At 45.0% G+C, this 72,089-nt stretch overlaps 1 protein-coding gene across 1 annotated transcript; it reads right to left on the bottom strand.

Annotated features, from left to right (window-relative positions):
- Positions 1 to 27,477: 27,477 nt before the first annotated feature.
- pfn1 (profilin 1) lies at positions 27,478 to 36,235 on the bottom strand. Its single transcript, XM_064940890.1, has 4 exons — positions 36,128 to 36,235; positions 35,432 to 35,607; positions 28,555 to 28,750; positions 27,478 to 27,802 (listed from the first exon to the last, which is right to left on the bottom strand). Exons 2-4 carry the CDS (start codon positions 35,567 to 35,569, stop codon positions 27,705 to 27,707), a joined length of 432 nt encoding a protein of 143 aa, XP_064796962.1. The 5' UTR covers positions 35,570 to 35,607; positions 36,128 to 36,235; the 3' UTR covers positions 27,478 to 27,704.
- Between the last annotated feature and the right edge of the window lie 35,854 nt (positions 36,236 to 72,089).

Raw genomic sequence — 72,089 nt, forward strand, 5'->3', positions numbered from 1 at the left:
ACATGGATTCAGCTCTACTTTAGGACAGGATACAGCTCTACTACAGGACTGAGACATGGATACAGCTCTACTTTAGGACTGAGACATGGATACAGCTCTACTTTAGGACTAAGACATGGATACAGCTCTACTTTAGGTCTGAGACATGGATACAGCTCTACTTTAGGACTGATACAGCTCTACTACAGGACTGAGACATGGATACAGCTCTACTTTAGGTCTGATACAGCTCTACTACAGGACTGAGACATGGATACAGCTCTACTTTAGGACTGATACAGCTCTACTACAGGACTGAGACATGGATACAGCTCTACTTTAGGACTGAGACATGGATACAGCTCTACTACAGGACTGATACGTGGATACAGCTCTACTTTAGGACTGAGACATGGATTCAGCTCTACTTTTGGACCAGTTCTTGTTCTGCTGATACTGCACGTTTTTGACATTTTTAAGATTACGAGCGTTTAAGTGCAAAATATATAACAATTGTTTTGGTGATCAGCAATGTTCCTCTGAAGGTTCTAACAGTGAATGTAGACTTCAGATGCTTCTGGAAAACCAGTTTTTATAATTCATCCAATCACTGATATTGATCAATGAGTTGAGTTGGGGAGGTGATGTGGTGCTTAGTTGGAACTAAACCCTGCACAAGGCCTTACTGCAGCTCTTCAGGAGCAGGGAGACTTACTATTAGGGTACAGGAGCCCACACTAGTCAGGTAGAGGTAGTGATATTGTAGTGCAGTGCTTCCTAAGCTGTGGGTCGAGGCACAGGTCCAAGTGAGCCGTAGGATAAAAAATGTTGTGTATTGAAAAAAAATTAGGGGATACATAAAAGGGATGGAAAAACACTTTGTTTAAACTTAAATGATTAAACCCAAATAGAAGTATGTAGAAAGCTAATGGACTGATATATTTTTTAGTAATAGCCTATAATCTTGGAGAATTTACAATAACATAATTAAAGCTAGACAATCAGGCCCCTATTGATGTTTTTAGAATATTACAGCATTAGAAAGCTGCATTAGAACACTGCATTAGAACACGGCATTGTAGCCTAGTGGTTAGAGCATTGGACTAGTAACCGAAAGGTTGCAAGTTCAAATCCCTGAGCTGACAAGGTACAAAATCTGTTGTTCTGCCCCTGAACAGGCAGTTAACCCACTGTTCCTAGGCCGTCATTGAAAATAAGAATTTGTTCTTAACTGACTTGCCTAGTAAAAAACGGCATTAGGCCACTGCATTAGAACACGGCATTAGAACACGGCACTATAACACGGCATTGGAACACTGTATTAGAACATGGTGTTAGAACATGGCATTAAAACGCTGAATTAGAACACGGCATTAGAACACGGCATTAGAACACTGTATTAGAACCCTGCATTAGAACACTGCATGAGAACATGGCATTAGAAAACTGCATTAGAACACGGCACTAGAACACTGCATTACAACACGCCATTAGAACACTGCACTAGAACACGGCAGTACAACATGCCATTAGAACACTGCATTACATCACGACATTAGAACACTGCATTACATCACAACATTAGAACACTGCATTACAACAAGCCAATAGAACACTGCATTACAACAAGCCATTAGAACACTGCATTACATCACGACATTAGAACACTGCATTACATCACAACATTAGAACACTGCATTACAACAAGCCAATAGAACACTGCATTACAACAAGCCATTAGAACACTGCATTACAACACCTCATTACAACACGCCATTAGAACACTGCATTACAACACCTCATTACAACACGCCATTAGAACACTGCATTACAACACGACATTAGAACACTGCATTACATCACGACATTAGAACACTGCATTACATCACAACATTAGAACACTGCATTACAACAAGCCAATAGAACACTGCATTACAACAAGCCATTAGAACACTGCATTACACCACTGCATTACACCACTGCATTATAACACGCCATTACAACACTGCATTACAACAAGCCATTAGAACACTGCATTACAACACTGCATTATAACACGCCATTAGAACACTGCATTACAACAAGCCATTACACCACTGCATTATAACACGCCATTAGAACACTGCATTACAACAAGCCATTAGAACACTGCATTACACCACTGCATTACAACACTGCATTATAACACACCATTAGAACACGCCTTTAGAACATGGCATCTAGTTCCACAATGAAATAGGGTGCAGGCCAGGCAGCAGGCTGTTAGCCAGCCTGCCAGCATAGTGGAGTCTGCCACTAGCACAGTCAGTGTAGTCAGCTCAGCTATCACCATTGAGACCGTGTCTGTGCCTCGACCTAGGTTGGGCAAAACTAAACATGGCGGTGTTCGCCTTAGCAATCTCACTAGGATAAAGACCACCTCCATTCCTGTCATATTGAAAGAGATCATGATACCTCACATCTCAAAATAGGGCTACTTAATGTTAGATCCCTTACTTCAAAGGCAATTATAGTCAATGAACTAATCACTAGTCATAATCTTGATGTGATTGGCCTGACTGAAACATGGCTTAAGCCTGATGAATTTACTGTGTTAAATGAGGCCTCACCTCCTGGCTACACTAGTGACCATATCCCCCGTGCATCCCGCAAAGGCGGAGGTGTTGCTAACATTTACGATAGCAAATGTCAATTTACAAAAAAAAATGACGTTTTCGTCTTTTGAGCTTCTAGTCATGAAATCTATGCAGCCTACTCAATCACTTTTTATAGCTACTGTTTACAGGCCTCCTGGGCCATATACAGCGTTCCTCATTGAGTTCCCTGAATTCCTATCGGACCTTGTAGTCATAGCAGATAATATTCTAATCTTTGGTGACTTTAATAGTCACGTGAAAAAGTCCACAGACCCACTCCAAAAGGCTTTCGGAGCCATCATCGACTCAGTGTATTTCAATTTAACTCAATTTATTTATTTTTATTATTATCATTATTATTATATTTTTCTTTTTCTTGGGCCTCTATAACTATATCTATTGTTTTTTTTAAATTGTTGTTGTGTGATTTGGATTAATCCCCTCTACCACACGGAACTCCACTAATCTACTGACGGAACGCAAGAGGTGGCTAATAACAGACGTCCATCCTATGCTAGCTTGCTATCGATGGCCTGGCTAGCTGTCTGGATCGCCGTGACCCCCAACCAACCTCCCCACTCTCTGGACCCTTTTGGTCACTTGACTAAGCATGCCTCTCCTTAATGTCAATATGCCTTGTCCATTGCTGTTCTGGTTAGTGTTTATTGGCTTATTTCACTGTAGAGCCTCTAGTCCTGCTCACCATACCTTATCCATCCTATTAGTTCCACCACCCACACATGCAATGACATCTCCTGGTTTCAATGATGTTTCCAGAGACAATATCTCTCTCTTCATCACATACCTAGGTTTACCTCCACTGTATTCACATCCTACCATACCTTTTTCTGTACATTATACCTTGATGCTATTTTATCGCCTCCAGAAACCTCCTTTTACTCTCTGTTCCAGACGTTCCAGACGACCAATTCTTATTGCTTTTAGCCGTACCCTTATTCTACTCCTCCTCTGTTCCTCTGGCGATGTAGAGGTGAATCCAGGCCCTAGAGTGCCTAGCTCCACTCCTATTCCCCAGGCGCTCTCTTTTGACCACTTCTGTAACCGTAATAGCCTTGGTTTCATGCATGTTAACATTAGAAGCCTCCTCCCTAAGTTTGTTCTATTCACTGCTTTAGCACACTCTGCCAACCCGGATGTTCTAGCTGTGTCTGAATCCTGGCTTATGAAGACCACAAAAATTCAGAAATTTTAATCCCAAACTACAACATTTTCAGACAAGATAGAACTGCCAAAGGGGGTGGTGTTGCAATCTACTGCAAATATAGCCTGCAGAGTTCTGTCCTACTATCCAGGTCTGTACCCAAACAATTTGAACTTCTACTTTTAAAAATCCACCTCTCTAAAAACAAGTCTCTCACCGTTGCCGCCTGCTATAGACCACCCTCTGCCCCCAGCTGTGCTCTGGACACCATATGTGAACTGATTGCCCCCCATCTATCTTCAGAGCTCGTGCTGCTAGGCGACCTAAACTGGAACATGCTTAACACCCCAGCCATCATACAATCTAAACTTGATGCCCTCAATCTTACACAAATTATCAATGAACCTACCAGGTACCTCCCCAAAGCCTTAAACACGGGCACCCTCATAGATATGATCCAAACCAACTTGCCCTCTAAATACACCTCTGCTGTCTTCAACCAAGATCTCAGCGATCATTGCCTCATTGCCTGCATTCGTAATGGGTCAGCGGTCAAAACGACCTCCACTCATCACTGTCAAACGCTCCCTGAAACACTTCAGCGAGCAGGCCTTTCTAATCGACCTGGCCGGGGTATCCTGGAAGGATATTGATCTCATCCCGTCAGTTGAGGATGCCTGGAATTTTTTTTAAATGCCTTCCTAACCATCTTAAATAAACATGCCCATTCAAGAAATTTAGAACCAGGAACAGATATAGCCCTTGGTTCTCCCCAGAACTGACTGCCCTTAACCAACACAAAAACATCCTACGGCGTTCTGCATTAGCATCGAACAGCCCCCGTGATATGCAGCTTTTCAGGGAAGCTAGAAACCATTATACACAGGAAGTTAGAAAAGCCAAGGCTAGCTTTTTCAAGCAGAAATTTGCTTCCTGCAACACTAACTCAAAAAAGTTCTGGGACAATGTAAAGTCCATGGAGAATAAGAACACCTCCTCCCAGCTGCCCACTGCACTGAAGATAGGAAACACTGTCACCACTGATAAATCCACCATAATTGAGAATTTCAATAAGCATTTTTCTACGGCTGGCCATGCTTTCCATCTGGCTACTCCTACCCCGGTCAACAGCACTGCACCCCCCACAGCAACTCGCCCAAGCCTTCCCCATTTCTCCTTCTCCCAAATCCGTTCAGCTGATGTTATGAAATAGCTGCAAAATCTGGACCCCTACAAATCAGCCGGGCTAGACAATCTGGACCCTTTCTTTCTAAAATTATCTGCCGAAATTGTTGCCACCCCTATTACTAGCCTGTTCAACCTCTCTTTCGTGTCGTCTAAGATTCCCAAAGATTGGAAACCAGCTGCGGTCATACCCCTCTGCTACAGACCTATATCTATCCTACCATGCCTTTCTAAGGTCTTCGAAAGCCAAGTCAACAAACAGATTACCGACCATTTCGAATCTCACTATACCTTCTCTGCTATGGGTGCACCTCAGCCATGCTCAAGGTCCTAAACGATATCTTAACCGCCATCGATAAGAAACATTACTGTGCAGCCATATTCATTGATCTGGCCAAGGCTTTCGACTCTGTCAATCACCACATCCTCATCGGCAGACTCGACAGCCTTGGTTTCTCAAATGATTGCCTCGCCTGGTTCACCAACTACTTCTCTGATAGAGTTCAGTGTGTCAAATCGGAGGGTCTGCTGTCCGGACCTCTGGCAGTCTCTATGGGGGTGCCACAGGGTTCAATTCTTGGACCAACTCTCTTCTCTGTATACATCAATGAGGTCGCTCTTGCTGCTGGTGAGTCTCTGATCCACCTCTACGCAGATGACACCATTCTGTATACCTCTGGCCCTTCTTTGGACACTGTGTTAACAACCCTCCAGGCAAACTTCAATGCCATACAACTCTCCTTCCATGGCCTCCAATTGCTCTTAAATACAAGTAAAACTAAATGCATGCTCTTCAACCGATCGCTACCTGCACCCGCCCGCCTGTCCAACATCACTACTCTGGACGGCTCTGACTTAGAATACGTGGACAACTACAAATACTTAGGTGTCTGGTTAGACTCTAAACTCTCCTTCCAGACCCATATCAAACATCTCCAATCCAAAGTTAAATCTAGAATTGGCTTCCTATTTCACAACAAAGCATCCTTCACTCATGCTGCCAAACATACCCTTGTAAAACTGACCATCCTACCGATCCTCGACTTTGGCGATGTCATTTACAAAATAGCCTCCAATACCCTACTCAACAAATTGGATGCAGTCTATCACAGTGCAATCTGTTTTGTCACCAAAGCCCCATATACTACCCACCATTGCGACCTGTACGCTCTCGTTGGCTGGCCCTCGCTTCATACTTGTCGCCAAACCCACTGGCTCCATGTCATCTACAAGACCCTGCTAGGTAAAGTCCCCCCTTATCTCAGCTCGCTGGTCACCATAGCATCTCCCACCTGTAGCACACGCTCCAGCAGGTATATCTCTCTAGTCACCCCCAAAACCAATTCTTTCTTTGGCCGCCTCTCCTTCCAGTTCTCTGCTGCCAATGACTGGAACGAACTACAAAAATCTCTGAAACTAGAAACACTTATCTCCCTCACTAGATTTAAGCACCAACTGTCAGAGCAGCTCACAGATTACTGCACCTGTACATAGCCCACCTATAATTTAGCCCAAACAACTACCTCTTTCTCTACTGTATTTAATTTATTTATTTATTTTGCTCCTTTGCACCCCATTATTTTTATTTCTACTTTGCACATTCTTCCATTGCAAATCTACCATTCCAGTGTTTTACTTGCTATATTGTATTTACTTTGCCACCATGGCCTTTTTTTACCTTTACCTCCCTTATCTCACCTCATTTGCTCACATTGTATATGGACTTGTTTATACTGTATTATTGACTGTATGTTTGTTTTACTGCATGTGTAACTCTGTGTTGTTGTATGTGTCGAACTGCTTTGCTTTATCTTGGCCAGGTCGCAATTGTAAATGAGAACTTGTTCTCAACTTGCCTACCTGGTTAAATAAAGGTGAAATAAAAAAATAAAAATTTAAAGTGGGTTTTGTCCAACATGTCTCTGGACCCACTCACTGTCACAGTCATACTCTGGACCTAGTTTTGTCCCATGGAATAAATGTTGTGGATCTTAATGTTTTTCCTCATAATCCTGGACTATCGGACCACCATTTTATTACGTTTGCAATTGCAACAAATAAACTGCTCAGACCCCAACAAAGGAACATCAAAAGTCGTGCTATAAATTCACAGACAACACAAAGATTCCTTGATGTCCTTCCAGATTCCCTCTGTCTACCCAAGGACGCCAGAGGACAAAAATCAGTTAACCACCTAACACCTATCTGTTCACCTGATTTAGAATTCCTCACAATCAAATGTCGACCGTATTATCTACCAAGAGAATTCTCTTCGATTATAATCACAGCCGTATATATTCCCCCCCAAGCAGACACATCGATGGCTCTGAACGAACTTTATTTGACTCTTTGCAAACTGGAATCCATACATCCTGAGGCTGCATTCATTGTAGCTGGGGATTTTAACAAGGCTAATCTGAAAACAACACTCCCTAAATTGTATCAGCATATCGATTGCGCAACCAGGGCTGGCAAAACCTTGGATCATTGTTATTCTAACTTCCGCGATGCATATAAGGCCCTGCCCCGCCCCCCTTTCGGAAAAGCTGACCACGGCTCCATTTTGCTGATCCCTGCCTACAGACAGAAACAAAAACAAGAAGCTCCCACGCTGAGGTCTGTCCAACGCTGGTCCGACCAAGCCGATTCCACACTCCAAGACTGCTTCCATCACGTGGACTGGGATATGTTTCGTATTGCGTCAGACAACAACATTGACGAATACGCTGATTTGGTGTGCGAGTTCATTAGAATGTGCGTTAAACATGTCGTTCCCATAGCAATGATTAAAACATTCCCAAACCAGAAACCGTGGATTGATGGCAGCATTCGCGTGAAACTGAAAGCGCGAACCACTGCTTTTAATCAGGGCAAGGTGACTGGTAACATGACTGAATACAAACAGTGCAGCTATTCCCTCCGCAAGGCTATCAAACAAGCTAAGCGTCAGTACAGAGACAAAGTAGAATCTCAATTCAACGGCTCAGACACAAGAGGCATGTGGCAGGGTCTACAGTCAATCACGGACTACAAAATGAAAACCAGCCAAGTCACGGACCAGGATGTCTTGCTCCCAGGCAGACTAAATAACTTTTTTGCCCGCTTTGAGGACAATACAGTGCCACTGACACGGCCTGCAACGAAAACATGCGGACTCTCCTTCACTGCAGCCGAGGTGAGTAAAACATTTAAACGTGTTAACCCTCGCAAGGCTGCAGGCCCAGACGGCATCCCCAGCCACGCCCTCAGAGCATGCGCAGACCAGCTGGCTGGTGTGTTTACGGACATATTCATTCAATCCCTATACCAGTCTGCTGTTCCCACATGCTTCAAGAGGGCCACCATTGTTCCTGTTCCCAAGAAAGCTAAGGTAACTGAGCTAAACGACTACCGCCCCGTAGCACTCACTTCCGTCATCATGAAGTGCTTTGAGAGACTAGTCAAGGACCATATCACCTCCACCCAACCTGACACCCTAGACCCACTCCAATTTGCTTACCGCCCAAATAGGTCCACAGACGATGCAATCTCAACCACACTGCACACTGCCCTAACCCATCTGGACAAGAGGAATACCTATGTGAGAATGCTGTTCATCGACTACAGCTCGGCATTTAACACCATAGTACCCTCCAAGCTCGTCATCAAGCTCGAGACCCTGGGTCTCGACCCCGCCCTGTGCAACTGGGTACTGGACTACCTGACGGGCCGCCCCCAGGTGGTGAGGGTAGGCAACAACATCTCCACCCCGCTGATCCTCAACACTGGGGCACCACAAGGGTGCGTTCTGAGCCCTCTCCTGTACTCCCTGTTCACCCACGACTGCGTGGCCACGCACGCCTCCAACTCAATCATCAAGTTTGCGGACGACACAACAGTGGTAGGCTTGATTACCAACAACGACGAGACGGCCTACAGGGAGGAGGTGAGGGCCCTCGGAGTGTGGTGTCAGGAAAATAAACTCACACTCAACGTCAACAAAACTAAGGAGATGATTGTGGACTTCAGGGAACAGCAGAGGGAACACCACCCTAACCAGATCGATGGAACAGTAGTGGAGAGGGTAGTAAGTTTTAAGTTCCTCAACATACACATCACAGACAAACTGAATTGGTCCACTCACACAGACAGCATCGTGAAGAAGGCGCAGCAGCGCCTCTTCAACCTCAGGAGGCTGAAGAAATTCGGCTTGTCACCAAAAGCACTCACAAACTTCTACAGATGCACAATCGAGAGCATCCTGGCGGGCTGTATCACCGCCTGGTACGGCAATTCCTCCGCCCACAACCGTAAGGCTCTCCAGAGGGTAGTGAGGTCTGCACAACGCATCACCGGGGGCAAACTACCTGCCCTCCAGGACACCTACACCACCCGATGTTACAGGAAGGCCATAAAGATCATGAAGGACAACAACCACCCGAGCCACTGCCTGTTCACCCCGCTATCATCCAGAAGGCGAGGTCAGTACAGGTGCATCAAAGCTGGGACCGAGAGACTGAAAAACAGCTTCTATCTCAAGGCCATCAGACTGTTAAACAGCAACCACTAACATTGAGTGGCTGCTGCCAACACATTGACTCAACTCCAGCCACTTTAATAATGGGAATTGATCGGAAATTATGTAAAATATATCACTAGCCACTTTAAACAATGCTACCTAATATAATGTTTACATACCCTAAATTATTCCTCTCATATGTATATGTATATACTGTACTCTATATCATCTACTGCATCTTTATGTAATACATGTATCACTAGCCACTTTAACTATGCCACTTTGTTTACATACTCATCTCATATGTATATACTGTACTCGATACCATCTACTGTATCTTGCCTATGCTGCTCTGTACCATCACTCATTCATATATCTTTATGTACATATTCTTATCCCCTTACACTTGTGTATAAGACAGTAGTTTTGGAATTGTTAGTTCGATTACTTGTTGGTTATTACTGCATTGTCGGAACTAGAAGCACAAGCATTTCGCTACACTCGCATTAACATCTGCTAACCATGTGTATGTGACAAATAAAATTTGATTTGATTTGATTTATTTGAGGAACTTAACCTTGCGCAAAAGCCTAGATGCAGTTGCACCCCTAAAAACTAAAAACATTTCTCATAAGAAACTAACTCCCTGGTACACAGAAAAGACCCGAGCTCTGAAGCAAGCTTCCAGAAAATTGGAACGGAAATGAGGCCACACCAAACTGGAAGTCTTCCGATTAGCTTGGAAAGACAGTACCGTGCAGTACCGAAGAGCCCTTACTGCTGCTCGATCATCCTATTTTTCTAACTTAATTGAGGAAAATAAGAACAATCCGAAATTCCTTTTTGATACTGTCGCAAAGCTAACTAAAAAGCAGCATTCCCCAAGAGAGGATGGCTTTCACTTTAGCAGTGATAAATTCATGAACTTCTTTGAGGAAAAGATCATGATTATTAGAAAGAAAATTACGGACTCCTCTTTAAATCTGCGTGTTCCTTCAAAGCTCAGGAGTCTGCACAACTCTGCCAGGACCTAGGATCAAGAGAGACGCTCAAGTGTTTTAGTACTATATCTCTTGACACAATGATGAAAATAATCATGGCCTCTAAACCTTCAAGCTGCATACTGGACCCTATTCCAACTAACCTACTGAAAGAGCTGCTTCCTGTGCTTGGCCCTCCTATGTTGAACATAATAAACGGCTCTCTATCCACCGGATGTGTACCAAACTCACTAAAAGTGGCAGTAATAAAGCCTCTCTTGAAAAAGCCAAACCTTGACCCAGAAAATATAAAAAACTATCGGCCTATATCGAATCTTCCATTCCTCTCAACATTTTTAGAAAAGGCTGTTGCGCAGCAACTCACTGCCTTCCTGAAGACAAACAATGTATACGAAATGCTTCAGTCTGGTTTTAGACCCCATCATAGCACTGAGACTGCACTTGTGAAGGTGGTAAATTACCTTTTAATGGCATCAGACTGAGGCTCTGCATCTGTCCTCGTGCTCCTAGACCTTAGTGCTGCTTTTGATACCATCGATCACCAGATTCTTTTGGAGAGATTGGAAACCCAAATTGGTCTACACGGAAAAGGTCTGGCCTGGTTTAGATCTTATCTGTCGGAATGATATCAGTTTGTGAATGGTGTGTCCTCTGACAAATCAACTGTAAATTTTGCTGTTCCTCAAGGTTCCATTTTAGGACCACTATTGTTTTCACTATATATTTTACCTCTTGGGGATGTCATTCGAAAACATAATGTTAACTTTCACTGCTATGCGGATGACACACAGCTGTACATTTCAATGAAACATGGTGAAGCCCCAAAATTGCCCTCGCTGGAAGCATGTGTTTCAGACATAAGGAAGTGGATGGCTGCAAACTTTCTACTTTTAAACTCGGACAAAACAGAGATGCTTGTTCTAGGTCCCAAGAAACAAAGAGATCTTCTGTTGAATCTGACAACTAATCTTAATGGTTGTACAGTCGTCTCAAATAAAACTGTGAAGGACCTCGGCATTACTCTGGACCCTGATCTCTCTTTTGAAGAACATATCAAGACCATTTCAAGGACCGCTTTTTTCCATCTACGTAACATTGCAAAAATGATGCAGAAAAATTAATCCATGCTTTTGTCACTTCTAGGTTAGACTACTGCAATGCTCTACTTTCCGGCTACCCGGATAAAGCACTAAATAAACTTCAGCTAGTGCTAAATACGGCTGCTAGAATCCTGACTAGAACCAAAAAAATTGATCATATTACTCCAGTGCTAGCCTCCCTACACTGGCTTCCTGTCAAAGCAAGGGCTGATTTCAAGGTTTTACTGCTAACCTACAAAGCATTACATGGGCTTGCTCCTACCTATCTCTTGGATTTGGTCCTGCCGTACATACATACACGTACGCTACGGTCACAAGACGCAGGCCTCCTAATTGTCCCTAGAATTTCTAAGCCAACAGCTGGAGGCAGGGCTTTCTCCTATAGAGCTCCATTTTTATGGAACGGTCTGCCTAGCCATGTCAGAGATGCAAACTTGGTCTCAACCTTTAAGTCCTTACTGAAGACTCATCTCTTCAGTGGGTCATAAGATTGAGTGTAGTCTGGCCCAGGAGTGGGAAGGTGAACGGAAAGGCTCTGGAGCAACGAACCGCCCTTGCTGTCTCTGCCTGGCCGGTTCCCCTCTTTCCACTGGGATTCTCTGCCTCTAACCCTATTACGCCATTAGGACACTGCATTACAACGCGCCAATAGAACACTGCATTACAACACGCTATTACAACACTGCATTACAACACTGCATTACAACACACCATTACAACACCTCATTACAACATGCCATTAGAACACTGCATAACAACACGCCATTAGAACACTGTATTACAACATGCCATTAGAACACTGCATTACAACACGCCATTAGAACACTGTATTACAACACACCATTACGACCCTGCATTACAACACCTCATTACAACACGCCATTAGAACACTGTATTACAACACGCCATTAGAACACTGTATTACAACACACCATTACGACCCTGCATTACAACACCTCATTACAACACGCCATTAGAACACTGTATTACAACACGCCATTAGAACACTGTATTACAACACGCCATTAGAACACTGCATTACAACATGCCATTAGAACACTGCATTACAACACGCCATTAGAACACCTCATTACAACACACCATTACGACACTGCATTACAACACCTCATTACAACACGCCATTAGAACACTGTATTACAACACCTCATTACAACACGCCATTAGAACACTGCATCACAACACGCCATTGGAACACTGCATTACAACAAGCCAATAGAACACTGTATTAAAACACGCCATTAGAACACTGCAGTACAACACCTCATTACAACAAGCCAATAGAACACTGCATTACAACACCTCATTACAACATGCCATTAGAACACTGCATTAGAACACTGCATTACAACACCACATTACAACATGCCATTAAAACACTGCATTACAACACGCCATTAGAACACTGCATTACAACACCTCATTACAACATGCCATTAGAACACTGCATTACAACACGCCATTAGAACACTGCATTACAACACGCCATTAGAACACTGCATTACAGCACCTCATTACAACACGCCATTAGAACATTGCATTACAACACGCCATTAGAACACTGCATTACAACGCGCCATTAGAACACTGCATTACAACACCTCATTACAACATGCCATTAGAACACTGCATTACAACACGCCATTAGAACACTGCATTACAACACGCCATTAGAACTCTGCATTACAGCACCTCATTACAACACGCCATTAGAACATTGCATTACAACACGCCATTAGAACACTGCATTACAACGCGCCAATAGAACACTGTATTACAACACACCATTACGACACTGCATTACAACACCTCATTACAATACGCCATTAGAACACTGCATCACAACACGCCAATAGAACACTGCATTACAACACGCCATTGGAACACTGCATTACAACAAGCCAATAGAACACTGTATTAAAACACGCCATTAGAACACTGCAGTACAACACCTCATTACAACAAGCCAATAGAACACTGCATTACAACACCTCATTACAACATGCCATTAGAACACTGCATTAGAACACTGCATTACAACACCACATTACAACATGCCATTAAAACACTGCATTACAACACGCCATTAGAACACTGCATTACAACACCTCATTACAACACGCCATTAGAACACTGCATTACAACACCTCATTACAACATGCCATTAGAACACTGCATTACAACACGCCATTAGAACACTGCATTACAACATGCCATTAGAACACTGCATTACAACACCTCATTACAACACGCCATTAGAACATTCCATTACAACACGCCATTAGAACACTGCATTACAACACACCATTACAACACCTCATTACAACATGCCATTAGAACACTGCATAACAACACGCCATTAGAACACTGTATTACAACATGCCATTAGAACACTGCATTACAACACGCCATTAGAACACTGTATTACAACACACCATTACGACACTGCATTACAACACCTCATTACAACACGCCATTAGAACACTGTATTACAACACGCCATTAGAACACTGCATTACAACACCTCATTACAACACGCCATTAGAACACTGCATCACAACACGCCAATAGAACACTGCATTACAACACGCCATTAGAACACTGCAGTACAACACCTCATTACAACAAGCCAATAGAACACTGCATTACAACACCTCATTACAACAAGCCAATAGAACACTGCATTACAACAAGCCAATAGAACACTGCATTACAACAAGCCAATAGAACACTGCTTTACAACACGCCATTAGAACACTGCCTTAGCCATGGCAATGTGTAGAATTAAACAAGATTAGCTTTAAAACTGCAACATTCTCTGTCTGCGGCCAATATGATATCCTTTTGTGTGTTTTTTCACCTCTCAACCCTTATGGTGGGTCACAACTCAAAAGACACCTCAATTGGTGGTTCACGAAGCAAAAATGTCTGCCTCTCAGGCCGCCTTTAAGAGGCACATGGTCAACAGTACAGCAGGCCCACACTTTGAATCCATCCCTTAAAGCAATGTCGTTATAGACTAAATCACTTTTCCAATAACTATTCGTTCATTCATTCTCTCCTCATGTCAGACGCTCCCTAGCTTTCCAGCTGAGGTGTAAAGGTCAAGGTTCAGCTAAAGGTGAAATGTGAGCTGCTCTGGGTTCACAGTAAAAGGCCAGCTACCCGACAAACACACAATCATGTACCCGTTTCACTGTACTGTACTTGGTGCGAGAAAGGCCAACACACACACACACACACACACACACACACACACACACACACACACACACACACACACACACACACACACACACACACACACACACACACACACACACACACACACACACACACACACACACACACACACACTTACCCTTTGCCGGTCCCCTCAGCAGCACCCCTACCCTTTACTACTGGGTACAAAAATATATTTAACCCTCCTGTGACCAGATAGTTAGATACTTCACAGAGAGATAGGTAGTTAGTTACAGACAGAGAGGGTGTTAATGGGTACATAGAGATAGGTAGTTAGTTACAGACAGAGAGGGTGTTAATGGGTACATAGAGATAGGTAGTTAGTTACAGACAGAGAGGGTGTTAATGGGTACTTAGAGATAGGTAGTTAGTTACAGACAGAGAGAGTGTTAATGGGTACATAGAGATATGTAGTTAGACAGAGAGAGTGTTAATGGGTACATAGAGATAGGTAGTTAGACAGAGAGAGTGTTAATGGTTACATAGAGATACGTAGTTAGACAGAGAGGGTGTTAATGGGTACATAGAGATAGGTAGTTAGACAGAGAGGGTGTTAATGGGTACATAGAGATATGTAGTTAGACAGAGAGGGTGTTAATGGGTACATAGAGATAGGTAGTTAGTTACAGACAGAGTTCATGTGTACATAGAGATACGTAGTTAGTTACAGACAGAGAGAGTGTTAATGGGTACATAGAGATAGGTAGTTAGTTACAGACAGAGTTAATGGGTACATAGAGATAGGTAGTTAGTTACAGACAGAGAGAGTGGTAATGGGTACATAGAGATAGGTAGTTAGACAGAGAGAGAGTTAATGGGTACATAGAGATAGGTAGTTAGACAGAGAGGGTGTTAATGGGTACATAGAGATAGGTAGTTAGTTACAGACAGAGAGGGTGTTAATGGGTACATAGAGATAGGTAGTTAGACAGAGAGAGTGTTAATGGGTACATAGAGATAGGTAGTTAGTTACAGACAGAGAGGGAGTTAATGGGTACATAGAGATACGTAGTTAGACAGAGAGGGTGTTAATGGGTACATAGAGATAGGTAGTTAGTTACAGACAGAGAGAGTGTTAATGGGTACATAGAGATAGGTAGTTAGTTACAGACAGAGAGGGTGTTAATGGGTACATAGAGATGGGTAGTTAGACAGAGAGGGTGATAATGGGTACATAGAGATAGGTAGTTAGTTACAGACAGAGAGGGTGTTAATGGGTACATAGAGATAGGTAGTTAGACAGAGAGGGTGTTAATGGGTACATAGAGATAGGTAGTTAGACAGAGAGAGTGTTAATGGGTACATAGAGATAGGTAGTTAGTTACAGACAGAGAGGGAGTTAATGGGTACATAGAGATAGGTAGTTAGACACAGAGGGTGTTAATGGGTACTTAGAGATAGGTAGTTAGTTACAGACAGAGAGGGTGTTAATGGGTACATAGAGATAGGTAGTTAGACAGAGAGGGTGTTAATGGGTACATAGAGATAGGTAGTTAGACAGAGAGAGTGTTAATGGGTACATAGAGATAGGTAGTTAGTTACAGACAGAGAGGGAGTTAATGGGTACATAGAGATAGGTAGTTAGACACAGAGGGTGTTAATGGGTACTTAGAGATAGGTAGTTAGTTACAGACAGAGAGGGTGTTAATGGGTACATAGAGATAGGTAGTTAGACAGAGAGGGTGTTAATGGGTACATAGAGATAGGTAGTTAGTTACAGACAGAGAGGGTGTTAATGGGTACATAGAGATAGGAAGTTAGACAGAGAGAGTGTTAATGGGTACATAGAGATAGGTAGTTAGACAGAGAGAGTGTTAATGGGTACATAGAGATAGGTAGTTAGTTACAGACAGAGTTCATGTGTACATAGAGATACGTAGTTAGTTACAGACAGAGAGAGTGTTAATGGGTACATAGAGATACGTAGTTAGACAGAGAGGGTGTTAATGGGTACATAGAGATAGGTAGTTAGACAGAGAGGGTGTTAATGGGTACATAGAGATAGGTAGTTAGTTACAGACAGAGTTCATGTGTACATAGAGATACGTAGTTAGTTACAGACAGAGAGAGTGTTAATGGGTACATAGAGATAGGTAGTTAGACAGAGAGAGAGTTAATGGGTACATAGAGATAGGTAGTTAGACAGAGAGGGTGTTAATGGGTACATAGAGATACGTAGTTAGACAGAGAGGGTGCTAATGGGTACATAGAGATAGGTAGTTAGACAGAGAGGGTGTTAATGGGTACATAGAGATAGGTAGTTAGACAGAGAGAGTGTTAATGAGTACATAGAGATAGGTAGTTAGTTAGACAGAGAGGGTGTTAATGGGTACATAGAGATGGGTAGTTGGTTACAGACAGAGTTCATGGGTACATAGAGATACGTATTTAGTTACAGACAGAGAGAGTGTTAATGGGTACATAGAGATAGGAAGTTAGGCAGAGAGAGTGTTAATGGGTACATAGAGATAGGTAGTTAGACAGAGAGAGTGTTAATGGGTACATAGAGATAGGTAGTTAGTTACAGACAGAGTTCATGTGTACATAGAGATACGTAGTTAGTTACAGACAGAGAGAGTGTTAATGGGTACATAGAGATACGTAGTTAGACAGAGAGGGTGTTAATGGGTACATAGAGATAGGTAGTTAGACAGAGAGGGTGTTAATGGGTACATAGAGATAGGTAGTTAGTTACAGACAGAGTTCATGTGTACATAGAGATACGTAGTTAGTTACAGACAGAGAGAGTGTTAATGGGTACATAGAGATAGGTAGTTAGACAGAGAGAGAGTTAATGGGTACATAGAGATAGGTAGTTAGACAGAGAGGGTGTTAATGGGTACATAGAGATACGTAGTTAGACAGAGAGGGTGCTAATGGGTACATAGAGATAGGTAGTTAGACAGAGAGGGTGTTAATGGGTACATAGAGATAGGTAGTTAGACAGAGAGAGTGTTAATGAGTACATAGAGATAGGTAGTTAGTTAGACAGAGAGGGTGTTAATGGGTACATAGAGATGGGTAGTTGGTTACAGACAGAGAGGGTGTTAATGGGTACATAGAGATAGGTAGTTAGTTACAGACAGAGTTCATGGGTACATAGAGATACGTATTTAGTTACAGACAGAGAGAGTGTTAATGGGTACATAGAGATAGGTAGTTAGTTACAGACAGAGAGGGAGTTAATGGGTACATAGAGATAGGTAGTTAGTTACAGACAGAGAGGGTGTTAATGGGTACATAGAGATAGGTAGTTAGACAGAGAGGGTGTTAATGGGTACATAGAGATAGGTAGTTAGACAGAGAGGGTGTTAATGGGTACATAGAGATAGGTAGTTAGACAGAGAGGGTGTTAATGGGTACATAGAGATAGGTAGTTAGTTACAGACAGAGAGGGAGTTAATGGGTACATAGAGATAGGTAGTTAGTTACAGACAGAGAGAGTGGTAATGGGTACATAGAGATAGGTAGTTAGACAGAGACAGAGTTAATGGGTACATAGAGATAGGTAGTTAGACAGAGAGAGTGTTAATGGGTACATAGAGATAGGTAGTTAGTTACAGACAGAGAGGGAGTTAATGGGTACATAGAGATAGGTAGTTAGACAGAGAGTGTGTTAATGGATACTTAGAGATAGGTAGTTAGTTACAGACAGAGAGGGTGTTAATGGGTACATAGAGATACGTAGTTAGACAGAGAGGGTGTTAATGGGTACATAGAGATAGGTAGTTAGACAGAGAGAGTGTTAATGGGTACATAGAGATAGGTAGTTAGACAGAGAGGGTGTTAATGGGTACATAGAGATAGGTAGTTAGACAGAGAGGGTGATAATGGGTACATAGAGATAGGTAGTTAGTTACAGACAGATAGGGTGTTAATGGGTACATAGAGATAGGTAGTTAGACAGAGAGGGTGTTAATGGGTACATAGAGATAGGTAGTTAGACAGAGAGGGTGTTAATGGGTACATAGAGATAGGTAGTTAGTTACAGACAGAGTTCATGTGTACATAGAGATACGTAGTTAGTTACAGACAGAGAGAGTGTTAATGGGTACATAGAGATAGGTAGTTAGACACAGAGGGTGTTAATGGGTACTTAGAGATAGGTAGTTAGTTACAGACAGAGAGGGTGTTAATGGGTACATAGAGATAGGTAGTTAGTTACAGACAGAGAGGGTGTTAATGGGTACATAGAGATAGGTAGTTAGACAGAGAGAGTGTTAATGGGTACATAGAGATAGGTAGTTAGTTACAGACAGAGAGGGTGTTAATGGGTACATAGAGATAGGTAGTTTGACAGAGAGAGTGTTAATGGGTACATAGAGATATGTAGTTAGACAGAGAGAGTGTTAATGGGTACATAGAGGTAGGTAGTTAGTTACAGACAGTGTTCATGTGTACATAGAGATACGTAGTTAGTTACAGACAGAGAGAGTGTTAATGGGTAATGGGTACATAGAGTTAATCTTAGCAATTTCTTCTTAGCTAGCTACATAGCCGTCTTTGTATCAAAGATAATTGCGTAATTATCGTATTTCGTCGTCCTAACGTAGTCTACACTGCTATCTGCCCAGCAGCTAGCTATCGTCCACCGTCTACTAGCACTGTAGAAACTATTACACTCAACTGAACGACTCGATTAGTGTAGTGTTAGCTAGCTACATAGTTGTCTTTGCTGTCTTCGTATCCAAGATTATTGTGTAGTTTAGAGTGTGTAGACTTAGAGTGATTATCTTAATTTACCGAGGTTAGCTAGCCAGCTATTTGTCGTCCTTAACGTAGGAGATACTGCTAGCTAGCTAGCCAACAGCTAGCCAACGTCTACCGAATTGAACTTCAACTACCCGGTCAACATTCCGCTTCGCTCCACAGGTAGTATCACATTTTCATTTCACTTCATTACAGTACAACGGTTTGATTTGTTTGATCGTAGCTAGCTAGCTACATAGCCGTCTTTGTATCTAAGACAATTGTGTAGTCTAGAGCGATTTTCTAGGTTAGCTAGCCAGCTATTGTCGTTCTTTTAACGTAACGTAACGTAATCAACACTGCTAGCTAGCCAGCTAGCCCCCGAATAGCAGCACTGTAGAAACTATTACACTCGACGGAACGACTTGATTAATGTAGTGTCAACAACGCAGCCACTGCCAGCTAGCCTACAAAGTCAACAACGCAGCCACTGCCAGCTAGCCTACTCCAGCAGTACTGTATCATTTCAATCTTTTTAGTCAATAAGATTCTTGATAAGTAAGCTTAACTTTCTGAACATTCGAGACGTGTAGTCCACTTGTCATTCCAATCTCCTTTGCATTAGCGTAGCCTCTTCTGTAGCCTGTCAACTATGTGTCTATCTATCCCTGTTCTCTCCTCTCTGCACAGACCATACAAACGCTCCACACCGCGTGGCCGCGGCCACCCTAATCTGGTGGTCCCAGCACGCACGACCCACATGGAGTTCCAGGTCTCCGGTAGCCTCTGGAACTGCCGATCTGCGGCCAACAAGGCAGAGTTCACCTCAGCCTATGCCTCCCTCCAGTCCCTCGACTTCTTGGCACTGACGGAAACATGGATCACCACAAATAACACTGCTACTCCTACTGCTCTCTCTTCGTCCGCCCACGTGTTCTCGCACACCCCGAGAGCTTCTGGTCAGCGGGGTGGTGGCACCGGGATCCTCATCTCTCCCAAGTGGTCATTTTCTCTTTCTCCCCTTACCCATCTGTCTATCGCCTCCTTTGAATTCCATGCTGTCACAGTTACCAGCCTTTTCAAGCTTAACATCCTTATCATTTATCGCCCTCCAGGTTCCCTCGGAGAGTTCATCAATGAGCTTGATACCTTGATAAGCTCCTTTCCTGAGGACGGCTCACCTCTCACAGTCCTGGGCGACTTTAACCTCCCCACGTCTACCTTTGACTCATTCCTCTATGCCTCCTTCTTTCCACTCCTCTCCTCTTTTGACCTCACCCTCTCACCTTCCCCCCCTACTCACAAGGCAGGCAATACGCTCGACCTCATCTTTACTAGATGCTGTTCTTCCACTAACCTCATTGCAACTCCCCTCCAAGTCTCCGACCACTACCTTGTATCCTTTTCCCTCTCGCTCTCATCCAACACTTCCCACACTGCCCCTACTCGGATGGTATCGCGCCGTCCCAACCTTCGCTCTCTCTCCCCCGCTACTCTCTCCTCTTCCATCCTATCATCTCTTCCCTCTGCTCATACCTTCTCCAACCTATCTCCTGATTCTGCCTCCTCAACCCTCCTCTCTTCCCTTTCTGCATCCTTTGACTCTCTATGTCCCCTATCCTCCAGGCCGGCTCGGTCCTCCCCTCCCGCTCCGTGGCTCGACGACTCATTGCGAGCTCACAGAACAGTGCTCCGGGCAGCCGAGCGGAAATGGAGGAAAACTCGCCTCCCTGCGGACCTCGCATCCTTTCACTCCCTCCTCTCTACATTTTCCTCCTCTGTCTCTGCTGCTAAAGCCACTTTCTTCCACTCTAAATTCCAAGCATCTGCCTCTAACCCTAGGAAGCTCTTTGCCACCTTCTCCTCCCTCCTGAATCCTCCTCCCCCTCCCCTCCCCTCCTCCCTCTCTGCAGATGACTTCGTCAACCATTTTGAAAAGTAGGTCGACGACATCCGATCCTCGTTTGCTAAGTCAAACGACACCGCTGGTTCTGCTCACACTGCCCTACCCTGTGCTCTGACCTCTTTCTCCCCTCTCTCTCCAGATGAAATCTCGCTTCTTGTGACAGCCGGCCGCCCAACAACCTGCCCGCTTGACCCTATCCCCTCCTCTCTTCTCCAGACCATTTCCGGAGACCTTCTCCCTTACCTCACCTCCCTCATCAACTCATCCCTGACCGCTGGCTACGTCCCTTCCGTCTTCAAGAGAGCGAGAGTTGCACCCCTTCTGAAAAAACCTACACTCGATCCCTCCGATGTCAACAACTACAGACCAGTATCCCTTCTTTCTTTTCTCTCCAAAACTCTTGAACGTGCCGTCCTTGGCCAGCTCTCCCGCTATCTCTCTCAGAATGACCTTCTTGATCCAAATCAGTCAGGTTTCAAGACTAGTCATTCAACTGAGACTGCTCTTCTCTGTATCACGGAGGCGCTCCGCACTGCTAAAGCTAACTCTCTCTCCTCTGCTCTCATCCTTCTAGACCTATCGGCTGCCTTCGATACTGTGAACCATCAGATCCTCCTCTCCACCCTCTCCGAGTTGGGCATCCCCGGCGCGGCCCATTCTTGGATTGCGTCCTACCTGACAGGTCGCTCCTACCAGGTGGCGTGGCGAGAATCTGTCTCCTCGCCACACGCTCTCACCACTGGTGTCCCCCAGGGCTCTGTTCTAGGCCCTCTCCTATTCTCGCTATACACCAAGTCACTTGGCTCTGTCATAACCTCACATGGTCTCTCCTATCATTGCTATGCAGACGACACACAATTAATCTTCTCCTTTCCCCCTTCTGATGACCAGGTGGCGAATCGCATCTCTGCATGTCTGGCAGACATATCAGTGTGGATGACGGATCACCACCTAAAGCTGAACCTCGGCAAGATGGAGCTGCTCTTCCTCCCGGGGAAGGACTGCCCGTTCCATGATCTCGCCATCACGGTTGACAACTCCATTGTGTCCTCCTCCCAGAGCGCTAAGAACCTTGGCGTGATCCTGGACAACACCCTGTCGTTCTCAACTAACATCAAGGCGGTGGCCCGTTCCTGTAGGTTCATGCTCTACAACATCCGCAGAGTACGACCCTGCCTCACACAGGAAGCGGCGCAGGTCCTAATCCAGGCACTTGCCATCTCCCATCTGGATTACTGCAACTCGCTGTTGGCTGGGCTCCCTGCCTGTGCCATTAAACCCCTACAACTCATCCAGAACGCCGCAGCCCGTCTGGTGTTCAACCTTCCCAAGTTCTCTCACGTCACCCCGCTCCTCCGCTCTCTCCACTGGCTTCCAGTTGAAGCTCGCATCCGCTACAAGACCATGGTGCTTGCCTACGGAGCTGTGAGGGGAACGGCACCGCAGTACCTCCAGGCTCTGATCAGGCCCTACACCCAAACAAGGGCACTGCGTTCATCCACCTCTGGCCTGCTCGCCTCCCTACCACTGAGGAAGTACAGTTCCCGCTCAGCCCAGTCAAAACTGTTCGCTGCTCTGGCCCCCCAATGGTGGAACAAACTCCCTCACGACGCCAGGACAGCGGAGTCAATCACCACCTTCCGGAGACACCTGAAACCCCACCTCTTCAAGGAATACCTAGGATAGGATAAAGTAATCCTTCTCACCCCTCCTTAAATGATTTAGATGCACTATTGTAAAGTGGCTGTTCCACTGGATGTCAGAAGGTGAATTCACCAATTTGTAAGTCGCTCTGGATGAGAGCGTCTGCTAAATGACTTAAATGTAAATGTAATGTAATGTAGAGATACGTAGTTAGACAGAGAGGGTGTTAATGGGTACATAGAGATAGGTAGTTAGACAGAGAGGGTGTTAATGGGTACATAGAGATAGGTAGTTAGACAGAGAGAGTGTTAATGGGTACATAGAGATAGGTAGTTAGTTACAGACAGAGAGGGTGTTAATGGGTACATAGAGATAGGTAGTTAGTTACAGACAGAGTTCATGGGTACATAGAGATACGTATTTAGTTACAGACAGAGAGAGTGTTAATGGGTACATAGAGATAGGTAGTTAGTTACAGACAGAGAGGGAGTTAATGGGTACATAGAGATAGGTAGTTAGTTACAGACAGAGAGCGAGTTAATGGGTACATAGAGATAGGTAGTTAGACAGAGAGGGTGTTAATGGGTACATAGAGATAGGTAGTTAGTTACAGACAGAGAGGGAGTTAATGGGTACATAGAGATAGGTAGTTAGTTACAGACAGAGAGAGAGAGTTAATGGGTACATAGAGATAGGTAGTTAGACAGAGAGGGTGTTAATGGGTACATAGAGATAGGTAGTTAGTTACAGACAGAGAGGGTGTTAATGGGTACATAGAGATAGGTGGTTAGACAGAGAGTAGAGAGCGTGTTAATGGGTACATAGAGATAGGTAGTTAGACAGAGAGCGTGTTAATGGGTAGATAAACTCAGCAAAAAAAGAAACGTCCCTTTTTCAGGACCCTGTCTTTCAAAGATAATTCGTAAAAATCCAAATAACTTCACAGATCTTCACTGTAAAGGGTTTAAACACTGTTTCCCATGTTTGTTCAATGAACCATAAACAATTAATGAACACGCACCTGTGGAACGGTTGTTAAGACACTAACAACTTACAGACGGTAGGCAATTAAGGTCACAGTTATGAAAACTTAGGACACTAAAGAGGCCTTTCTACTGACTCTGAAAAACACCAAAAGAAAGATGCCCAGGGTCCCTTCTCATCTGCGTGAACGTGCCTTAGGCATGCTGCAAGGAGGCATGAGGACTTGCAGATGTGGCAGGTCAATAAAATGCAATGTCTGCAATGTGAGACGCCTAAGACAGCGCGACAGGGAGACGGGAACGGACAGCTGATCGTCCTCGCAGTGGCAGACCACGTGTAACAACACCTGCACAGGATCGGTCGATCCGAACATCACACCTGCGGGAGGAGGTAGATGGTCCGTCATGGTCTGGGGCGGTGTGTCACAGCATCATCGGACTGAGCTTGTTGTCATTGTAGGCAATCTCAACGCTGTGCGTTACAGGGAAGACATCCTCCTCCCTCATGTGGTACCCTTCCTGCAGGCTCATCCTGACATGACCCTCCAGCATGACAATGTCACCAGCCATATTGCTTGTTCAGTGCATGATTTCCTGCAAGACAGGAATGTCAGTGTTCTGCCATGGCCAGCAAAGAACCCAGATCTCAATCCCATTGAGCACGTCTGGGACCTGTTGGATCAGAGTGTGAGGACTAGGGCCATTCCCCCAGAAATGTCAGGGAACTTGCAGGTGCTTTGGTGGAAGAGTGGGGTAACATCTCACAGCAAGAACTGACAAATCTGGTGCAGTCCATGATGAGGAGATGCACTGCAGTACTTAATGCAGCTGGTGGCCATACCAGATACTGATGGCTACTTTTGATTTTGACCCCCCCCCCTTTTGTACAGGGACATATTATTCAATTTCTGTTAGTCACATGTCTGTGGAGCTTGTTCAATTTATGTCTCAGTTGTTGAATCTTATGTTCATACAAATATTTACACAATTTAAGTTTCCTGAAAATAAACGCAGTTGACAGTCACGACTTCTTCCGAAGTCGTTGCCTCTCCTTGTTCGGGCGGTGCTCGGCGTTCGACGTCACCGGTCTTCTAGCCATCATTGATCCTTTTTTCATTTTCCATTGGTTTTGTCTTGTCTTCCCACACACCTGTTTTCAATCCCATTCATTACTTGTTGTGTATTTAACCCTCTGTTTCGCCTCATGTCTTTGTCAGAGATTGTTTTATTGTCAGTGTAGTGTGATGTTGTATAGGTGCGCGTCGGGTCCTCATACCCATGTTTGTTTGTTTATGTACATTTAGTGTTATGGAGCATACTCCGTGGACTTTATTAAAAGACTCCATTTTACACTCCATTTGACTCTCCTGCGCCTGACTTCCCTGCCACCTATTACACCTATGCTTGACATTGACAGTGAAGACGTTTGTTTTTGTTGCTGAGTTGAGATATACGTAGTTCGTTACAGACAGAGTGTAAATGGATACACAGATACGTCATAGAGATACAGTGCCTTCGGAAAGCATTCAGACCCCTTGACTTTTTCCACATTTTGTTACGTTACAGCCTTATTCTAACATGGATTAAATTAACATTTTTCCTCAATCTACAAACAATAATACATCATAATGACAAAGCAAACACAGGTTTTTAGAAATGTTTGCAAATGTATTAAAACTAAAAAAACACAAGTCCTTTATTTACGTCAGTATTCAGACCCGTTGCTATGAGACTGTAAACGGAGCTCAGGGGCATCCTGTTTACATTGATCATCGTTGAGATGTTTCTACAACTTGATTGGAGTCCACCTGTATATAAGGTCCCACAGTTGACAGTGCATGTCAGAGCAAAAACCAAGCCATGAGGTCGAAGGAATTGTCTGTAGAACTCCGAGACAGGATTCTGTCGAGGCACAGATCTGGGGAAGTGGACCAAAACATTTCTGCAGCATTGAAGGTCCCCGAGAACACAGTGGCCTCCATCATTCTTAAATGGAAGAAGTTTGGAACAAGACTCTTCCTAGAGCTGGCTGCCCGGCCAAACTGAGCAATCAGGGGAGAAGGGACTTGGTCAGGGAGGTGACCAAGAACCCGATGGTCACTCTGACAGAGCTACAGAGTTCCTCTGTGGAGATGGGAGAACCTTCTAGAAGGACAACCATCTCCGCAGCACTCCACCAATCAGGCCATAATGGTAGAGTGACCTGACAGAAGCCACTCCTCAGTGAAAGGCACGTGACAGCCCGTTTGGTGTTTGCCAAAAGGCACCTAAAAGACTCTCAGATGATGAGAAACAAGATTCTCTGGTCTGATGAAACCAAGATGGAACTCTTTGGCCTGAATGCCAAGCATCACGTCTGGAGGAAACAAGGCACCATCCCTATGGTGAAGCATGGTGTGGGAATGTTTTTCAGTCGCAGAGACTGGGAGACTAGTCAGGATCAAGGGAAAGATGAATGGAGCAAAGTACAGAGATCCTTGATGAAAACCTGCTCCAGAGCGCTCAGGACCTCAGACTGGTGTGAAGGTTCACCTTCCAACAGGACAACGACCCTAAGCACAAGAGCCCAGACTTGAACCCGATCGAACATCTCTGGAGAGACCTGAAAATAGCTGTGCAGCGACGCTCCTCATCCAACCTGACAGAGCTTGAGAGGATCTGCAGAAAAGAATGGGAGAAACTCCCCAAATACAGGTGTGCCAAGCTTGTAGCGTCATACCCAAGAAGACTCAAGGCTGTAATCGCTGCCAAAGATGCTTCAATAAAGTACTGGGGCGGCAGGGTAGCCTAGTGGTTAGAGCGTTGGACTAGTAACCGGAAGGTTGTGAGTTCAAACCCCGGAGCCGACAAGGTACAAATCTGTCGTTCTGCCCCTGAACAGGCAGTTAACCCACTGTTCCCAGGCCGTCATTGAAAATAAGAATGTGTTCTTAACTGACTTGCCTGGTTAAATAAAGGTAAAAATTAACTTGTAAGTCGCTCTGGATAAGAGCATCTGCTAAATGACTCAAATGTAATGTCAAATGTACTGAGTAAATGGCTTGAATACTTATGTAAATGTAATATTTCCATTTTTACATTTAATACATTCGTGTAGACTGAGTGTAGTATTGAGTGTAGACAGATGAGGGGGAAAAACAATTGAATGAATTTTAAAATAAGTCTGAAATGTAACAAAATCTGGAAAATTCAAGAGGTCTGAATGCTTTCCAAACTGTACGTAGTTAGCTGTACATATGTAACTGTTGAGTTGGTTAACAGTCCCCAGGTTGAACACTGCAGCGTGACCTGGTTATACATATGGATATAGAGAAAGACACAGATAGAGAGCACACACCGACACACACTTACCATTAACATTTTAGTCATTTAACTACACATCACAGTAAGTACATTCTCCTCAATAAATAATTAAATCAGCAGTCAAAATAAATATTTTCTTAGAATAAATCTGTTTATTTGCCACTATGATAATTTCACATGTTTGATCATTTGCATATCATCATCATCAAAAACAACAAGGCACTGAGGCTGCTGGGATGACATTTCCACTAGGCACAGATGAGCTTCCCCCAATCCTAACCTTAACCATTAGTGGGGGAATGCTAAACTGAACCAAGACCAGCATCTAAGGGGAGTGTCGGGGTCAGGGGTCAAGCGTTAGTAGCCATTCTTCCTCAGGTATTGTTTCATGTCGGAGGCCTTTATGTTGATCTTTCCTCCAGGAATGTCCTTCATCCCTTTAACAATGATCAGAGCTGAGAGAGGGAGGAGAGAAAGAGAGAAAGAGGATGAGGGATAGAAAGAGAGAGAGGGATAGAAAGAACGAGACACTCCTTTAGAACATATTACCTTTTTCAATATGAACAAATATTATGGTGTCCCTAATACACTGTCCAGGGTGGTGTCCCTAATACACTGTCCGGGGTGGTGTCCCTAATACACTGTCCGGGGTGGTGTCCCTAATACACTGTCCAGGGTGGTGTCCCTAATAAACTGTCTTGGGTGGTGTCCCTAATACACTGTCCCGGGTGGTGTCCCTAATACACTGTCCAGGGTGGTGTCCCTAATACACTGTCCGGGGTGGTGTCCCTAATACACTGTCCCGGGTGGTGTCCCTAATACACTGTCCGGGGTGGTGTCCCTAATACACTGTCCGGGGTGGTGTCCCTAATACACTGTCCGGGGTGGTGTCCCTAATACACTGTCCGGGGTGGTGTCCCTAATACACTGTCCAGGGTGGTGTCCCTAATACACTGTCCAGGGTGGTGTCCCTAATACACTGTCCAGGGTGGTGTCCCTAAAACTGTCCAGGGTGGTGTCCCTAAAACTGTCCAGGGTGGTGTCCCTAAAACTGTCCGGGGTGGTGTCCCTAAAACTGTCCAGGGTGGTGTCCCTAAAACTGTCCAGGGTGGTGTCCCTAATAAACGGTATAATCCAATACAGGACAACATCGGATGATGTACAGAAGATGTGTGTGTGTGTGTGTGTGTGTTTGTGTGGTTCGTACTCTGGACAGTCTTTGCGATGGTGATGCTGTAGGAGAGGGGATCAGTAGCAGTGGGCCTCATCTTAACATCTAAAGTGTTGTCCTCATCAGTGTGGAGATTATCTCTCAGGACAGTACACTTGTTCCCACCGAGATGAAGACCACTGGCGAAGAGAGGAGAACGATCCGTTGACATCATCGCCTTGATCTCTGCAACCTGGGGGAGGGAATCAATACTTTGTCATAAAACACACAGACCCATCAGATTTCTCATCAAATAATGTAGGAGCTGCTGCACAACCTGGAGGACTGGCTGCAATCTACAGACATTCAGTATACACATTACACATGGTAGAAAAGTTAGAGAGAGGGTGACAGAGGGACCGTTTTGTTTGTGCCTTCGCACTACACTACACAGCTGAGTTCACTAATCAACTCATCATCAAGCTATGCAGAAGCTCACTCATTACACTAACAGTCACATTCAATGCACATTGCCACTGCTACTCCTATGTCTCTGTTGCCGTCAACATCCTGCAGTGCCACCTAGTGGTAGTAGAGTTATTCTACTGCTGGAGATCCACCCTACCCTGTTCCTGGAGATCTACCCCACCCTGTTCCTGGAGATCTACCCCACCCTGTTCCTGGAGATCTACCCTGTTCCTGGAGATCTACCCCACCCTGTTCCTGGAGATCTACCCCACCCTGTTCCTGGAGATCTACCCTGTTCTTGGAGATCTACCCCACCCTGTTCCTGGAGATCTACCCCACCCTGTTCCTGGAGATCTACCCCACCCTGTTCCTGGAGATCTACCCCACCCTGTTCTTGGAGATCTACCCTGTTCCTGGAGATCTACCCCACCCTGTTCCTGGAGATCTACCCCACCCTGTTCCTGGAGATCTACCCCACCCTGTTCCTGGAGATCTACCCCACCCTGTTCCTGGAGATCTACCCTACCCTGTTCCTGGAGATCTACCCCACCCTGTTCCTGGAGATCTACCCCACCCTGTTCCTGGAGATCCACCCCACCCTGTTCCTGGAGATCTACCCCACCCTGTTCCTGGAGATCTACCCTGTTCCTGGAGATCTACCCCACCCTGTTCCTGGAGATCTACCCCACCCTGTTCCTGGAGATCCACCCCACCCTGTTCCTGGAGATCTACCCTACCCTGTTCCTGGAGATCTACCCCACCCTGTTCCTGGAGATCTACCCTACCCTGTTCCTGGAGATCTACCCCACCCTGTTCCTGGAGATCCACCCCACCCTGTTCCTGGAGATCTACCCTACCCTGTTCCTGGAGATCTACCCTACCCTGTTCCTGGAGATCTACCCCACCCTGTTCCTGGAGATCTACCCCACCCTGTTCCTGGAGATCTACCCTACCCTGTTCCTGGAGATCTACCCCACCCTGTTCCTGGAGATCTACCCCACCCTGTTCCTGGAGATCTACCCCACCCTGTTCCTGGAGATCTCCCCTGTTCCTGGAGATCTACCCTCCTGTACTGTAGGGTTAGTCCAACCATAACCTAACGAATCTGATTCATTTAGACAAGGGTTGTTTCCCTGCTTAGATGTTGCTGACAGATTCGAGATCTTACGCCTGGATAGGTATTTTACCTTTCAGCTAAACACATAATGTTACAGCAATCTGGTGTCTGACTACACTGTCGATGAGATGGCACAACCATAGGTTGATGAATGCAAAGTCCGAGTAGGGGAACACAACCAAGGTCAGGGTCAGCGAATAAAGGTCAGCTAATAAAGGTCAGCTAATAAAGGTCAGCTAATAAAGGTCAGGGTCAGCTAAAAAAGGTCTGGGTCAGCTAAAAAAGGTCTGGGTCCGCTAAAAAAGGTCAGCTAATAAAGGTCTGTGTCAGCTAATAAAGGTCAGCTAATAAAGGTCTGTGTCAGCTAATAAAGGCCAGCTAATAAAGGTCAAGGTCAGCTAATAAAGGTCAGCTAATAAAGGTCAGGGTCAGCTAATAAAGGTCAGCGTCAGTTAATAAAGGTCAGCGTCAGCTAATAAAGGTCAGCTAATAAAGGTCAGGGTCAGCTAATAAAGGTCTGGGTCAGCTAATAAAGGTCTGGGTCAGCTAATAAAGGTCAGCTAATAAAGGTCAGCGTCAGCTAATAAAGGTCAGCTAATAAAGGTCAGGGTCAGCTAATAAAGGTCTGGGTCAGCTAATAAAGGTCAGCTAATAAAGGCCAGGGTCAGCTAATAAAGGTCAGCTAATAAAGGCCAGGGTCAGCTAATAAAGGTCAGCTAATAAAGGCCAGGGTCAGCTAATAAAGGTCAGCTAATAAAGGCCAGGGTCAGCTAATAAAGGTCAGCTAATAAAGGCCAGTGTCAGCTAATAAAGGTCAGCTAATAAAGGCCAGGGTCAGCTAATAAAGGTCAGCTAATAAAGGCCAGGGTCAGCTAATAAAGGTCAGCTAATAAAGGCCAGGGTCAGCTAATAAAGGTCAGCTAATAAAGGCCAGGGTCAGCTAATAAAGGTCAGCTAATAAAGGCCAGGGTCAGCTAATAAAGGTCAGCTAATAAAGGCCAGGGTCAGCTAATAAAGGTCAGCTAATAAAGGCCAGGGTCAGCTAATAAAGGTCAGCTAATAAAGGCCAGGGTCAGCTAATAAAGGTCAGCTAATAAAGGCCAGGGTCAGCTAATAATTATTATTATTTATTATTTCACCTTTATTTAACCAGGTAGGCTAGTTGAGAACAAGTTCTCATTTGTAACTGCGACCTGGCCAAGATTAAGCATAGCAGTGTGAACAGACAACACAGAGTTACACATGGAGTAAACAATTAACAATTAAGTCAATAACACAGTAGAAAAAAAAGGGAGTCTATATACATTGTGTGCAAAAGGCATGAGGAGGTAGGCGAATAATTACAATTTTACAGATTAACACTGGAGTGATAAATGATCAGATGGTCATGTACAGGTAGAGATATTGGTGTGCAAAAGAGCAGAAAAGTAACGAGAAAAATATCTCGTGGATGACTGCAGTATTTCTTATGATACAGTATATATATGAATATTTTTACATTTTACACACCCTCAGAGAGGGGAGACAGGAAAATATAAAGTACATGCTCAAACAAGTTCCTGCTATTTTTTTTAAAGAACGATTCAAACTTTTCACTCCCATCAATCTCTTCTTCTTCTCCCTCTACCCCCTCCCCCACCTTTCTCTCTAACTCTCTCTCTCCCCCCCCCACCTTTCTCTCTAACTCTCCCTCTCCCCCCCCACCTTTCTCTCTAACTCTCCCTCTCCCCCCCCACCTTTCTCTCTAACTCTCTCTCTCACCCCCACCTTTCTCTCTAACTCTCCCTCTCCCCCCCACCTTTCTCTCTAACTCTCCCTCCCCCCCCCACCTTTCTCTCTAACTCTCCCTCTCCCCCCACCTTTCTCTCTAACTCTCCCTCTCCCCCCCCCCACCTTTCTCTCTAACTCTCCCTCTCCCCCCCACCTTTCTCTCTAACTCTCCCTCTCCCCCCCACCTTTCTCTCTAACTCTCCCTCTCCCCCCCCACCTTTCTCTCTAACTCTCCCTCTCCCCCCACCTTTCTCTCTAACTCTCCCTCTCCCCCCCACCTTTCTCTCTAACTCTCCCTCTCCCCCCCCACCTTTCTCTCTAACTCTCCCTCTCCCTCTCCCCCCACCTTTCTCTCTAACTCTCCCTCTCCCCCCCCCACCTTTCTCTCTAACTCTCCCTCTCTCCCCCCACCTTTCTCTCTAACTCTCCCTCTCTCCCCTCCCCACCTTTCTCTCTAACTCTCCCTCTCTCCCCTCCCCCCACCTTTCTCTCTAACTCTCCCCTCTCTCCCCCCACCTTTCTCTCTAACTCTCCCTCTCTCCCCCCCCCCACCTTTCTCTCTAACTCTCCCTCTCTCCCCCCCCCACCTTTCTCTCTAACTCTCCCTCTCTCTCCCCCCACCTTTCTCTCTAACTCTCCCTCTCTCTCCCCCCACCTTTCTCTCTAACTCTCCCCTCTCTCCCCCCACCTTTCTCTCTAACTCTCCCTCTCCCCCCACCTTTCTCTCTAACTCTCCCTCTCCCCCCACCTTTCTCTCTAACTCTCCCTCTCCCCCCACCTTTCTCTCTAACTCTCCCTCTCCCCCTCTCCCCCCACCTTTCTCTCTAACTCTCCCTCTCTCTCCCCCCACCTTTCTCTCTAACTCTCCTTCTCTCCCCCCACCTTTCTCTCTAACTCTCCCTCTCTCCCCCCCACCTTTCTCTCTAACTCTCCCTCTCTCTCCCCCCCCACCTTTCTCTCTAACTCTCCCCTCTCCCCCCACCTTTCTCTCTAACTCTCCCCTCTCCCCCCACCTTTCTCTCTAACTCTCCCTCTCTCTCCCCCCACCTTTCTCTCTAACTCTCCCTCTCTCTCCCCCCACCTTTCTCTCTAACTCTCCCTCTCTCCCCCCACCTTTCTCTCTAACTCTCCCCTCCCCCCCCCACCTTTCTCTCTAACTCTCCCTCTCTCCCCCCACCTTTCTCTCTAACTCTCCCTCTCTCCCCTCCCCCCAAAATGTCCCAGATTTCCAACTCAGGAATTCCAACACTTCCAGTCCAGTCATGCCCCATCCTGAACCTCCAGCTTAGACCCGATACACAAACACACACCAACTAAATATGTGTCAAGGTTTTGCTATAGCTAAGTAAGCCTTGTCCCTGCCAGAACTGCCCATAAGCCTTGTCCCTGCCAGAACTGCCCCATAAGCCTTGTCCCAACCAGAACTGCCCATAAGCCTTGTCCCTGCCAGAACTGCCCATAAGGCAGCAGTCTCCTGTTTCTGTAGAGAGACAGCTTGATGTACAGGACACCCCCTGGACAGGACACTAAGGAAGTGCCTCACTAATCGATGTCCCTAACAGAGCTGGGACACTAGTCTAAGGAAGTGCCTCACTAATCGATGTCCCTAACAGAGCTGGGACACTAGTCTAAGGAAGTGCCTCACTAATCGATGTCCCTAACAGAGCTGGGACACTAGTCTAAGGAAGTGCCTCACTAATCGATGTCCCTAACAGAGCTGGGACACTAGTCTAAGGAAGTGCCTCACTAATCGATGTCCCTAACAGAGCTGGGACACTAGTCTAAGGAAGTGCCTCACTAATCGATGTCCCTAACAGAGCTGGGACACTAGTCTAAGGAAGTGCCTCACTAATCGATGTCCCTAACAGAGCTGGGACACTAGTCTAAGGAAGTGCCTCACTAATCGATGTCCCTAACAGAGCTGGGACACTAGTTCATATCAGGATACATTTTCTGAATTGATGCGATAAGGAAGGAGAAGTTTAAAACCTTCATGTGAAGCAGTTTGTTATTCTCCTTTAAACTAGTACTACTAGTTGGACGGTTGTAGCCATCAATTGTCCCATTAACAGCCATAAAGGGCTAACTTTTTCATTTCAAACTTCACATTTCTCTACTACAAGCTACTTATCATAATGAACGATATCAGCAAAATGCCTGCGAAACGGGTTTGGTATTGTCAGTGTGGATAATTTAACAGGGGATGAAACACCCAACCTACCATTCTTTAACCACAATGCCCCTGAGTTAGCTATAGTCCATCTATCTCCAGTGGTACTGCACTTCAGCACTGAGAGACAGTATTTCACCACTACGTTACTACCAACAGCCGAGAGATCACTTCAGCACTGAGAGGAAGTGGTCACAAACACACACGCGTGCACGCATGTACACTCACAGACACGTGCACACGCAACAGAGAGATTGAGAGAAGAGGTGGAAAGAGAGCGAGAGAGAAAGAAAAACAAAATGGAGAGAGAGAAAGAATATGCAATTCCTGACAGGGGAAAGAGAGGAGGACTCTGCACAAGTACTGACTTGTCCTCAAAACACACGATGTTGTCTTCAGAGTTCAACTGACTTCCTGAAAATGTAACCACGAGAGAGAGCGAGAGAGAGGGGGAAGAGATAAGAGAGGAGGGAGAGAGAAGAAAGAGAGAGAGAAGAGAGAAAGAGGGGGAAGGGGAGGGGGAGAGACTTGCCTGCTTCAGAGAAACTGTCAAAGAAACTCTGGACATTGACGATGATTCTCTTCTACCAAAATGTCTCCCTCTCTCCTCTTGGGTAATCTGCATGCCTACTGTTTGCTCAATCATTTGTGTTTGTGTGTGTGTGAGACAGAGTTCGAGCATTCTGGAGAAAGACTGCAGGTTTGTTTACAAACACCACACCCACCACCCTGAGCTTTCCAAACCCTGAAAATGTCTGTGACACACACACACACACATCTTCATGCTCCTCATGTGACTGGCTGTAGGTGTGTGTGGCAGACGTTCTCGATGGGGGAAGTGGCTCAGAAGAGGCTCTCTTCACTTCCTATATGTTGCGGTGTGTGTGTCTCAAGTTGCTGTGTGCAACATGACCAAATAAGGAGCTGAGAATCTAACTGAAAACACGGAACTAGCACAGACACCATTCTGCAGTATGAATAGTTAAGTAATGCCACAGTCTCATTTGAACACTTTTGCCAGAATTCAGGAGAGTCCTCACAATACAAGGTCACAGAGAGTAATAACTTAACAAAATATTCTATACTGTTTATAAAGAACCAGAACCAACTGCTTGTTGATGTGACCGTGTCAAAATTGCCCCCTCCAATTGAATTCAAGGGCTCTATTGGCATGGGAAACACATGTTAACATTGTCAAAGCAATGCAATTCTCTCTTTCCACCCCTCCCTGTCAGTTGGCTACTCCCTGGTTGGTCAACTACAGAAAAACACACCCCTGATGTCAGAGCTGCCAGGAAACATCAAACCCCCAAACTAGTAAACCATTAAGACAACTGTCACGTCAACAGCCGCCACAATTAAACACCTATGACTAGGTACACCACACACACGTTAGCTAGCCTACTTACCGTCACACCAGCCAGTTGACCTCCAGGTGTTGCTGCCCAGACCGACTCCTTCCCCGCCTCAGAACCACAGATCGCTGCCTCTTGCACAAAGGGAGGTGATCCCGCCATCAGGTTGGTTATATAGCCATCCCACGCCATGGTTCTACAGCACTGATTTGACTATAAACACCTATAGACTAGGGGGAGATGGAGAAGAGAGGTGGGGTGGAGGAGAGGGAGACGGAGAAGAGAGGTGGGGTGGGGTGGACGAGAGTGAGACGGAGAGGAGGGGTGGGGTGGGCGAGAGGGAGAGGTGGGGTGGATGAGAGGGAGATGGAGAAGAGAGGTGGGGTGGACGAGAGAGAGACGAAGAAGAGAGTTGGGGTGGACGAGAGGGAGACGGAGAAGAGAGGTGGGGTGGACGAGAGGGAGACGGAGAAGAGAGGTGGGGTGGACGAGAGGGAGACGGAGAAGAGAGGTGGGGTGGACGAGAGGGAGGCGGAGAAGAGAGTTGGGGTGGACGAGAGGGAGGCGGAGAAGAGAGTTGGGGTGGACGAGAGGGAGACGGAGAAGAGGAACCAACATTCTCAACATTCCGAGGCTACTGCATAAAATCTTCACAGTGGTATTAAAATTTAGAATGTAACACAAATCACCAAAGAGAACATATAGTCATAAAGACGTGTAGGCCAATGTGTAGAACCATAAAGTTCTTACCTGAGCGGCTTGCAGGGACCGGGTAGTGAAGCAGGAGGAAGAGCAGGCGCGCGATTATATACGGTGTCGCGCCCACCCCTCCGGACTTCCTCATTCAGGCAGAGAAAATCCGGGCTGCGTTCAGTTCACTCAACGTTTCATTCTGTTATGTAGAGTACTGAAGGCCCCTTTTCCCCCAAAAAAACTTTTCTTCAACAGTCTCATAGGCTGCAGCAAAATTTGTACAGCAGCACTCTAGACCAGTCCCCTCCGGGTCACCTTAATTACAACGATTTTCAACTGGTCGTTCAGAACAACTGGTCGTTCAGTACAGCACCATTACCCTTTTAATTAAACGTTGCACACCGTTGTGTCCTGATGAACGGGTCAGAGGGTTCTCAGAAGCACACGGGGATTTACATAGGGCGCAATTGTATCATGCTGCTGCAAACAACGTCCTGGCATTCTCTTGAGGAAGTTTTTTGCTCTCTTGGTTTTGGCGATCTAACAGCATTAGAAGTGTTAATATTTATGACAACACCAATTACAAACTAGTATACACTTTTCCAACAAATTTTCCGTTAAATTATTTGTTTTTAAATTGTAGGTAATTTATATTTTATTCCCACTAAAACGTGTCCAATATTTATTTTAGAATGGTCATGGTTAAGTTGACAATTCTCTTTCTGCATATGCACAGCATTCCACACAGTCCTTCACACACCTCTGGGATTCTCAGACCTGTCCCAGCAGAACTCTGTGTGTGTGTGTGTGTGTGTGTGTGTGTGTGTGTGTGTGTGTGTGTGTGTGTGTGTGTGCATGCTTCCGTGAGTGAGTGAGTGATGGCTCAGAACTGTCTGGTCAGACTGCAGGCCTCTTGGTCAGTCTCCTGAATCCAGGTGTTATTGTTTGAAGGTGTGTGTGTATCGCGGGTAAAGCATGCACACACACTCACAGACACACACACACACACTCACACACACTCACAGACAGACACTCACAGACAGACAGACAGACAGACAGACAGACAGACAGACAGACAGACAGACAGACAGACAGACAGACAGACACACACATGCAAGAACCACATCCTGTAACCTTATAGAAGAGAGGGGGAGAAAGGGTAGGGAGGAGTACTTGAGAACACAAGATGGAGGGGAGAAAGGGTAGGGAGGAGTACTTGAGAACACAAGATGGAGGGGAGAAAGGGTAGGGAGGAGTACTTGAGAACACAAGATGGAGGGGAGAAAGGGTAGGGAGGAGTACTTGAGAACACAAGATGGGGGGGGAAAGGGTAGGGAGGAGTACTTGAGAACACAAGATGGAGGGGAGAAAGGGTAGGGAGGAGTACTTGAGAACACAAGATGGAGGGAAGAAAGGGTAGGGAGGAGTACTTGAGAACACAAGATGGAGGGGAGAAAGGGTAGGGAGGAGTACTTGAGAACACAAGATGGAGGGGAGAAAGAAGAGATGAGATGACAGAGAGGAGGACTAGAACTGATGAGCAGAAAGAGACACGCATTAGGAGAATCACAAGAGTCAGAAAGTGGTGGCTCAGCTGGTAGAGCATGGCTCTTGCACTGCCAGGACAGTGGGTTCGATTCCCAGGAACATCCATAACAAAATGCATTCACCCACTACTGTAAGTCACATTGGCTGAAAGGCATACAGTATATAGAAGTATCCTAACCTGTCTTCCAATCAGGGGAGAGAAGGACTGATGTATCCTAACCTGTCTTCCAATCATGGGAGAGAAGGACTGATGTATCCTAACCTGTCTTCCAATCAGGGGAGAGAAGGACTGATGTATCCTAACCTGTCTTCCAATCAGGGGAGAGATGGACTGATGTATCCTAACCTGTCTTCCAATCAGGGGAGAGAAGGACTGATGTATCCTAACCTGTCTTCCAATCAGGGGAGAGAAGTACTGATGTATCCTAACCTGTCTTCCAATCAGGTGAGAGAAGTACTGATGTATCCTAACCTGTCTTCCAATCAGGGGAGAGAAGGACTGATGTATCCTATCAGGGGGTCTTTGGGCGGGGCCACAGTGTTTCCTGACCCCTCCAGTATTTATGCTGCAGTAGTTTATGTGCCGGGGTGTTCGGGTCAGTTTGTTATATCTGGAGTACTTCTCCTGTCTTATCTGGTGGCCTGTGTGAATTTAATTTAATTCTTTCTTTCTCTCTCTCGGAGGACCTGAGCCCTGGAACCATGCCTCAGGACTACCTGGCCTGATGACTCCTTGCTGTCCCCAGTCCACCTGGTCGTGCTGCTGCTCCAGTTTCAACTGTTCTGCCTGCGGCTATGGAACCCTGCCCTGTTCACCGGACGTGCTACCTGTCCCAGACCTGCTGTTTTCAACTCTCTAGAGACAGCAGGAGCGGTAGAGATACTCTTAATGATCGGCTATGAAAAGCCAACTGACATTTACTCCTGAGGTGCTGACTTGCTGCACCCTCGACAACTACTGTGATTATTATTATTTGACCATGCTGGTCATTTATGAACATCTGAACATCTTGGCCATGTTCTGTTATAATCTCCACCCGGCACAGCCAGAAGAGGACTGGCTACCCCTCATAGCCTGGTTCCTCTCTAGGTTTCTTCCTAGGTTTTGGCCTTTCTAGAGAGTTTTTCCTAGCCACCGTGCTTCTACACCTGAATTGCTTGCTGTTTGGGGTTTAAGGCTGGGTTTCTGTACAGCACTTTGTGATATCAGCTGATGTAAAAGGGCTTGATAAATACATTTGATTTGATTTGATACTAGTATCCTAACCTGTCTTCTAATCAGGGGAGAGAGAAGCATTGCACACAGTATCAGGGGCGTGTTACTGCAAGTGTAATTACACACACAGCTACAGAATCCAACCCTTCAGGCAGACATTGTACACAACATGTACAGACACACACTCTCTGGACTCTCTCCATCTCTCCCCTTCTTCTTCTCTCTCCATCTCTCCCATTCTTATTCTCTCTCCATCTCTCCCCTTCTTCTTCTGTCTCTCTCCCCTTCTTCTCTCTCCATCTCTCCCCTTCTTCTCTCTCCATCTCTCCCATTCTTATTCTCTCTCCATCTCTCCCCTTCTTCTTCTCTCTCCATCTCTCCCCTTCTTCTTCTCTCTCTCTCCCCTTCTTCTCTCTCCATCTCTCCCCTTCTTCTCTCTCCATCTCTCCCCTTCTTCTTCTCTCTCTCTCCCCTTCTTCTTCTCTCTCTCTCCCCTTCTTCTCTCTCCATCTCTCCCCTTCTTCTCTCTCCATCTCTCCCCTTCTTCTTCTCTCTCTCCCCTTCTTATTCTCTCTCTCTCCCCTTCTTCTTCTCTCTCTCTCCCCTTCTTCTTTTCTCCATCTCTCCCCTTCTTCTTCTCTCTCTCTCCCCTTCTTCTCTCTCCATCTCTCCCGTTCTCCTCTCTCTCCCCTTCTTCTTCTCTCTCCATCTCTCCCCTTCTTCTTCTCTCTCTCTCCCCTTCTTCTTCTCTCTCTCTCCCCTTCTTCTCTCTCCATCTCTCCCCTTCTTCTTCTCTCTCTCCCTTCTTCTTCTCTCTCTCTCCCCTTCTTCTTCTCTCTCTCTCCCCTTCTTCTTCTCTCTCTCTCCCCTTCTTCTTCTCTCTCTCTCCCCTTCTTCTCTCTCCATCTCTCCCGTTCTCCTCTCTCTCCCCTTCTTCTCCTCTCTCTCCATCTCTCCTCTTCTCTCTCTCCTTTTGTCCCCTTCTTGTCTCTCTCCTTTTCTAACACACACAAACATTCTGGGAGGCAGTGATGGAGCATGTAGACACACACACATACACTTCTGTGTAAGCATTCACCTGAAGATTACATATAGACTTGCCAGTGAAAGGGCTGAACTATGGGAAATGAGAAGTTGATCAGTAAACACACACAGACTTCCTGTAGCTAACGATACTCCGGCTTCCTGACTCATTTTGAGAGAATGAAGACGAGAGATGAGAGGAAGTGGTCACAAACATCACACACACACACACACACACACACACACACACACACACACACACACACACACACACACACACACACACACACACACACACACACACACACACACACACGCACACGCACACGCAACCTTTAACTAGAAGAGTTCTTAACCTCGTCGAACCATAGCTGTCAGTGTCTGATTGGTGCTAGTCTGTCTCCTTATTTGGCAAAACAGGAAGAGAGAGAGAAGGAGAGAATAAGAGAGAGAAAGAGAGCAAGCGAGATCAAGTGAGAGGAAAATGTAAAAGAAGATGGAATGTATAAAATGTATAGATTGACTAGTAGCTTCTGGACGTGGGATGTTTGGTCTGCAGGCAGACTGTGTGACATGTCTATTAGTCTCTATTAGTTTCCTGAGAAGAGAAAGAATAGCTGCCTGCCTGCATGTTGTTTGAAGTATAGCCCACTACTGTAGTAGGTCAAAGTTATGGAAAACCATGAGAGGGTGAAGTTAAGCTTCGTGGAGCTCATTAGAAAAACAGAAGCATCAAAACCAGGTAAAAATAGGTATAGTTGAGAAATCAAATCAAAGTGTACTTGTCACGTGAGCCGAATACAACAGTGAAATGCTGACTTACAGGCTCCAACCAATAGTGCAAAAAAGGTATTAGGTGAACAATAGGTAAGTAAAGAAATAAAACAACAGTAAAAAGACAGGCTATATACAGTAGAGAGGCTATATACAGTAGAGAGGCTATATACAGTAGAGGCTATATACATTATATATACAGTAGAGGCTGTATACAGTAGAGAGGCTGTATACAGTAGTGAGGCTGTATACAGTAGAGAGGCTATATACAGTAGAGAGGCTATATACAGTAGAGAGGCTATATACAGTAGAGAGGCTATATACAGTACAGAGGCTATATACAGTAGAGGGGCTATATACAGTAGAGAGGCTATATACAATAGAGAGGCTATATACAGTATATATACAGTAGAGAGGCTATATACAGTAGTGAGGCTATATACAGTATATATACAGTAGAGAGGCTATATACAGTAGAGGCTATATACATTATATATACAGTAGAGGCTGTATACAGTAGAGAGACTGTATACAGTAGAGAGGCTATATACAGTAGAGAGGCTATATACAGTAGAGAGGCTATATACAGTAGAGAGGCTATATACAGTAGAGAGGCTACATACAGTAGTGAGGCTATATACAGTAGTGAGGCTATATACAGTAGTGAGGCTATATACAGTAGAGAGGCTATATACAGTAGAGGTTTCATACAGTAGAGAGGATATATACAGTAGAGAGGCTATATACAATAGCGAGGCTATATACAGTAGAGGCTATATACAGTAGAGAGGCTATATACAGTAGAGAGGCTATATACAGTAGAGAGTCTATATACAGTAGAGAGGCTATATACAGTAGAGAGGCTATATACAGTAGAGAGGCTATATACAGTAGAGAGGCTACATACAGTAGAGAGGCTATATACAGTAGAGAGGCTATATACAGTAGAGAGGCTATATACAATAGAGAGGCTATAACAGTGGAGAGGCTATATACAGTAGAGAGGCTATATACAGTGGAGAGGCTATATACAGTAGAGAGGCTATATACAGTAGAGAGGCTATATACAGTAGAGAGGCTATATACAGTAGAGAGTCTACATACAGTAGAGAGGCTATATACAGTAGAGAGGCTATATACAGTAGAGAGGCTATATACAGTAGAGAGGCTATATACAGTAGGGAGGCTATATACAGTAGAGAGGCTATATACAGTAGAGAGGCTATATACAGTAGAGAGTCTATATACAGTAGAGAGGCTATATACAGTAGAGAGGCTATATACAGTAGTGAGGCTATATACAGTAGTGAGGCTATATACGGTAGAGAGGCTATATACAGTAGAGAGGCTATATACAGTAGAGAGGCTATAACAGTGGAGAGGCTATATACAGTAGAGAGGCTATATACAGTAGAGAGGCTATATACAGTAGAGAGTCTATATACAGTAGAGAGGCTATATACAGTAGAGAGGCTGTATACAGTAGTGAGGCTATATACAGTAGAGAGTCTATATACAGTAGAGAGGCTATATACAGTAGAGAGGCTATATACAGTAGAGAGGCTATATACAGTAGAGAGGCTATATACAGTAGAGAGTCTATATACAGTAGAGAGGCTATATACAGTAGAGAGGCTGTATACAGTAGAGAGGCTATATACAGTAGAGAGGCTATAACAGTATAGAGGCTATATACAGTAGAGAGGCTACATACAGTAGAGAGGCTATATACAGTAGAGAGGCTATATACAGTAGAGAGGCTGTATACAGTAGAGAGGCTGTATACAGTAGAGAGGCTATATACAGTAGAGAGGCTATATACAGTAGAGAGGCTATATACAGTAGAGAGGATATATACAGTAGAGAGGCTACATACAGACACCGGTTAGTCAGGCTGATTGAGGTAGTCTGTCAGGAAGTCCATGATCCAGTTGCAGAGGGAGGTGTTTAGTCCCAGGGTCCTTAACTTCATGATGAGCTTTGAGGGCACTATGGTGTTGAATGCTGAGCTGTAGTCAATGAACAGCATTCTCACATAGGTGTTCCATTTGTCCAGGTGGAAAGGGCAGTGTGGAGTGCAATGGAGATCGCATCATCTGTGGATCTGTTGGGGCGGTATGCAAATTGGAGTGGGTCTAGGGTTTCTGGGATAATGGTGTTGATGTGAGCCATTACCAGCCTTTCAAAGCACTACATAAAATAAAATAAAATACAATTTTATTTGTCACGTACACATGGTTAGCAGATGTTAATGCGAGTGTAGTGAAATGCTTGTGCTTCTAGTTCCGACAATGCAGTAATAACCAACGAGTAATCTAACTAACAATTCCAAAACTACTGTCTTATACACACAAGTGTAGGGGATAAAGAATGTGTACATAAAGATATATGAATGAGTGATGGTACAGAACGGCATAGGCAAGATGCAGTAGATGATATCGAGTACAGTATATACATATGAGATGAGTAATGTAGGGTATGAAAACAAAGTGGCATAGTTAAAGTGGCTAGTGATACATGTATTACATAAAGATGCAGTAGATGATGTAGAGTACAGTATATACATATACATATGAGATGAGTAATGTAGGGTATGTAAACATTATATTAGGTAGCATTGTTTAAAGTGGCTAGTGATATATTTTTTATATTTTATAAGCCAAATTTCTTCAGCCTCCTGAGGTTGAAGAGGCGCTGCTGCACCTTATTCACGAAGCCGTCTGTGTGGGTTGACCAATTCAGTTTGTCCGTGATATGTACGTCGAGGAACTTAACACTTACTACCCTCTCCACTACTGTTCCATCGATGTGGATAGGGGGGTGTTCCCTCTGCTGTTTCCTGAAGTCCACGATCATCTCCTTTGTTTTGTTGACGTTGAGTGTGAGGTTATTTTCCTGACACCACACTCCGAGGGCCCTCACCTCCTCCCTGTAGGCCGTCTCGTCGTTGTTGGTAATCAAGCCTACCACTGTAGTGTCGTCCGCAAACTTGATGATTGAGTTGGAGGCGTGCGTGGCCAAGCAGTCGTGGGTGAACAGGGAGTACAGGAGAGGGCTGAGAACTCACCCTTGTGGGGCCCCAGTGTTGAGGATGAGCGGAGAGGAGATGTTGTTACCTACCCTCACCACCTGGGTGCGGCCTGTCAGGAAGTCCAGTACCCAGTTGCACAGGGCGGGGTCGCCCTGTTCATGGCTACGGACGTGAGAGCTACGGGTCTGTAGTCATTTAGGCAGGTTGCCTTCTTGTTCTTGGGCACAGGGACTATGGTGGTCTGCTTGAAACATGTTGGTATTACAGACTCAATCAGGGACATGTTGAAAATGTCAGTGAATACACCTGCCAGTTGGTCAGCACATCCCCGGAGCACATGACCTGGTAATCCGTCTGGCCCCACAGCCTTGTGTATGTTGACCTGTTTAAAGGTCTTACTATCGTTGGCTACTGAGAGCGTGATCACACAGTTTTTTCCCGGAACAGCTGATGCTCTCATGCATGCCTCAGTGTTGCTTGCCTCGAAGCAAGCATAGAAGTGATTTGGCTCGTCTGCTAGACTTGTGTCACTGGGCAGCTCTCGGTTGTGCTTCCCTTTGTAGTCTGTAATAGCTTGCAAGCCCTGCCACATCCGATGAGCATCAGAGCTGGTGTGGTATGATTCAATCTTAGCCCTGTATTGACGCTTTTCCCGTTTGATGGTTCGTCGGAGGGCATAGCAGGATTTCTTATAAACTTCAGTAGAAGTTTATAAGAAAAAAAAAGCGGCAGCTCAAGCCTATAGCTCAGTGCGAATGTTGCCTGTAATTCATGGCTTCTGGTTGGGGTATGTACGTATGGTCGCTGTGGGGATGACGTAATCGATGCGCTTATTGATAAAGCCAGTGACTGATGTGGTGTACTCCTCAATGCCATCGGAAGAATCCCGGGAACATATTCCAGTCTGATAGCAAAACAGTCCTGTAGTTTAGCATCTGCTTCATCTGACTGCTTTTTTATAGACCGAGTCACTTTAATTTTTGCTTGTAAGCAGGAACCAGGAGGATAGAATTGTGGTCGGATTTACCAAATGGAGGGCGAGGGAGATCTTTGTATGAGTCTCTGTGTGTGGAGTACAGGTGATCTAGAATTTTTTTCCCTCTGATTGCAGTGATGGAAAGAGGTAGAGAGAGGTAGAGAGAGGGGAAAAGAGAGAGAGGTAGAGAGAGAGGTAGAGAGAGGTAAACGCAAGTATTTCCCATGACTGTGCCTCAAAACCAAATGTTTGCCTGGCCCACCACTCCACCCTGGACTTGACCAGCCTCTACGACCAGGTCCACCTCTACAAGGCAGCAGTGCCCACCTTTGCCCGGACTCTAAAGGACATCGCTCTCAAACGTATCCCCAACACTTCACACAGGAGCAACAGATCAATAGACACCCCACCCAGTGAGACACTCTCCAAGACCTGCGGGACCACCCCCTGGACCTACACATAGAGGACCCACGCCAAGAGTTCTTACATCCAGACCACAGCACCCCCAGACACATCCACACCCCCACCCCAACCAATCAATACCCCCCCACATCAACCATACCCACACCCCATTTAGGCCCCCTCAGATCAGGCCTATGCCCCTCCTGCCCACCCCATGCACCTCACCCCCGCAAAGAGGGCCTCAACATGGAAGTCACACATATGCCCAGGTAGTGAGCGGGCAAACAGGCCCAACCCCTACTCTTACACTAGCCCAAGCCAATGGCATGTACCAGATGCTCAGCAGGCTCTGCTCACACTTACTGGCCGGAGGCCAAACCACACAACCAACAACATTGGACACTCTATGGAACAAAAAGCCTTCACTATAACATCCTGGAATATCCAAGGCCTGAGGTCATCTGCCTTTGGCCTAAAGAGCAGGAACCCGGACTTCACCAAAGAAATAGGCAATACAGACATTGTCATCCTGCAAGAAACCTGGTATAGAGGAGACAGACCCACTGGATGCCCTCTAGGTTACAGAGAGCTGGTAGTCCCATCCACCAAACTACCAGGTGTGAAACAGGGAAGGGACTCAGGGCTATGCTAATTTGGTATAGAGCAGACCTAACTCACTCCATTAAATTAATCAAAACAGAACATCTTACATTTGGCTAGAAATTCAAAAGGAAATCATCTTAACAGGGAAAAATGTCCTCCTGTGTGCTACGTATATAGACAGAGAGAGAGAGAGAGAGAGAGAGAGAGAGAGAGAGAGAGAGAGAGAGAGAGAGTGTGTGAGAGAGAGAGAGACAGGGAGAGAGACAGTGTGCTACGTATATATCCCCCCACTAGAATCCACATACTTTAATGAAGACAGCTTCTCCATCCTGGAGGGGGAAGTCAATCATTTCCAGGCCCAGGGACATGTACTAGTCTGTGGCGACCTGAATGCCAGAACCAGACAAGAACCTGACACCCTCAGCACACAGGGGGACAAACACCTGCCTGCAGGTGACAGCATTCCCTCCCACAATTGCCCCCCTAGGCACAACTATGACAACATAACCAACAAAAACGGGTCACAACTCCTGCAGCTCTGTCGCACGCTGGGTATGTACATAGTCAATGGTAGGCTTCGAGGGGACTCCTATGGTAGGTACACCTATAGCTCATCTCTTGGCAGTAGTACTGTAGACTACTTTATCACTGACCTCAACCCAGAGTCTCTCAGAGCGTTCACAGTCAGCCCACTGACACCCCATCAGACCACAGCACAATCACAGTCTACTTGAACAGAGCTATACTCAATCATGAGGCATCAAAGCCAAAGGAACTGAGTAACATTAAGAAATGCTATCGAGGGAATGCAGTTTGGAAACCTACCAAAAAACAATTAGGCAACAACAAATTCAATCCCTTTTAGACAATTTCCTGGGTAAAACGTTCCACTGTAATAGTGAAGGTGTAAACATGGCAGTAGAAAATCTTAACAGTATATTTGACCTCTCAGCTTCCCTATCAAATCTAAAAATCTCAAATAGAAACCTGAAGAAAATTAACAACAATGACAAATGCTTTGATGAAGAATGCAAAAATCTAAGAAAGAAATTGAGAAACCTGTCCAACCAAAAACATAGAGACCCAGAAAATCTGAGTCTACACCTTCACTATGGTGAATCACTAAAACAATACACTACGGAAAAAGAAGGAACAGAACGTCAGAAATCAGCTCAATATAATTGAAGAATCTATAGACTCTAACCACTTCTGTGAAAATTGGAAAACTCTAAACAAACAACAACACGAAGAAGTATCTATCCAAAATGGAGATGTATGGTTAAACCACTTCTCCAATCTTTTTGGTTCTATAACAAAGAATAAAGAGCAAAAACATATACAGGATCAAAGAATCAATGATTAAAGAACCCACTGGATTCTCCAACTACATTGAATGAGCTACAGGACAAAATAAAAACCCTCCAACCCAAAAAGGCATGTGGTGTTGATGGTATCCTTAATGAAATGATCAAATATACAGACAACAAATTCCAAATGGCTATACTAAAACTCTTTAACATCATCCTTAGCTCTGGCATCTTCCCCAATATTTGGAACCAAGGACTGATCACCCCAATCCACAAAAGTGGAGACAAATTTGACCCCAATAACTACCGTGGAATATGCATCAACAGTAACCTTGGGAAAATCCTCTACATTATCATTAACAGCAGACTCGTACATTTCCTCAATGAAAACAATGTACTGAGCAAATGTCAAATTGGCTTTTTACCAAAGTACCGTACAACAGACCATGTATTCACCCTGCAGACCCTAAATGACAAACAATCAAACCAAAACAAAGGCAAAGTCTTCTCATGCTTTGTTGATTTCAAAAAAGCCTGACTCAATTTGGCATGAGGGTCTACAAATTGATGGAAAGTGGCGTTGGGGGTAAAACATACAACATTATAAAATCCATGTACACAAAAGTGTGAAGTTAAAATTGGCAAAAAAACAGACAAATGTCTTCCCACAGGGCCGTGGGGTGAGACAGGGATGCAGCTTAAGCCCCACCCTCTTCAACATACAGTGCCTTGCGAAAGTATTCGGCCCCCTTGAACTTTGCGACCTTTTGCCACATTTCAGACTTCAAACATAAAGATATAAAACTGTATTTTTTTGTGAAGAATCAACAACAAGTGGGACACAATCATGAAGTGGAACGACATTTATTGGATATTTCAAACTTTTTTAACAAATCAAAAACTGAAAAATTGGGCGTGCAAAATTATTCAGCCCCCTTAAGTTAATACTTTGTAGCGCCACCTTTTGCTGCGATTACAGCTGTAAGTCGCTTGGGGTATGTCTCTATCAGTTTTGCACATCGAGAGACTGACATTTTTTCCCATTCCTCCTTGCAAAACAGCTCAAGCTCAGTGAGGTTGGATGGAGAGCATTTGTGAACAGCAGTTTTCAGTTCTTTCCACAGTTTCTCGATTGGATTCAGGTCTGGACTTTGACTTGGCCATTCTAATACCTGGATATGTTTATTTTTGAAACATTCCATTGTAGATTTTGCTTTATATTTTGGATCATTGTCTTGTTGGAAGACAAATCTCCGTCCCAGTCTCAGGTCTTTTGCAGACTCCATCAGGTTTTCTTCCAGAATGGTTCTGTATTTGGCTCCATCCATCTTCCCATCAATTTTAACCATCTTCTCTGTCCCTGCTGAAGAAAAGCAGGCCCAAACCATGATGCTGCCACCACCATGTTTGACAGTGGGGATGGTGTGGTCAGGGTGATGAGCTGTGTTGCTTTTACGCCAAACATAACGTTTTGCATTGTTGCCAAAAAGTTCAATTTTGGTTTCATCTGACCAGAGCACCTTCTTCCACATGTTTGGTGTGTCTCCCAGGTGGCTTGGGGCAAACTTTAAACAACACTTTTTATGGATATCTTTAAGAAATTGCTTTCTTTTTGCCACTCTTCCACAAAGGCCAGATTTGTGCAATATACGACTGATTGTTGTCCTATGGACAGAGTCCCCCACCTCAGCTGTAGATCTCTGCAGTTCATCCAGAGTGATCATGGGCCTCTTGGCTGCATCTCTGATCAGTCTTATCCTTGTATGAGCTGAAAGTTTAGAGGGACGGCCAGGTCTTGGTAGATTTGCAGTGGTCTGATACTCCTTCCATTTCAATATTATCGCTTGCACAGTGCTCCTTGGGATGTTTAAAGCTTGGGAAATCTTTTTGTATCCAAATCCGGCTTTAAACTTCTTCACAACAGTATCTCGGACCTGCCTGGTGTGTTCCTTGTTCTTCATGATGCTCTCTGCGCTTTTAACGGACCTCTGAGACTATCACAGTGCAGGTGCATTTATACGGAGACTTGATTACACACAGATGGATTGTATTTATCATCATCAGTCATTTAGGTCAACATTGGATCATTCAGAGATCCTCACTGAACTTCTGGAGAGAGTTTGCTGCACTGAAAGTAAAGGGGCTGAATAATTTTGCACGCCCAATTTTTCAGTTTTTGATTTGTTAAAAAAGTTTGAAATATCCAATAAATGTCATTCCACTTCATGATTGTGTCCCATTTGTTGTTGATTCTTCACAAAAAATACAGTTTTATATCTTTATGTTTGAAGCCTGAAATGTGGCAAAAGGTCGCAAAGTTCAAGGGGGCCGAATACTTTCGCAAGGCACTGTATATACCAACGAATTGGCGTAGCCACTAGAAACGTCTGCAGCACCCGGCCTCACCCTACTAGAATCTGAAGTCAAATGTCTACTGTTTGCTGATGATCTGGTGCTTCTGTCACCAACCAAGGAGGGCCTACAGCACCTAGATCTTCTGCACAGATTCTGACAGAGATTCTGAGAGACAAGGCAAGAAGGGCATTCTATGCCATCAAAAGGAACATAAAATTCAACATACCAATTAGGATCTGGCTAAAAATACTTGAATCAGTCATAGAGCCCATTGCCCTTTATGGTTGTGAGGTCTGGGGTCCGCTCACCAACCAAGACTTCACAAAATGGGACAAAAACCAAATTGAGACTCTGCATGCAGAATTCTGCAAAAATATCCTCCGTGTACAACGTAGAACACCAAATAATGCATGCAGAGCAGAATTAGGCCGATACCCACTAATCCAGAAAAGAAACGTTAAATTCTAAAACCACCTGAAAGGAAGCGATTCCCAAACCTTCCATAACAAAGCCATCACCTACAGAGAGATGAACCTGGAGTCCCCTAAGCAAGCTGGTCCTGCGGCTCTGTTCACAAACACAAACACACCCCACAGAGCCCCAGGACAGCAGCACAATTAGACCCAATCAAATCATGAGAAAACAAAAATATAATTACTTGACACATTGGAAAGAATTAACAAAAAAACAGAGGAAACTAGAATGCTATTTGGCCCTAAACAGAGAGTACATAGTGGCAGAATACCTGACCACTGTGACTGACTCAAACTTAAGAAACGCTTTGACTATGTACAGACTCAGTGAACATAGCCTTGTCATTGAGAAAGGCTGCCGTAGGCAGACCTGGCTCTCAAGAGAAGACAGGCTATGTGCTCACTGCCCACAAAACGAGGTGGAAACTGGGCTGCACTTCCTAACCTCCTGTCCAATGTATGACCATATTAGAGACACATATTACCCTCAGATTACACAGATCTACAAAGAATTCGAAAACAAACCCAATTTTGATAAACTCCCATATCTACTGGGTGAAATTCCACAGTGTGCCATCACAGCAGCCAGATTTGTGACCTGTTGCCACAAGAAAAGGGCAACCAGTGAAGAACAAACACCATTATAAATACAACCAATATTTATGCTTATTTATTTACATTTACATTTAAGTCATTTGGCAGACGCTCTTATCCAGAGCGACTTACAAATTGGTGAATTCACCTTATGACATCCAGTGGAACAGCCACTTTACAATAGTGCATCTAAATCATTTAAGGGGGGGGGTGAGAAGGATTACTTTATCCTATCCTAGGTATTCCTTAAAGAGGTGGGGTTTCAGGTGTCTCCGGAAGGTGGTGATTGACTCCGCTGTCCTGGCGTCGTGAGGGAGTTTGTTCCACCATTGGGGGGCCAGAGCAGCGAACAGTTTTGACTGGGCTGAGCGGGAACTGTACTTCCTCAGTGGTAGGGAGGCGAGCAGGCCAGAGGTGGATGAACGCAGTGCCCTTGTTTGGGTGTAGGGCCTGATCAGAGCCTGGAGGTACTGGGGTGCCGTTCCCCTCACAGCTCCGTAGGCAAGCACCATGGTCTTGTAGCGGATGCGAGCTTCAACTGGAAGCCAGTGGAGAGAGCGGAGGAGCAGGGTGACGTGAGAGAACTTGGGAAGGTTGAACACCAGACGGGCTGCGGCGTTCTGGATGAGTTGTAGGGGTTTAATGGCACAGGCAGGGAGCCCAGCCAACAGCGAGTTGCAGTAATCCAGACGGGAGATGACAAGTGCCTGAATTTATTTTCCCTTGTGTACCCTTAACCATTTGTACATCGTTGCAACACTGTATATATACGTAAAATGACATTTGTAATGTCTTTATTGTTTTGAATCTTCTGTATGTGTAATATTTACTGTTCATTTTTATTGTTTATTTCACTTTTGTATATTATCTACCTCACTTGCTTTGGCAATGTTAACACATTTCCCATGCCAATAAAGCCCCTTGAATTGAATCGAATTGAGAGGGGAAAAGAGAGAGACAGAAAGAGGGGGAGAGAGAGAGATGGGGGAAGAGAGAGAGGTAGAGAGACAGGGAGAGGGGGAAAGAGAGAGACAGAGAGAGTGAGAGAGAGAGAGGGGGTAAGAGAGAAGGGTAAAGAGAGATAGAGAGAGTGAGAGGGGGTAAGAGAAAAGGGTAAAGAGAGAGGGGGAAGGGTAAAGAGAGAGGGGTAGACAAAGGGGGAAAGAGAAAGAGACAGGGAGAGAGATATATAGAGAGAGGGAGAGAGAGAGAGTTTAGAAAAATATAGATTTAGAGTTAGATAAATGTGGATTTTTCGGGCAAGGACATATACAGGATACTACCCTCTAAAACATAACCTTCACAATGTCACCAGGACATATACAGGATACTACCCTCTATAACACTATATCACCAGGACATATACAGGAAACTACCCTCTACAACACTATGTCACCAGGACATATACAGGATACTACCCTCCACAAGATAACCTTCACTATGTCACCAGGACATATACAGGATACTACCCTCTACAACACTATGTCACCAGGACATATACAGGATACCACCCTCTACAACACTATGTCACCAGGACATATACAGGATACTACCCTCTACAACACTATGTCACCAGGATATATACAGGATACTACCCTCTACAACACTATGTCACCAGGACATATACAGGATACTACCCTCTACAACACTATGTCACCATGACATATACAGGATACTACCCTCTACAACACTATGTCACCAGGACATACACAGGATACTACCCTCCACAACACTATGTCACCAGGACATATACAGGATACCACCCTCTACAACACTATGTCACCAGGACATATACAGGATACTACCCTCTACAACACTATGTCACCAGGATATATACAGGATACTACCCTCTACAACACTATGTCACCAGGACATATACAGGATACTACCCTCTACAACACTATGTCACCATGACATATACAGGATACTACCCTCTACAACACTATGTCACCAGGACATATACAGGATACTACCCTCTACAACATAACCTTCACTATGTCACCAGGACATATACGGGACACTACCCTCTACAACACTATGTCACCAGGACATATACAGGATACTACCCTCTACAACACTATGTCACCAGGACATATACAGGATACTACCCTACACAACACTATGTCACCAGGACATATACAGGATACTACCCTCCACAACATAACCTTCACTATGTCACCAGGACATATACAGGATACTACCCTACACAACACTATGTCACCAGGACATATACAGGATACTACCCTACACAACACTATGTCACCAGGACATATACAGGATACTACCCTCTACAACATAACCTTCACTATGTCACCAGGACATATACGGGATACTACCCTCTACAACACTATGTCACCAGGACATATACAGGATACTACCCTCTACAACACTATGTCACCAGGACATATACAGGATACTACCCTACACAACACTATGTCACCAGGACATATACAGGATACTACCCTCCACAACATAACCTTCACTATGTCACCAGGACATATACAGGATACTACCCTACACAACACTATGTCACCAGGACATACACAGGATACTACCCTCCACAACACTATGTCACCAGGACATATACAGGATACTACCCTCTACAACACTATGTCACCAGGACATATACAGGATACTACCCTCTACAACACTATGTCACCAGGACATATACAGGATACTACCCTCTACAACACTATGTCACCAGGACATATACAGGACACTACCCTATACAACACTATGTCACCAGGACATATACAGGATACTACCCTCTACAACACTATGTCACCAGGACATATACAGGATACTACCCTACACAACACTATGTCACCAGGACATATACAGGATACTACCCTCTACAACACTATGTCACCAGGACATATACAGGATACTACTCTCTACAACACTATGTCACCAGGACATATACAGGATACTACCCTACACAACACTATGTCACCAGGACATACACAGGATACTACCCTCTACAACACTATGTCACCAGGACATATACAGGATACTACCCTACACAACACTATGTCACCAGGACATACACAGGATACTACCCTCCACAACACTATGTCACCAGGACATACACAGGATACTACCCTCCACAACACTATGTCACCAGGACATATACAGGATACCACACTCCACAACACTATGTCACCAGGACATATACAGGATACTGCCCTACACAACACTATGTCACCAGGACATACACAGGATACTACCCTCCACAACACTATGTCACCAGGACATATACAGGATACTACCCTACACAACACTATGTCACCAGGACATATACAGGATACTACCCTACACAACACTATGTCACCAGGACATACACAGGATACTACCCTCCACAACACTATGTCACCAGGACATATACAGGATACTAACCTCTACAAAACTATGTCACCAGGACATATACAGGATACTACCCTCTACAACATAACCTTCACTATGTCACCAGGACATATACAGGATACTACCCTCTACAACACTATGTCACCAGGACATATACAGGATACTACCCTCTATAACACTATGTCACCAGGACATACTCAGGATACTAACCTCTACAACACTATGTCACCAGGACATATACAGGATACTACCCTCTACAACACTATGTCACCAGGACATATACAGGATAATACCCTCTACAACACTATGTCACCAGGACACATACAGGATACTACCCTCTATAACACTATGTCACCAGGACATATACAGGATACTAACCTCTACAACACTATGTCACCAGGACATATACAGGATACTACACTCTACAACACTATGTCACCAGGACATATACAGGATACTACCCTCTACAACACCATGTCACCAGGACATACACAGGATACTACCCTCTACAACACTATGTCACCAGGACATATACAGGATACTACCCTCTACAACACTATGTCACCAGGACATATACAGGATACTACCCTCTACAACATAACCTTCACTATGTCACCAGGACATATACAGGATACTACCCTCTACAACACTATGTCACCAGGACATATACAGGATACTACCCTCTACAACACTATGTCACCAGGACATATACAGGATAATACCCTCTACAACACTATGTCACCAGGACATATACAGGATACTACCCTCCACAAGATAACCTTCACTATGTCACCAGGACATATACAGGATACTACCCTACACAACACTATGTCACCAGGACATACACAGGATAATACCCTCCACAACACTATGTCACCAGGACATATACAGGATACTACCCTCTACAACACTATGTCACCAGGACACATACAGGATACCACCCTCCACAACACTATGTCACCAGGACATATACAGGATACTACCCTCTACAACACTATGTCACCAGGACATATACAGGATACTACCCTCTACAACACTATGTCACCAGGACATACACAGGATACTACCCTCTACGACACTATGTCACCAGGACATATACAGGATACTACCCTCCAAAACACTATGTCAACAGGACATATACAGGATACTACCATCTACAACACTATGTCACCAGGACACATACAGGACACCACCCTCCACAACACTATGTCACCAGGACATATACAGGATACTACCCTCCACAACATAACCTTCACTATGTCACCAGGACATATACAGGATACTAACCTCCACAACATAACCTTCACTATGTCACCAGGACATATACAGGATACTACCCTCCACAACATAACCTTCAATATGTCACCAGGACATATACAAGATACTACCCTACACAACACTATGTCACCAGGACATATACAGGAAACTACCTTCTACAACACTATGTCACCAGGACACATACAGGATACTACCCTACACAACATATCCTTCACTATGTCACCAGGACATATACAGGATACTACCCTCTACAACACTATGTCACCAGGACATATACAGGATACTACCCTCTACAACACTATGTCACCAGGACATATACAGGATACTACCCTCCACAACATAACCTTCACTATGTCACCAGGACATATACAGGATACTACCCTCTACAACACTATGTCACCAGGACATATACAATATACTACCCTCTACAACATAACCTTCACTATGTCATAAGGACATATACAGGATACTACCCTCTACAACACTATGTCACCAGGACATATACAGGATACTACCCTCTACAACTCTATGTCACCAGGACATATACAGGATACTACCCTCTACAACACTATGTCACCAGGACATACACAGGATACTACACTCTACAACACTATGTCACCAGGACATATACAGGATACTACCCTCCACAACACTATTTCACCAGGACATATACATGATACCACCCTACACAACACTATGTCACCAGGACATACACAGGATACTACCCTCCACAACACTATTTCACCAGGACATATACAGGATACCACCCTACACAACACTATGTCACCAGGACATACACAGGATACCACCCTACACAACACTATGTCACCAGGACATACACAGGATACTACCCTCTACAACACTATGTCACCAGGACATACACAGGATACTACCCTCTACAACACTATGTCACCAGGACATATACAGGATACTACCCTCTACAACACTATGTCACCAGGACATATACAGGATACTACCCTCCACAACATAACCTTCACTATGTCACCAGGACATATACAGGATACTACCCTCCACAACACTATGTCACCAGGACATATACAGGATACTACCCTCTACAACACTATGTCACCAGGACACATACATGATACTACCCTCTACAACACTATGTCACCAGGACATATACAGGATACTACCCTCCACAACACTATGTCACCAGGACATATACAGGATACTACCCTCTACAACACTATGTCACCAGGACATATACAGGATACTACCCTCTACAACACTATGTCACCAGGACATATACAGGATACTACCCTACACAACACTATGTCACCAGGACATACTCAGGATACTAACCTCCACAACACTATGTCAACAGGACATATACAGGATACTACCCTCTACAACACTATGTCACCAGGACACATACAGGATACCACCCTACACAACACTATGTCACCAGGACATATACAGGATACTACCGTACACAAAACTTTGTCACCAGGACATACACAGGATACTACCCTCCACAACACTATGTCACCAGGACATATACAGGATACTACCCTCCACAACACTATGTCACCAGGACATATACAGGATACTACCCTCCACAACACTATGTCACCAGGACACATACATGATACTACCCTCTACAACATAACCTTCACTATGTCACCAGGACACATACAGGATACTACCCTCTACAAGACTATGTCACCAGGATATATACAGGATACTAACCTTTACAACACTATGTCACCAGGACATATACAGGACACTACCCTCTACAACATAACCTTCACTATGTCACCAGGACACATACAGGATACTACCCTCTACAAGACTATGTCACCAGGATATATACAGGATACTAACCTTTACAACACTATGTCACCAGGACATATACAGGATACTACCCTACACAACACTATGTCACCAGGACACATACAGGATACTACCCTCTACAACACTATGTTACCAGGACATATACAGGATACTACCCTCTACAACACTATGTCACCAGGACATATACAGGATACTACTCTCTACAACACTATGTCACCAGGACATATACAGGATACTACCCTACACAACACTATGTCACCAGGACATACACAGGATACTACCCTCTACAACACTATGTCACCAGGACATATACAGGATACTACTCTCTACAACACTATGTCACCAGGACATATACAGGATACTACCCTACACAACACTATGTCACCAGGACATACTCAGGATACTAACCTCCACAACACTATGTCAACAGGACATATACAGGATACTACCCTCTACATCACTATGTCACCAGGACACATACAGGATACCACCCTACACAACACTATGTCACCAGGACATATACAGGATACTACCGTACACAAAACTTTGTCACCAGGACATACACAGGATACTACCCTCCACAACACTATGTCACCAGGACATATACAGGATACTACCCTCCACAACACTATGTCACCAGGACATATACAGGATACTACCCTCCACAACACTATGTCACCAGGACACATACATGATACTACCCTCTACAACATAACCTTCACTATGTCACCAGGACACATACAGGATACTACCCTCTACAAGACTATGTCACCAGGATATATACAGGATACTAACCTTTACAACACTATGTCACCAGGACATATACAGGATACTACCCTCTACAACATAACCTTCACTATGTCACCAGGACACATACAGGATACTACCCTCTACAAGACTATGTCACCAGGATATATACAGGATACTAACCTTTACAACACTATGTCACCAGGACATATACAGGATACTACCCTACACAACACTATGTCACCAGGACACATACAGGATACTACCCTCTACAACACTATGTTACCAGGACATATACAGGATACTACCCTCTACAACACTATGTCACCAGGACATATACAGGATACTACTCTCTACAACACTATGTCACCAGGACATATACAGGATACTACCCTACACAACACTATGTCACCAGGACATACACAGGATACTACCCTCTACAACACTATGTCACCAGGACATATACAGGATACTACTCTCTACAACACTATGTCACCAGGACATATACAGGATACTACCCTACACAACACTATGTCACCAGGACATACACAGGATACTACCCTCTACAACACTATGTCACCAGGACATATACAGGATACTACCCTACACAACACTATGTCACCAGGACATACACAGGATACTACCCTCCGCAACACTATGTCACCAGGACATATACAGGATACTACCCTCTACAACACTATGTCACCAGGACATATACAGGATAATACCCTCTACAACACTATGTCACCAGGACATATACAGGATACCACCCTCTACAACACTATGTCACCAGGATATATACAGGATACTACCCTCTACAACACTATGTCACCAGGACATATACAGGATACTACCCTCTACAACATAACCTTCACTATGTCACCAGGACATATACAGGATACTACCCTCTACAACATAACCTTCACTATGTCACCAGGACATATACAGGATAATACTCTCTACAATACTATGTCACCAGGAAATATACAGGATACTACCCTCTACAACACTATGTCACCAGGACATATACAGGATACCACCCTCTACAACACTATGTCACCAGGAAATATACAGGATACTACCCTCCACAACATAACCTTCACTATGTCACCAGGACATATACAGGATACTACCCTACACAACACTATGTCACCAGGACATACACAGGATACTACCCTCCACAACACTATGTCACCAGGACATATACAGGATACTACCCTCTACAACACTATGTCACCAGGACACATGCAGGATATCACCCTCCACAACACTATGTCACCAGGACATATACAGGATACTACCCTCTACAACACTATGTCACCAGGACATATACAGGATACTACCCTCTACAACACTATGTCACCAGGACATACACAGGATACTACCCTCTACGACACTATGTCACCAGGACATATACAGGATACTACCCTCTACAACACTATGTCACCAGGACATACACAGGATAGTACCCTCTACAACACTATGTCACCAGGACACATACAGGACACCACCCTCCACAACACTATGTCACCAGGACATATACAGGATACTACCCTCCACAACATAACCTTCACTATGTCACCAGGACATATACAAGATACTACCCTACACAACACTATGTCACCAGGACATATACAGGATACTACCCTCCACAACACTATGTCACCAGGACACAGAGAGGATACTACCTTCTACAACACTATGTCACCAGGACACATACAGGATACTACCCTACACAACATATCCTTCACTATGTCACCAGGACATATACAGGATACTACCCTCTACAACACTATGTCACCAGGACATATACAGGATACTACCCTCTACAACACTATGTCACCAGGACATATTCAGGATACTACCCTCTACAACATAACCTTCACTATGTCACCAGGACATATACAGGATACTACCCTCTACAACATAACCTTCACTATGTCACCAGGACATATACAGGACACTACCCTCTACAACACTATGTCACCAGGTTAAATACAGGATACTACCCTCTACAACACTATGTCACCAGGACATACACAGGATACTACCCTCTACAACACTATGTCACCAGGACATACACAGGATACTACCCTCTACAACACTATGTCACCAGGACATATACAGGATACTACCCTCTACAACACTATGTCACCAGGACATATACAGGATACTACCCTACACAACACTATGTCACCAGGACATACACAGGATACTACCCTCCACAACACTATGTCACCAGGATAAATACAGGACACTACCCTCTACAACACTATGTCACCAGGATAAATACAGGATACTACCCTCTACAACACTATGTCACCAGGACATATACAGGATACTACCCTACACAACACTATGTCACCAAGACATACACAGGATACTACCCTCCACAACACTATGTCACCAGGACATATACAGGATACTACCCTCTACAACACTATGTCACCAGGACACATACAGGATACCACCCTCCACAACACTATTTCACCAGGACATATACAGGATACTACCCTCTACAACACTATGTCACCAGGACATATACAGGATACTACCCTCCACAACATAACCTTCACTATGTCACCAGGACATATACAGGATACTACCCTCCACAACATAACCTTCACTATGTCACCAGGACATATACAGGATACTACCCTCCACAACACTATGTCACCAGGACACACACAGGATACTACCCTCTACAACATAACCTTCACTATGTCACCAGGACATATAGAGGATACTAACCTCCACAACACTATGTCACCAGGACACATACAGGATACTACCCTCTACAACACTATGTCACCAGGACATATACAGGATACTACCCTACACAATACTATGTCACCAGGACATACATATGATACTACCCTCTACAACACTATGTCACCAGGACATATACAGGATACTACCCTCCACAACATAACCTTCACTATGTCACCAGGACATATACAGGATACTACCCTCTACAACACTATGTCACCAGGACACATACAGGATACCACCCTCTACAACACTATGTCACCAGGACATATACAGGATACTACCCTCCACAACATAACCTTCACTATGTCACCAGGACATATACAGGATACTACCCTCCACAACATAACCTTCACTATGTCACCAGGACATATACAGGATACTACCCTCTACAACACTATGTCACCAGGACATACACAGGATACTACCCTCCACAACACTATGTCACCAGGACACATACAGGATACTACCCTCTACAACATAACCTTCACTATGTCACCAGGACATATAGAGGATACTAACCTCCACAACACTATGTCACCAGGACACATACAGGATACTACCCTCTACAACACTATGTCACCAGGACATATACAGGATACTACCCTACACAATACTATGTCACCAGGACATACATATGATACTACCCTCTACAACACTATGTCACCAGGACATATACAGGATACTACCCTCCACAACATAACCTTCACTATGTCACCAGGACATATACAGGATACTACCCTCTACAACACTATATCACCAGGACACATACAGGATACCACCCTCCACAACACTATGTCACCAGGACATATACAGGATACTACCCTCTACAACACTATGTCACCAGGACATATACAGGATACTACCCTCTACAACATAACCTTCACTATGTCACCAGGACATATACAGGATACTACCCTCCACAACACTATGTCACCAGGACATATACAGGATACTACCCTCTACAACACTATGTCACCAGGACATATACAGGATACTACCCTCTACAACATAACCTTCACTATGTCACCAGGACATATACAGGATACTACCCTCCACAACACTATGTCACCAGGACATATACAGGATACTACCCTCTACAACACTATGTCACCAGGACATATACAGGATACTACCCTCCACAACATAACCTTCACTATGTCACCAGGACATATACAGGATACTACCCTACACAACACTATGTCACCAGGACATACACAGGATACTACCCTCCACAACACTATGTCACCAGGACATATACAGGAGACTACCCTCTACAACACTATGTCACCAGGACATACACAGGATACTACCCTCTACAACACTATGTCACCAGGACATATACAGGATACTACCCTCTACAACACTATGTCACCAGGACATATACAGGATACTACCCTCTACAACACTATGTCACCAGGACATATACAGGATACTACCCTCCACAACATAACCTTCACTATGTCACCAGGACATATACAGGATACTACCCTCCACAACACTATGTCACCAGGACATATACAGGAGACTACCCTCTACAACACTATGTCACCAGGACATACACAGGATACTACCCTCTACAACACTATGTCACCAGGACATATACAGGATACTACCCTCTACAACACTATGTCACCAGGACATATACAGGAGACTACCCTCTACAACACTATGTCACCAGGACATATACAGGATACTACCCTCCACAACATAACCTTCACTATGTCACCAGGACATATACAGGATACTACCCTCCACAACACTATTTCACCAGGACATACACAGGATACTACCCTCCACAACACTATGTCACCAGGACATATACAGGAGACTACCCTCCACAACACTATGTCACCAGGACATATACAGGATATTACCCTCCACAACACTATGTCACCAGGACATACACAGGATACTACCCTCCACAACACTATGTCACCAGGACATATACAGGATACTACCCTCTACAACACTATGTCACCAGGACATATACAGGATACTACCCTCTACAACACTATGTCACCAGGACATATACAGGATACTACCCTCCACAACATAACCTTCACTATGTCACCAGGACATATACAGGATACTACCCTACACAACACTATGTCACCAGGACATACACAGGATACTACCCTCCACAACACTATGTCACCAGGACATATACAGGAGACTACCCTCTACAACATAACCTTCACTATGTCACCAGGACTTATACAGGATACTACCCTACACAACACTATGTCACCAGGACATATACAGGATACTGCCCTCCACAACACTATGTCACCAGGACATATACAGGATACTACCCTCCACAACACTATTTCACCAGGACATACACAGGATACTACCCTCTACAACACTATGTCACCAGGACATATACAGGATACTACCCTCTACAACACTATGTCACCAGGACATATACAGGATACTACCCTCTACAACACTATGTCACCAGGACATATACAGGATACTACCCTCCACAACATAACCTTCACTCCAAATCAAAACTCCAAACCTGATTTTGGACAAAATTACCTGGAAAGATTCCTACTGCCAAAGATAGTTAGTTCCAAGATATAGCAAATGCTCTGGCAAACAAACAACAGAAACCTGAAAACATCATCCAACCTGGAACTGAGTGAGTCATGTTTCGTCTGAAGCTACTTTTAAAGCCAAGAAGAAAAATACATTACTATGATATATTTTACTTGATAAGGACTGAATGCTAAATTCAGGCTACCAAGCTTGCTAGGACAGAACAGATCTGACTGCAACTTCAATTAGCACTGAGGTGTGAAGTGAGAGGTGTCAAAGCTCTGTGGATGTACACAGAGAGCAAACATTAATGACATGCACATCAATCTCTCATGGCTCAAAGAGGAGGAGAGATTGACTTCATCACTACTTGCGTTTGTAAGAGGTTGACAAGCTGAATGTACCAAGCTAAAATACCATGCCTACCCCACAAGACATGCCACCAAAGGTCTTTTCACAGTCCCCAAGTCCAGAACAGATTATGTGAGGTACACAGTGCTACATAGAGCCTTGACTACATGGAACTCTATTCCACAGAACTACATAGAGCCATGACTACATGGAACTCTATTCCACAGTACTACATAGAGCAACGACTACATGGAACTCTATTCCACAGTACTACATAGAGCTGTGACTACATGGAACTCTATTCCACAGTACTACATAGAGCCATGACTACATGGAACTCTATTCCACAGTACTACATAGAGCCGTGAATACATGGAACTCGATTCCACAGTACTACATAGAGCCATGACTACGTGGAATTCTATTCCACAGTACTACATAGAGCGATGACTACATGGAACTCTATTCCACAATACTACATAAAGCCATGACTACATGGAACTCTCATCCACATCAGGTCACTGATAAAAGCAGTAGAATCAGATAAAAATACAAATAAAATTACACTTTACGGAACAACGGAGACTGTGAAGAGAAACACAACAGTACAGACACATGCAAAGATTGTGATGGTATTAAACATTTTGTACTGTAGATATGTAGTGGTGTAATAATTGTATGCAATGTTTTATATATAGTTTATATTTAGTTTTATGTGTCATGTAAGTGCTTTAACATTTTTGGACCCCAAGAAGAGTAGCTGCTGCCCTGGCAGGACCTAATGGGGATCTGTAATAAACCCCAGGCAGAGTAGCTGCTGCCCTGGCAGGACCTAATGGGGATCTGTAATAACCTCCAGGAAGAGTAGCTGCTGCCTTGGCAGGAACAAATGGGGAACCATAATAAACCCCAGGAAGAGTAGCTGCTGCCTTGGCAGCAACTAATGGGAATCTATAATAAACTCCAGGAAGGGTAGCTGCTGCCTTGGCAGGAACTAATGGGGATCCATAATAAACCCCAGGGAGAGTAGCTGCAGTCTTGGCAGGAACTAATGGGGATCCATAATAAACCCCAGGAAGAGTAACTGCTGCCTTGTCAGGAACTAATGGGGATCCATAATAAACCCCAGGAAAAGTAGCTGCTGCCTTGGCAGGAACGAATGGTGATCCATAATAAACTACAGGAAGAATAGATGCTGCCTTAGCAGGAACTAATGGGGATCCAGAATAAATCCCAGGAAGGGTAGCTGCTGCCCTGGCAGGAACTAATGGGGATCCATAATAAACCCCAGGAAGAGTAGCTGCTGCCCTGGCAGGAACTAATGGGGATCCATAATAAGCACCAGGAAGAGAAGCTGCTGCCCTGGCAGGAACTAATGGGGACCCATAATAAACCCCAGGAAGAGTAGCTGCTGCCTTGACAGGAACTAATGGGGATCCATAATAAACCCCACGAAGAGTAGCTGCTGCCTTGGCAGGAACTAATGGGGATCCACAATAAACCCCAGGAAGAGTAGCTGCTGCCTTGACAGGAACTAATGGGGATCCATAATAAACCCCATGAAGAGTATCTGCTATCTTGGCAGGAACTAATGGGGATCCATAATAAACCGCAGGAAGAGTAGCTGCTGCCCTGGCAGGAACTAATGGGGATCCATAATAAACCCCAGGAAGAGTAGCTGCTGCCTTGACAGGAACTAATAGGGATCCATAATAAACCCAAGGAAGAGTAGCTGCTGCCTTGGCAGGAACGAATGGGGATCCATAATAAACCCCAGGAAGGATAGCTGCTGCCTTGGCAGGAACTAATGGGGATCCATAATAAACCCCAGGAAGAGTAGCTGCTGCCTTGACAGGAACTAATAGGGATCCATAATAAACCCCAGGAAGAGTAGCTGCTGCCTTGGCAGGAACTAATGGGGATCCATAATAAACCCCAGGAAGAGTAGCTGCTGCCTTGACAGGAACTAATGGGGATCCATAATAAACCCCATGAAGAGTAGCTGCTGCCTTGGCAGGAACTAATGTGGATCCATAATAAACCCCACGAAGAGAAGCTGCTGCCTTGTCAGGAACTAATGGGGATCCATAATAAACCCCAGGAAGAGTAGCTGCTGCCTTGACAGGAACTAATAGGCATCCATAATAAACCCGAGGAAGAGTAGCTGCTGCCTTGGCAGGAACGAATGGGGATCCATAATAAACCCCAGGAAGGATAGCTGCTGCCTTGACAGAAACTAATAGGGATCCATAATAAACCCCATGAAGAGTAGCTGCTGCCTTGGCAGGAACTAATGGGGATCCATAACAAACCCCAGGAAGATTAGCTGCTGCCCTGACAGGAACTAATAGGGTTCCATAATAAACCCCAGGAAGAGTAGGTGCTGCCTTGACAGGAACTAATAGGGATCCATAATAAACCGAGGAAGAGTAGCTGCTGCCTTGGCAGGAATGAATGGGGATCCATAATAAACCCCAGGAAGAGTAGCTGCTGCCCTGGCAGGAACTAATGGGGATCCATAATAAACCCCAGGGAGAGTAGCTTCTGTCTTGACAAGAACTAATGGCGATCCAAAATAAACCCGACGAAGAGTAGCTGCTGCCTTGACAGGAACTAATGGGGATCCATAATAAACCCCAGGAAGATTAGCTTCTTCCTTGGCAGGAACTAATGGGGATCCATAATAAACCCCAGGAAGAGTAGCTGCTGCCTTGGCAGGAACGAATGGGGATCCATAATAAACCCCAGGAAGAGTAGCTGCTGCCTTGGAAGGAACTAATGGGGATCCATAATAAACCCCAGGAAGAGTAGCTGCTGCCTTGACAGGAACTAATGGGGATCCATAATAAACCCCAGGAAGATTAGCTTCTTCCTTGGCAGGAACTAATGGGGATCCATAATAAATCCGACGAAGAGTAGCTGCTGCCTAGACAGGAACTAATGGGGATCCATAATAAACCCCAGGAAGAGTAGCTGCTGCCTTGACAGGAACTAATAGGCATCCATAATAAACCCCAGGAAGAGTAGCTGCTGCCTTGGCAGGAACGAATGGGGATCCATAATAAACCCCAGGAAGAGTAGCTGCTGCCTTGACTAGAACTAATAGGGATCCATAATAAACCCCATGAAGAGTAGCTGCTGCCTTGGCAGGAACTAATGGGGATCCATAATAAACCCCATGAAGAGTAGCTGATGCCTTGGCAGGAACTAATGGGGTTCCATAATAAACCCCAGGAAGAGTAGCTGCTGCCTTGACAGGAACTAATAGGGATCCATAATAAACCCGAGGAAGAGTAGCTGCTGCCTTGGCAGGAATGAATGGGGATCCATAACAAACCCCAGGAAGAGTAGCTGCTGCCCTGGCAGGAACTAATGGGGATCCATAATAAACCCCAGGAAGAGTAGCTTCTGTCTTGACAAGAACTAATGGCGATCCAAAATAAACCCGACGAAGAGTAGCTGCTGCCTTGACAGGAACTAATAGGGATCCATAATAAGCCTGAGAAAGAGAAGCTGCTGCCTTGCCAGGAACGAATGGGGATCCATAATAAACCCCAGGAAGAGTAGATGCTGCCTTGGAAGGAACTCATGGGAATCCATAATAAACCCCACGAAGAGTAGCTGCTGCCTTGTCAGGAACTAATGGGGATCCATAATAAACGCCAGGAAGAGTAGGTGCTGCCTTGACAGGAACTAATAGGGATCCATAATAAACCCGAGGAAGAGTAGCTGCTGCCTTGGCAGGAACGAATGGGGATCCATAATAAACCCCAGGAAGAGTAGCTGCTGCCTTGGAAGGAACTAATGGGGATCCATAATAAACCCCAGGAAAAGTAGCTGCTGCCTTGACAGGAACTAATGGGGATCCATAATAAACCCCAGGAAGATTAGCTTCTGCCTTGGCAGGAACTAATGGGGATCCATAATAAACCCCAGGAAGAGTAGCTGCTGCCTTGGCAGGAACTAATGGGGATCCATAATAAACCCCAGGAAGGGTAGTTGCTGCCTGGTAGGAACTAATGGGGATCCATAATAAACCCCAGGAAGAGTAGCTTCTGCCTTGACAGGAACTAATAGGGATCCATAATAAACCCGAGGAAGAGTAGCTGCTGCCTTGGCAGGATCGAATGGGGATCCATAATAAACCCCAGGAAGAGTAGCTGCTGCCTTGGCAGGAACTAATGTGGATCCATAATAAACCCCAGGAAGAGTAGCTGCTGCCTTGACATGAACTAATGGCAATCCATTATAAACCCCACAAAGAGTAGCTGCTGCCTTGTCAGGAACGAATGGGGATCCATAATAAACCCCAGGAAGAGTAGCTGCTGCCTTGACAGGAACTAATAGGGATCCATAATAAACCTGAGGAAGAGTAGCTGCTGCCTTGGCAGGAACGAATGGGGATCCATAATAAACCCCAGGAAGAGTAGCTGCTGCCCTGGCAGGAACTAATGGGGATCCATAATAAACCCCACGAAGAGTAGCTGCTGCCTTGTCAGGAACTAATGGGGATCCATAATAAACCCCAGGAAGAGTAGCTGCTGCCCTGGCAGGAACTAATGGGGATCCATAATAAACCCCACGAAGAGTAGCTGCTGCCTTGTCAGGAACTAATGGGGATCCATAATAAACCCGAGGAAGAGTAGCTGCTGCCTTGACAGGAACTAATGGGGATCCATAATAAACCCCAGGAAGAGTAGCTGCTGCCTTGACAGGAACTAATAGGCATCCATAATAAACCCCAGGAAGAGTAGCTGCTGCCTTGGCAGGAACGAATGGGGATCCATAATAAACCCCAGGAAGAGTAGCTGCTGCCTTGACTAGAACTAATAGGGATCCATAATAAACCCCATGAAGAGTAGCTGCTGCCTTGGCAGGAACTAATGGGGATCCATAATAAACCCAATGAAGAGTAGCTGCTGCCTTGGCACGAACTAATGGGTTTCCATAATAAACCCCAGGAAGAGTAGCTGCTGCCTTGACAGGAACTAATAGGGATCCATAATAAACCCGAGGAAGAGTAGCTGCTGCCTTGGCAGGAATGAATGGGGATCCATAACAAACCCCAGGAAGAGTAGCTGCTGCCCTGGCAGGAACTAATGGGGATCCATAATAAACCCCAGGAAGAGTAGCTTCTGTCTTGACAAGAACTAATGGCGATCCAAAATAAACCCGATGAAGAGTAGCTGCTGCCTTGACAGGAACTAATAGGGATCCATAATAAGCCTGAGAAAGAGAAGCTGCTGCCTTGCCAGGAACGAATGGGGATCCATAATAAACCCCAGGAAGAGTAGATGCTGCCTTGGCAGGAACTCATGGGGATCCATAATAAACCCCACGAAGAGTAGCTGCTGCCTTGTCAGGAACTAATGGGGATCCATAATAAACGCCAGGAAGAGTAGGTGCTGCCTTGACAGGAACTAATAGGGATCCATAATAAACCCGAGGAAGAGTAGCTGCTGCCTTGGCAGGAACGAATGGGGATCCATAATAAACCCCAGGAAGAGTAGCTGCTGCCTTGGAAGGAACTAATGGGGATCCATAATAAACCCCAGGAAAAGTAGCTGCTGCCTTGACAGGAACTAATGGGGATCCATAATAAACCCCAGGAAGATTAGCTTCTGCCTTGGCAGGAACTAATGGGGATCCATAATAAACCCCACGAAGAGTAGCTGCTGCCTAGACAGGAACTAATGGGGATCCATAATAAACCCCAGGAAGAGTAGCTGCTGCCTTGGCAGGAACTAATGGGGATCCATAATAAACCCCAGGAAGGGTAGTTGCTGCCTGGTAGGAACTAATGGGGATCCATAATAAACCCCAGGAAGAGTAGCTTCTGCCTTGACAGGAACTAATAGGGATCCATAATAAACCCGAGGAAGAGTAGCTGCTGCCTTGGCAGGATCGAATGGGGATCCATAATAAACCCCAGGAAGAGTAGCTGCTGCCTTGGCAGGAACTAATGTGGATCCATAATAAACCCCAGGAAGAGTAGCTGCTGCCTTGACAGGAACTAATGGCAATCCATTATAAACCCCACAAAGAGTAGCTGCTGCCTTGTCAGGAACTAATGGGGATCCATAATAAACCCCAGGAAGAGTAGCTGCTGCCTTGACAGGAACTAATAGGGATCCATAATAAACCTGAGGAAGAGTAGCTGCTGCCTTGGCAGGAACGAATGGGGATCCATAATAAACCCCAGGAAGAGTAGCTGCTGCCTTGGCAGGAACGAATGGGGATCCATAATAAACCCCAGGAAGAGTAGCTGCTGCCCTGGCAGGAACTAATGGGGATCCATAATAAACCCCACGAAGAGTAGCTGCTGCCTTGTCAGGAACTAATGGGGATCCATAATAAACCCCAGGAAGAGTAGCTGCTGCCTTGGCAGGAACGAATGGGGATCCATAATAAACCCCAGGAAGAGTAGCTGCTGCCTTGGAAGGAACTAATGGCGATCCATAATAAACCCCAGGAAGAGTAGCTGCTGCCTTGACAGGAACTAATGGGGATCCATAATAAACCCCAGGAAGATTAGCTTCTTCCTTGGCAGGAACTAATGGGGATCCATAATAAACCCGACGAAGAGTAGCTGCTGCCTAGACAGGAACTAATGGGGATCCATAATAAACCCCAGGAAGAGTAGCTGCTGCCTTGACAGGAACTAATAGGCATCCATAATAAACCCCAGGAAGAGTAGCTGCTGCCTTGGCAGGAACGAATGGGGATCCATAATAAACCCCAGGAAGAGTAGCTGCTGCCTTGACTAGAACTAATAGGGATCCATAATAAACCCCATGAAGAGTAGCTGCTGCCTTGGCAGGAACTAATGGGGATCCATAATAAACCCCATGAAGAGTAGCTGCTGCCTTGGCAGGAACTAATGGGGTTCCATAATAAACCCCAGGAAGAGTAGCTGCTGCCTTGACAGGAACTAATAGGGATCCATAATAAACCCGAGGAAGAGTAGCTGCTGCCTTGGCAGGAATGAATGGGGATCCATAACAAACCCCAGGAAGAGTAGCTGCTGCCCTGGCAGGAACTAATGGGGATCCATAATAAACCCCAGGAAGAGTAGCTTCTGTCTTGACAAGAACTAATGGCGATCCAAAATAAACCCGACGAAGAGTAGCTGCTGCCTTGACAGGAACTAATAGGGATCCATAATAAGCCTGAGAAAGAGAAGCTGCTGCCTTGCCAGGAACGAATGGGGATCCATAATAAACCCCAGGAAGAGTAGATGCTGCCTTGGCAGGAACTCATGGGGATCCATAATAAACCCCACGAAGAGTAGCTGCTGCCTTGTCAGGAACTAATGGGGATCCATAATAAACGCCAGGAAGAGTAGGTGCCGCCTTGACAGGAACTAATAGGGATCCATAATAAACCCGAGGAAGAGTAGCTGCTGCCTTGGCAGGAACGAATGGGGATCCATAATAAACCCCAGGAAGAGTAGCTGCTGCCTTGGAAGGAACTAATGGGGATCCATAATAAACCCCAGGAAAAGTAGCTGCTGCCTTGACAGGAACTAATGGGGATCCATAATAAACCCCAGGAAGATTAGCTTCTGCCTTGGCAGGAACTAATGGGGATCCATAATAAACCCCACGAAGAGTAGCTGCTGCCTAGACAGGAACTAATGGGGATCCATAATAAACCCCAGGAAGAGTAGCTGCTGCCTTGGCAGGAACTAATGGGGATCCATAATAAACCCCAGGAAGGGTAGTTGCTGCCTGGTAGGAACTAATGGGGATCCATAATAAACCCCTGGAAGAGTAGCTTCTGCCTTGACAGGAACTAATAGGGATCCATAATAAACCCGAGGAAGAGTAGCTGCTGCCTTGGCAGGATCGAATGGGGATCCATAATAAACCCCAGGAAGAGTAGCTGCTGCCTTGGCAGGAACTAATGTGGATCCATAATAAACCCCAGGAAGAGTAGCTGCTGCCTTGACAGGAACTAATGGCAATCCATTATAAACCCCACAAAGAGTAGCTGCTGCCTTGTCAGGAACTAATGGGGATCCATAATAAACCCCAGGAAGAGTAGCTGCTGCCTTGACAGGAACTAATAGGGATCCATAATAAACCTGAGGAAGAGTAGCTGCTGCCTTGGCAGGAACGAATGGGGATCCATAATAAACCCCAGGAAGAGTAGCTGCTGCCTTGGCAGGAACGAATGGGGATCCATAATAAACCCCAGGAAGAGTAGCTGCTGCCCTGGCAGGAACTAATGGGGATCCATAATAAACCCCACGAAGAGTAGCTGCTGCCTTGTCAGGAACTAATGGGGATCCATAATAAACCCCAGGAAGAGTAGCTGCTGCCCTGGCAGGAACTAATGGGGATCCATAATAAACCCCACGAAGAGTAGCTGCTGCCTTGTCAGGAACTAATGGGGATCCATAATAAACCCGAGGAAGAGTAGCTGCTGCCTTGACAGGAACGAATGGGGATCCATAATAAACCCCAGGAAGAGTAGCAGCTGCCTTGACAGGAACTAATGGGGATCCATAATAAACCCAATGAATGATAGCTGCTCCCTTGGCAGGAACAAATGGGGTTCCATAATAAACCCCAGGAAGAGTAGGTGCTTCCTTGACAGGAACTAATGGGTATCCATAATAAACCCCATGAATGATAGCTGCTCCCTTGGCAGGAAAAAATGGGGTTCCATAATAAACCCCAGGAAGAGTAGGTGCTTCCTTGACAGGAACTAATGGGTATCCATAATAAACCCCATGAAGAGTAGCTGCTATCTTGGCAGGAACTAATGGGGATCCATAATAAACCCCTGGAAGAGTAGCTTCTGCCTTGACAGGAACTAATAGGGATCCATAATAAACCCGAGGAA

The sequence above is a fragment of the Oncorhynchus masou genome, chromosome 27, assembly GCF_036934945.1.
Source record: "Oncorhynchus masou masou isolate Uvic2021 chromosome 27, UVic_Omas_1.1, whole genome shotgun sequence".
NCBI lineage: Eukaryota > Metazoa > Chordata > Actinopteri > Salmoniformes > Salmonidae > Oncorhynchus > Oncorhynchus masou.

Coding starts and splice junctions, on each gene's coding strand:
- pfn1 (XM_064940890.1), bottom strand. CDS start 35,569: ATGGCGTGGGATGGCTATATAACCAACCTGATGGCGGGATCACCTCCC. Junction 28,751..35,431: donor GTCAACTGGCTGGTGTGACG/GTAAGTAGGCTA, acceptor TCCCTCCCCCAG/GTTGCAGAGATCAAGGCGAT. Junction 27,803..28,554: donor CATCGCAAAGACTGTCCAGA/GTACGAACCACA, acceptor TCCCTCTCTCAG/CTCTGATCATTGTTAAAGGG.